We start from the raw sequence: 72,089 nt of genomic DNA, 5'->3' as shown, positions 1-72,089 counted from the left end.
GCTTTTGGTTTCAATGTCTTTAAATTTTTTTTATGTAGCTTGTTTTTGGACCTACTAAGTTGATTTCTCTAGGTCCAATCAACAACAAATTTACAAATACTCACTAGTCAAGAAATCAAAATACGAGTGAATCACATATTGGGTCTTGGGGGCCAAGAAATCTAATTCTAACACAGATTGACAATGTAGAATTAGCAATGTTTTGGAACAAATTTCAAGTTTTTAAATTGAGATTTGAAGGCAAATAAGAAAGAATGACAAATTAGGACTTTTTGTTCTTGCTTTTTATTTAATTTTTGGCTTGTGAAATTTCAACGTAATAGTTGGCATGTGTTATTGGTCCCTTCTCTTTGGCTAAAAATTTGCGACATATATTGTTTTAGCCCTCTTCATATTACCTCTGCTCATATTTTTAGGTGAGGGAATTTCTTGGCAAACAATCTTGCAAAATCTAGAGGATCCCTTTCTTCCATTATTGTCTCCGACGGAATAATCTCTCCTATGTAATTTATTTGCTCATTGTATTTCCTAGCATATGTTCATCCTATATAATTTATTTGTTCATTGTATTTCCCCAGTTATATCCAATATCAATAAAATAATTTAATCTTGTCAATATATATATATATATATATATATATATATATATATATATATATATATATAGAAAGAGAGAGAGAGAGAGAAATGATATCATAGGACCTTCCCCCACCTATGTGTGTAGGACCTCAAAGGATCACCATTAAATTTGGCACAAATATATATAAAAGTCAAGTTTCACACCCATGTAATAACTTTTTTAGAGATCCGTGCCAACTTTAATGGTGATTCTTTGGGGTCCTATACACATGGGTGGGGGAGGTTCCTATAGGATCATTACTCATATATATATATATATATATAAATGATCTTGTGAGCTAGTGGGCTCATAAGTAAAAATGAGCTCAACGGTTCAGATTGAATCTGGGCCGATCTGATGATCACTGATGCTCGATAATGTTTGAATTCTATTTTTTTTCTAAAAATCTAAATCACTTAAAATTTTAGACGTGCGTTCATCAAAAATAGGTGAATATTTAAAAAACATCAAAAAAAAATTTTACATGAAATTAATTGACCAAAATACCCCTGTAAAGTTTCGAAGGTATTTTGATCAATTTTGTTTTTCGGATTATTATTTTTATATTTTTATTAGGTTTAGCTTGATGAGAAAACATATGCCTAAAATTTCAAGTGACTTGGATTTTCATAAAAAAATTAAAATTCAAACACTATTGGACATCTGTGATCATCAGATCGGCCCAAATTCAATCTGGGCCGTTGGGTTCATTTTTTCTTGTGAGCCCATTGGCTCACAGGATCATTTTCCATATATATATATATATATATATATATATATCAAAAACACTACGCAACGCCTATAGGAAAAAATGAACAGTGATTTCGCCTACCCCCATCACCATCCAAAGTTCATCGTGCGGTCACCATTGTCCGGTAGTGTTTCATTTTTCATTTGTTTTCTACAAATCTGAATAACTTAAAATTTGGAGCGTGTATTCATCAAAAATAAAGGAATCAAATATAAAAAGAATATTTTACATGAAACAAATTGATCAAAATACCCTCGAAAAAATTTTGGGGTATTTTGGTCAATTTATTTTTTGTGGATAATATTTTTATATTTTTATTAGATGAGTCTCAGTAAGATGTACATGCCCTCCAAATTTTAGGTCATTCCAATTTGTAAAAAAAATAAACAATAAAATACTACTAGACAATCATGACCACGCGACGGTAAGAAGGGTAGGCGAAATCAGTATCCATTTTTGTCTATAGGCATTGGGAAGACTTTTCCTATATATATATATATATATATATATATATATTGTCACACCCCAAGAATTTACAATACTGTTATTCCTGAGATGTGACAGACAAAACATATATACATCTATTGATAGGACAAATTTACAGTGGCGAGGTCTTACAAAGTAAATAAAGAAAGCTAGCACAACAACAGTATCTTCCAAGGTTGATCTTGACTAGCACTCAAAATGAATCCGCAGTTATCCTGAAAAAAATGTTTACCATAGTTTGACGAGTTTGGCTACTCAGTAAGTGATCATCATAATCCTAAAAATAATCATGATTGAAAGATATCAATATTTTTCAAAATGAGATCTATTAAAAGAAATGCATCAACAGCTTCACTTTCAATAAATGCATAATTAAGTATAATCCGAATAATTGAAATGCTTATAACACTTTTAACGACAGTGCATAATTCAAAGGATTTCACAAAATACCCCACTGGCGTCCCAAGTAGGTCACCTATATACCCCATCAGCGTCCTGATGGGTCCACTTAATCCCTATCGGCGTCCCAGATAGGTCAACTTAATCCCTGCAGGTCCACTTATACCTCACCGGCGTACCGGATGAGTCCACTTAATCCCTACCGGCGTCCCAGATAGGTCCACTTATACCTCACCGGCGAATCGGATGAGTCCACTTGCATACTTAAATTATTTCTAAATCTCTTTAAACATTCGAAAGCAGCAATATCATGTACTCAACATATCACTGAAATCATTAATATGAATTTCACTTAAACCATTAATAACAGTCACTCTCTATAACATTTCAAAAATAACCAATCAAATATTTTGGGCTCAAATTTAGAAAGGTAGCAGTTTGTAAAGGCATTCTAGCATAATTGCCAATTTAATATGTATAGAAAAACTCTTATAGAAATTCAAGAATACGGAATTATCACAATTTATGGGATATCAATCCACAAATAAACATTTCACAACAATACTATAATCAATTGCAAAAATGTCAATTTTTAAATAATAAGGCAATCATTTGCACATCAATTTTACAATGTCTAAATATTCAAAACAGTAGAAAGAAATATCACAATTTTACTAAAAGCAGAAATATCACATTTATTTCTAATAATTTGATAGTATCTAAAATTTTCTAACAATAGCCAAGAAAAATAAATAAATTTATTTTTCTAAGAATTTACAGCATTTAAAATTTCTAGCATAGATAAAATATCACAATTTTTATTAAAAATATTATTTTTCAAGATAATGAGGTCGTGTGCGCATAAAATTTATCGCACCTAAAATTCATGATAATAAGTAGAAATAATTATTTCATTTTATTTTTAAAAAGAATGGATTATTTTTCGAGACAATGAGGTCACTTACGCATAAAACTGATCAAATAAAGATCCTAGACGGAAATATCACTATTTATTAGAAATAGACTATTTTTCAGGAAGACGATGTCACTTACCTTAACTTCGAAACTGGGGAAGCAGATAGAACTAAGAAAACCAGTCTTCTGTTTTTTTTTTGAATGGGGCTTTTCTACGATTGATCATATTTCAAATTCAGAGAAAAAGGAAAGAACCCAAATGATTTTCTATCAACTGATTTCAATTTGTAGGATGGAATGCCATTAACGCTATTCACATGTTCTTGCCGCCATCAATCACTATTGATTCTAGCCACTTTTGTATTTAGAGAGAGGGTGGGAACAAATTTGTTTAAAGAGATGTGCATAGGAGAGAGAGAGAAAAAGACGTATACAAAAGGAACACCTCAACGCAAGGTGTCGTTTAAATGAGTGTTCTTATAAACCTTTAAGGTGGTGGACCTAAGGTCCACCCAAGTAAAATTGGACCTTCAAATATATTAACAATAATATCTTTTATTTATTGTTAATATAAAAGCAACAATATCCTAACGGTATATTAGTATTATTATTATTATTATCATTACTAATATATACTTATTATTTTATTTATTTATTTATTTATTTTATTTTATTTTATTTTTATTTTTATATATTTTTATTTATTTATTTTTTATTTTTTGTATTTATTTCTGTTAACAACATTAATAATATGATTATTATTATATATATATTTTTGAAAGTTTAGGATTGTTACATATATATATATATATATATATATATATATATATATATATATATATATATATATATATATATATATATATATATATATATATATATATATCATAAATTAAGTAGTTTCTCAACAACTGATGACTACAAAAGTATCATCACGACAATAGAGGAATATTCGAAAAATATAAAAAAAATATTTTACAAGAAAAAAATTGATCAAAATACCCCCAAAATATTTCAAGGATATTTTGGTCAATTTATTTTTCGTAGATAATATTTTTATATTTTTATTAGATGCATCTCAGTAAGATGTACATACCCTCCAACGAGACGCTTTTCGTCAGATCATCCTGATCTAGAGGGCAAGATCGACGCACTTAACCATCCTGGCTAATCCACTGGGGACTTACTACCCCTTAGTCAGATCATACTTGTTTGGCTAAGTTTCTTCTTTTACTTTCTATATTCAAGCATCACTTATGGCTGCTGGGTTCGGTAACCCATTCATCCGCATCAGGGATTTTCTCATCCCCACATTCGCAAGTGTCCCCAGAGAACAAGTTCCTCCAACTTTGTTCCCAACCCTTCTTTTGAGCAAAGACCCTAGGTCTAGCTCCCAAGTGTGAGGAGGGACCTAAAGGTCCCTTACTCCCCATCTCCTCGCTATTGTGGATCCTCCACCAAGGCACACTGCATAGGTAGCACACATGCCATCACACACAGCATGAACCCTGCCACCTACAAGTCACTTGTCGATCGTATTGCCAAGGTACACCGTAAGGCTGCCCAGTCCCTCTCTGTAAAAGGTAAGCAAGTTGCCATTGTTTCTGTGGGCCGTCGCAAGGTTACCCCCCACATTCTTACACCACCACGAATCTCTATCTCTAAAGGCTCAACACATCAAAGCGGAGACCCTACGGCGTTCACCCCTCGCACACACCATAAGGCTCATGGATCACCCACTCGAGCCACACCTCTAGGCAACCCTCAAGTCACCCCTAAGCAGCATCCAGGATCAGACCTCCCAAGGCCGGGTCCTACATACACTACTCATGTGCATCTCACTGCTCAGGACAACGTCGTCATTGCGTCAACTCGAGTATACAGGAGACGATCTTCTCGTCCTCCTACTCAGCACACACAAGTGCACCCTGTAAGAGGTAGGCCTCCACCTGTTCTCTTGCAAACACTTGCTCGTAGTTCTTGGCCTCCTAAGGCCTGACCACTTGCTCGAGCCTGGGCTGACCCCTAGGTCAACTGTGATCCTTCTTCAAGGGGTGCACACACATTGCCGTCACAGACAGTCCCTTGCCCTCGACTCAGGAGTCCTCATGAGTCAACAATGCTCTCACCTGCTTCCCCTTCTTCATGCAAGCACCTCCAGCCATGGTACTCGAAGATCTTCCCCAAGAGTACCATCCTGAACCAGCCCCGTCATTTTGGTCATGTCTCTGGAGCCCACAAGAGAGCTCAAGGTAACGACCTGATTGAAGATCGAGTCCTTCATCCTCTTCGGCCCAAGATGATGCCAATCCCTGGCCCTCATCCTTTGTCGCACTTGATTGAGACAGCTCTATCTTATATAAGAAGAGCCAACCAGACACAGTCTCGATCATAGTTTTAGTGCGAGGTCCATCAAAACCTTAAAGCTAAACGCGATAGGGGTCTGCGAATTCTCACCAAGCAAGTGACCAAGGAGGTCGGGGCAGCCAGCTCTAATGACCCTCTTCGCCTGAACCCCTTCTACCCTCTTCAGATGACGAAACCTGAATACGAGCTTCATCAGCCCTACATTGTGGTAAACGCTGTAGAAAATGACCAAGCCACTAAGCAAGTGTCCAGTCGGGGCATGCTGACCCCCTGCTGACCGATCTATCGCGGACGACCCGTCAAGCTTGCAAGCCCTCAACCGCAGCTAAGGCTGACCCCCTGAAGAAATAGTCTGCATGATGGTTATAGACGAACCTGACTCGCAAGAAGCCCACATGAACAAGCTTGAAGACATGATATGTGCGATGATGCAGAAGATTGATCGTATAGACGCCGCGCGACAATCAGCTAACCATGAGGCCAATTCCCACCACTCAGATGGTGCACCTCCAAGGTAGCCCCTTCCCTCTGCCTCACATGATAATTCTGTCCCTCACCCCATCTCACTGGTAGACATCGATGCTATGGTGACCCATAGCTTAAAGAACAGGCAAATTTCGGGGATACAAGGTGCAACGTCTTATCAAAGGCCGTACCCTTCATATATTGACCAGATCCCGTTTCCCTCAGATTATAAGAAAGGGAAGTTTCCCCTATTCAACGGGACCATGTCCCCCAATCAGCATATGGCCCACTTCCAGGCAGCATGTCGAGAAACAGTAGCTGATGGGAGACCCCTTCTCCGTTAGTTTGTTGAAACCCTTGATGGCCTAGCTTTCTAGTGGTACGCTTGACTTCCTTCAAACTCAATACATACTTGGGAGGAAATGGAGAAGTTGTTCCATCAGCGTTTCTATGAGGTCGAGAGAGAGGTTCAAACCGTTGAACTTCTCACCCTGACTCAAGATCCCGATGAGCCCATGGACCAATTCATATCAAGATGGAGAAATTTAGCTGCTCATCATCTCAATCCTATGCTTGAGAAGGAAGCAGTTGCAAATTGTGTGCGGAACATGAGACCTGAAATTGCTCTAAATGTTGAGGCCTCAAATCCGACTTCCATGTCGGAGCTCATTTCTAAATTAGTCCGCATAGAAAGTCTATCATGCCACTACGACAGGCCACGACAACCCTCTGCAAGCTCAGGGAATAATCAGGGCAATGGTGGCTTTAGGACTAACACTTAGGGTAGTCAACAGATCAGTGCAGCTATCACGGTCACTGATCCAAAGAAAGCTCCCTCCCAAACTTTGGACCTCTCTAAAGAGGTGAGCACAACAAAGACAACACCCCAAGAAGGCAAGCAACAACAGTCGTACAACCGAGTACCCCTGCTGGCGAATCTTAATCGGGATGTACCAAGAGAAACAAGACGGCTCAACCTCCAGTTGAACAAGAACTTCTCAGGCCCCTTCCCCCACTGCCAACTTTACTGGACTTTATCCTGGGCACAATCGTTCTTCCTTCTCGATCCCATCAAGAAGACATCCCTGAGCTATCTTCTCATCAAAGCACGTCCAATGAGGGTGACGACATTAAAAGCACTCCCCAACTGTCTAAGGTAGGGAAAGACCTAAAAGATTCCCTGCACAAGTCCAACCCTGGTGATGACGTAAAACGCCGCCCAGATCAGTCTGATGAGGGGACTGAAGTTAAAAGTCCCTCACTTTCTTCTTCTCCTTCTTCTACTTCTCATCTTTCTTCACCTATGTCTCCTGCAGGTACAACCTTGAAATGTCCGAACTTCGAGGCTCTCAACAGAGAATTCAAAGGAATCAACATAAGCAGGACGCAATAGAAATGATTAAGAAAGACCCTGGCATAGGCAGCAAGATTCCTAACAGTTGTTGATGCCCTGGCAGCTAAAGCTAAAGCAGCGCCCTCTACTTTGAAGAAGAGCAAAAAGTCAAAGTCGAAGAAACCCCGGTGGCCCCCTAAGCCCGACCTTGAGCAGAGACTGAGAGAATTAAGGGGGCAAAGCTTCTACTCTCAGGAAACTTGCCATTTAATCCAAATCTTAGGAGCATCCCCCAGCAGGGGGCAGATAAATCTCAGATTGGGGAAGACGCTGCAACCTCCACCGCAGAAGTCGGGCGCCTTGAAGTTTCCCAGTTCGCCTCTACGCCCTAATTCAAAGACCAATCTACCTATCCGACAGCTCTCTAGGCTCCTTCTTAATCTAAATGCCTCAAACAATCCTCCTATTCTCCAATTCCCTGGGATACATCTGACTCAATCTCTTCTAAAACCTCAAACCTTCATCACCCTAACCAAACCCGTTGCGCAATCAAGACAGCCAGCCAACCAAAATAAGCCTCTTTCACCCAAGTCTACTCCTCAACCCTATACACCATCCAAACCAGTGGCAGGACTAGGAACACAAGGCCTTGATCCAGAAAAGGTGAAATATGATGTGATAAGGCAGCTACGAAAGCTTTCAGCTCTCCTCAGTATCTATAACGCCCTCATGCTCTCAAAGGATTACTAGATGGCTTTGGTTCAGGCTCTCTCTAACCTAGAGATGTACGAGACCGCAATAGAACCCATTAAAGTGGACCCGACGATTTTAGAAGGATGTATGCCAATTACCTTTTCAAAGGACGATCTGCAGCTGGGAGAGAAGTTTCATAATCACCCTCTCTTTGTCACTGGCGAATTACATGCATGCCCCATCAACCGAATTATGTTAGATGGAGGGTCAGTAGTCAACCTTATCCTAAGGAGGATCCTTACTAGATTAAGCTTAGGGTCCGAAGATCTTACTCCAACCCACGTCACAGTTCAAGGGTTCAACCAGTCAGAAGCCAGCTGGCACGTTTCACCTTCGTATTTAGATCGACGAGCTGAAAGATTACGCCCAGTTCCATGTAATCGACACCGACACTTCCTACAACATTCTCCTCGATCGGCCATGGCTCCTTGACCAGGGAGTGGTTCCATCGACATTGCATAAGTGCTTCAAGTATAGTCGAGATGGGAGACAACCTACGGTCTATGCTGATAAGAGACCATTCCTTGTAGCTGAAACTCACTTGATGTTAAATATTACTTCACAGATGGTGTTGCCTCGAAAGCTGAATGATGGAGGTCACAAGTCTACAATGAAGAAAATATCTTCGCCTCATAAAGATGTTGAGGATGTTGGGAGAACATTGGTGAACATGTTGAAAGAGGAAGAAAGGCAAGGCAGAATTCTCCATCTAACCCCTATTCATTCTAACATCCCCACAACCATCTCTGAAGAAACTCCATCTTCACTTGAAGAGGAGTCCTCACCCTCGACCCCCACTTCTGAGCCACCTTGGCCAGAAGATGAACCAGAGGTCATTCTTGAGATTGAGCAAGTCATGGGGATAGAGTTCCCAGCTCCAAAGATTACCTATACGCCGGAGCATCAAAAAGTCCTGCATATCCCTATTGCATTCTTGAAAGCAGAAGTGGAGCGCCAATTGCGGCGAAAGATACTTCAAAAACGTAGAGGATGCTCCTCGCACCAATGATCAGCAGCAAGTTCTACTCTTCCCTGGTCTGACAAGAGGAGAGCAGTTTTAGAAAGGACAATATTCTTCCCCTCAAGAGCAAGATCCCCCAACAAACTTAAGAAGTGAAGTTCGCAATCTCCAGAGCCAATTGAAAGGTATGCGTATTGCTTCAAACATCTTAAGGAGTTCGTGCTTGAGACAAAAGGCTATGATGGGTTTGAAGTGATTGCACCACTAATGAAGGCCAAAGCCCCTCCTGATTGGACTATCTATAGTGAGCAGGCTCATCAAATGATGAGGAAAATGAACTACGAGCCCTTGGCCAATCAAACATTAAAAAGCAATGACTCCCCATTTCGAGCTATCCAAGCCACGACAGCCCGTCAAGGGGCTAAACAAGGCCTAAGGTATTAGCCCCTTGAGACGATAAATATATCAGGAGGCGTTCAAAAATCACATGATGCGTAGCAAAGAAAGAGGAGAATGAAATTATGCAGCGAAGTCAGCTAGAAGAGAAAAAGAAGTACTATATTCATCAGTTAAAACTTTTACAAGTGCTGATAAAAGAAAAGACATTTTCAAAACTGATCAATTATCCTATTGATCTCTGCGCTGCACGTCGCAGGAGAAGTCTCAGTGCCCTGGACACGCTCTTTCAGTTCGGCCACCAATTGGGTCTCATCCTCCATCGCCACAGTTTCGGACTCAATGGTGCAAGCGAGTTTGGACAAATCTGTAACCAAAGAGGTCTCCATGGCCCTCCTCTAGATCATCTCCATCTCAAGACTAGCAAATTCCTGCCTTAATATTCACATCTCCTCCCTTATCTCAATCATCCTCTCATAGCTGCCTTGCGCCTCCCTCTTGAGATCCTACTGACGGCCGATCATGGTAGCCTTCTTCTCAGTGCAGGAATCTATCTTCTCACGATGACGTGAGATTGACTCTCCAAGGAGGCTAGCCTGTTGATTTCCACATCATGATGTAGTATTCCCGACCTCCAGCTCTCTAATTCATTTAGGGTTGCATCAAAATGGGAAAAGACTTCTGGTGCACTCCTGGCCGCAGTGGTCGCAGCGAATTTCCTCAGTTTTGTAAAAGATTCACTCAGCTCACTGAAAGGTAGCTTCCTTAAACCCTGAAGGCCTGCACGAAGCATGCCTGCAATCAAACCAGAAACCCCACTAAAAATGGGCTTGAATAATGTTGTTGGGATTACTATTGCTAAAGAGACTTCAAGGGCTGGGCTTATCGAAGTGGTAGCCATTTGAGCCACTGGCTCCTCTGAAACTACGGCAAAGTCCACAGCTTCTTGTACCTCAAACTCAGAGGCAGCCCCAGCCTCGACCTACCTGTATTCTTCAACACCAGTCTTATCGCCTTGACCCTCACTTATGGGGGCCTCCACTTTTGTCCCAACAGTCCTTGAAGAAACCTGTTCCCCTTGCTTCTCACCCTCTTGAACTACCACTTCAGTATTGGCAAGTTCAGGAACTGCCCCTTCCCTTTGGCCTTCTCCAATCACCGGTTCAGCCTCAATCATGATTTCTTCCATCTGGAATGTGGCCTCAACAGCCAGAACCTTGGTCATAAAAAGCTCAACCCCTTGCATCCTCACGATCTGTGCCCTCGGGGGCAGCAACCTGTTGATACTCAGGGGCGTCATGAACCATGGGCCCTTCTTTTTGAACCATCATCCCTGCCTCAGTCGGGCCACTAAACCCCTGAAGCATAGAGGCCACATCAGCATCAGATTCCCTCTCTAAATCATTTGTTATGGGGCCTTTAGCCTCGTCAGTCTCCATCGGAGCCGGCTCTAACTCAGGAGCTACCCTCGAACTTAGAGACGCCTCCACAAGATCTGGAGTCATTTCCCTGTTAGAGGCAATAACAATGGGCTCAGAAGGACCGGAGTCATTTGCTTCAGTCTTTGAAGAAGAAGAGAACAATTCAGGAGAGACAGAAGATGGTAGAGAATGTGCAGAAGGCGACACTAGGGGAGTTGCTAAATGATCAGAGGAGGAAGGACTACCTCCTGGTTCTGATATCATAGCAAGATTGGCGCCCCTACGTCCTCGAGTACGCCCACTAACTGGAGCCGGTGCATGAGTGTCATTAGAGGTGGACCGTTTCCTTTTCTTTCCTTATATTGGAGGAGGAACTGTCACTTTAGAAGCACCCATAGCTAGTTTACTATGAGGATCGCTCCCAATCATCACGTTCAAGTCTTGAGTGGGACGCCTCTCATAACTAGGGACCTGTCGGCCCTCATTCCATTAAAATATGGAATTTAGTTCATCAAAGACGCTCCCAGTTCTTTATTTCATGCCTAGAAATTCTGGTGAGGCATCATCGGCCACTATCTCTTGAGGGATCCCTAGAGCTTGCCAGTTCAAGGGATATTCCAAGGCAAAGACTACGTCAAGGGCAGGAGGATCCACCACTCTCCTCTGCCTAGTCTCCTGGCACTAGTTGCCATTCTCCCCTTTCCAAGGGTGATCCTCATCCCAGTATCCCTTGCTGGTGATCCTCCACCAGTTCGCATAAGTCTTAGTCATTCTACCAAAGTGAGGTAACACATACTTGCTAATCTCTGCCGTTTCTAGACACGTAGACTAAGTAGTTCGTATATGTTCTACCAACCAGCACTCACGAAGAGTCTCGAGCTCTTCCGGCTTCCCTAAGTTTACTATACCCCAGTGCATTTCGAAGAACACTGAGAAGGGGCAGTCCTGATCAAGCCCATGCTGACGGGTGAAGCGGTGGGGGAAATATCCTTCTAATTTGGCACTGTGCGGAGTCCGATAAGGTAGAACTCCTCCTCTAATGCTCAGGATGAACATGAGTTCTCTGATGGTTGTTGGAGCACCGTCAAGCTCCTTCCCCAGTTCATCAACGAAAGAACGATCAATGAAGCTCCCAACTGGAAATGGGACTCGCTGCATGTTCAAAGAGTCATTCTCGAATAAGCCCCAAGCTTCCCCTGGGCTGTGAAAGATAGCCTTTTGGCCAGCAATCCTCATCACGAAGGGCCATAATTTGTTCCCTATGCCCTGGCTCCTCACATAAGTGGCAGGGAAATATGCCCCGTAGCCACCCATACACGTAATGAATGGGGAATGGAGTCTTAAAATACCCTGGAAATGTCTCTCCTCCTACAATGTCATTCCCTCCCTCTTTGCCTTTGTAGGCCTTTCCACGGGAGATGGCCCCCAAACCATGGTAAATGTTACACAAGACTGGCTGAGCTAGGGCATACTCATGCCCTCTAGCCATGTCGCAGGCCACATACAATATGCCTGCCACCCAGGGAGCACGAACTTGCACAAAAATAAGGTCAAATATGCGGCCAAAAAGACAGTCACCGTTGGTCTCAAGTTGATACACGGCAAGCGTCCCCTTCACAACTGCCTTCACTTTTCCTCTCGAAGTACTCTAACCCCCTTCGGGATAATCTCCACAAAAGAATTTTACCCATTTGGTGAAGGTTACCCAACCATTGCAAGACTTAGCATGGACCAACTGGCAAGCCTCGAAAATCTTTTGAAGACTGGCAGGCGGCTCTTCTTCCCCAAGCTAGTACCACCAAAGATGACCGAGTTCAGTGGCACGAACTCATCATACATAGCCCTGATCATCGGAAGGCCTCTAATAAAATGACGATCTAGTAAAGAGATTACTGCTTCTCCATGCCCAAGAAGCTAGGTATTGTTAACATGACTCCATGTCTCAAGTAGTACCTTGACCATGTTGGAACACTGATCATAGTAGCTGCCCGAACACTGAATCGCTGCTAGCATAGAAGCATGTTCACGAATGCTTCTGTGCGACACCAACACCTTGGCAGTCCAGGAAGAGTATCATTCAAATATTGGTGCTCCCCTTGTATTCGAAGGCCTTATCGAGACCACATTAGTAGCCCCTTTGACTGTACCATTCTTTTTCCTAGGGTAGGCAAGTTCTCCCCAGAAGCTATGTTCATGTGCATACAATGAAGGAGCGTTACCCCTTCTTCATTACTAACATTGCTGTCATTGCCCTCGTGGGCTTCAAAATGAATAGGGTCAGTAATAAAAGTGACATTGAGAGGCTACTAGCGCTGGTTGTGTTCATCAATGCTTAGCGTCGGTTGTGTCTACTAATGTCTAGCACCAACTGTGTTTGCCAATGTCTAGCACCGGCTGTGTTCAGATCTCTCACACGTGTCATGGATTCTACATGTGACACCTCGAGCCCTGCTACGTCGCCTGACAACCATCACCACATCCTCCTACGCTGCCTGACATGCTTCTTACACATAACTGTCCAGCTTCAGCGACGGTCCGTTTCCCTGGATCCTTCGGTTTCCCACTGAAACCCCCCTGCCATTGTTGAAAAACCTCTGCAACACCACCAAGTTACTGGGAAACCACTTATGTCCCCTGAAAAATTCCCAAAGAACTAGCGGAGCTGCTTGAGCAGCCCACTGCTGCAACTCCCGCCTCCTTTTCCTTTGCCGGAGCCTTAAAAACCACAGCTAGAGTTTCATTGGAAAAACCCCTTGTGCCAGCCATGAAGCTCCTGCAACTTCAACATATCCTTCGCCACTTCTCTATTAAGTGTCATCTTTGGCCCGCCAGAACTTTCCCTGCTTGCTGGCAAATCTCTCGCTAACTCTTGTCGGAATCCCACTGCTTGCCGAAGCTTCCACCGGGAACCCTCTTCTCACCGTTAAACTTTTTTTGCTTAAGTCCTTTTTTACCTTCGGTGAAAAGTAGGGAAATGGGGTTTCACCCCCTTTATATAGCCAACACTACCCTCAAATGTCCCTCGCAAACTGGGAATTCCCACCGCATCTTGGAAAGCCAAGCGACAAACAGAATGGACCGGGTCGGGCTTTGACACGAGGCCCGGGTAAAGTTTCATTGCCGCCTCATCAAATGTGACACAAACCAAGACCGGGTCAGGCTCGACCACGCGGTCGAAGTTACCTAGCATCGGATGCGTTTCAACAACCCTAGCGCCGGCTGTGTGCTCGGTAACTTAGTGCCGCATGGGCCGTCCTCAGCACCGGCAGAGTTGTTAAGAAGTAGTGTTGGTCATTTTCAGTGCCGAATGCATTTTTGAAGACTCATCGCCGACTGAACACTCAAAAGAAATAATAGTCGTTGTGCCGGGCGCCGACTATGTTATAAACAGTCCATTGTCGCACACCCCATGCTAAAGCCATGTGTGTCTTATTATTATTATCCCCAGTGAAGTGGCACCTTGACTCTAACCTATTATCCCCAGCAAAGTGGAACCCATGTCGTTCAAACTCAGGTCATGACTTCTCATCCCCTGTAGGAGAGTCATACTCGTACTGCAGCTTATTATCCCAAATGGAGTTAGGGTCATTTTACTGCTGCAACCCCCGGTGGGTTTGTCTTACACATAGTTATTCTATCCTTGAGGATATAAAGGACCCACATTTGTCCCTTTTCCCCAATGAAGTCAGCCTTCCCATCTCGTCTCTTAATAGCCTTAACTATTTTATCCCCAAGGAGTCACACTTACCCTCTTAATCATCAATAAGGTTTGCCACTCCTCATAGGGCCACGATTTTCATCTAAAGCTCTTTGCTTATGTATAACCTTAACTATTTTATCCCCAAGGAGTCAGATTGTTATCCACAAACCTACCCCTATGGAGCTTCACCTACATGGCGACCCACATAATGGTCTGTGCTGCATGACCTTAAACTGCACAGCCTTGGTCAGTGCTGCATGACCTTAAACTACACAACCTTGGTTTGTGCTGCATGACCTTAAACTACATAGCCTTGATCCATGCTGCATGACCTTAAACTACACAGCCTTGATCCGTGCTGCATGACCTTAAATTGCACAGCCTTGGTCCGTGCTACATGACCTTAAACTACACGGCCTTGGTCCGTGCTGCATGACCTTAAACTGCACAGCCTTGGTCTGTGCTACATGACCTTAAATTGCATAGCCTTGGTCCGTGTTGCATGACCTTAAACTGCACAGCCTTGGTCCATGATGCATGACCTTAAATTTGCACAGCTTTGGTATAGGTGCATGACCTTAAATAGCACGGTCCAAACTATACGACCATAAACTGTAGCAGAGATCTAACTGCACGACCCTAAACTGCACAGTCCAAGCTATACGACTTTAAAGCTATAGTACATGTCCTAGCCGAATTACGTTAAAAGGCTCATCACCATGGTCCAAACTATATGACCATAAACTGTAGCGAAGGTCTAGTTGCACGACCTTAAACTGCATGGTTCTAGTTGCATGACTTTAAACTGCATAACCACGGTCCAAACTATATGACCCTAAACCATAGTGCACGTCCTGACCTACTTACCCCCAAATACGTGCACACACCTTTTACGTGCATTTTCAAGCACATATTTCCTAACCGACCCGTTCGTGTGCATGCACCACCTTCACTACCTCCCCAGTGAGTCCATCCATTCTATCATCCTTCATCATTCCCCAGTGAGTCTCACCCGCCCTCACAAAGTGGCGAACCTTCTCACCACCCATACACGTCGTAAGCTAGTGGGTCACCATTTTTCACCCCTCTTTCATACATCATTCATCTTTCATAGGTAGCCTCGTGGCATCTCCCCAAAAGTAAGCAAAAACCACTACCATACTCACTCAATGACCTCCACAGACTGTCATTCATCTCTACCACGGTCCAGCTGTATGACCCTAAACTAGAGTGCATGTCCTGGCCGCTTGAGGTTAAAAGGCTTTGCACGGGTCCCGAAGACATGACCTTAAACACGCCTTCACAAAAAAAATATAAAAAATATATATAAACGGGCATGGTGTATACCTTAACACGGGAATGCTATAAGTAAAAATGATGGATGGGCATGGTCACGAAACCATGAGTAAAAGAGTTCCGTGAACAAAAACCAGGCGCGGTGAAAACCCAAAAGGGCATCGTGAGTAAAAATGGAAGAATAAGAGTGGACATGGCCGAAAGGTCATGGGTAAAATACCCCAAATAAAAGGAAGTTGGTGAAAACCGTCTCTACGATGCCGCTTCCCAAGTTCAAGTGAAAATCCACAAAGGACGCTTAGACCAATAAACAAGTTAATGCAGTGTTCACCTCAACAAGCGGGTTCAGCCCACACTCAAAAAGAAAAATCCCTAGTGTCACAGTACCATGACCAAAAAATATGAGCTTTAAGGATAAGATTCTGACAGTCTGAGTTCAGTTGCTAAAGGACTCGAAGAACAGAAGATTCGGCAACAAAGCAAGACAAGTCTCATGAAGAATAGCATCATTCCCATGAGGTTACAAATGTCCTCCAAGATGCCGGAGACACCTTGAGAAGGCTAAGTCAGCCTTGACTTTGGACCTGCTATGTAATGACCTGGACAACATTGGGTAGCGGTACCCAGCGCTGGTAACCTCGATAAACTGAGGTACCCTACCCGTAAAAAAACAACTGGTACACAACACAAACGAGCACCAACAAAAGGCTCTTTAGCAGAATAAAAAAAACAAGAAAGTCATTCTGACAAACCAAATACGCCCACGGAGGCAATAAACTGACAAAGGTAGGGCCAAACCTACCAGATATTTCAGGTTGATGCCTCGCCATGAGATCGCCTCGCCAAAATCCCTCCCTGGCCGACAGGCCCAGACTTTCAGGACCGGCTAATAAAAATGCCCCTGACTGGACTCTACAGGATGGGACCCATAGAGGTACCCTTCTTGTCAAAAGAAAACCTGGTGTAGTAGCAAACAGCGCCAACCAAAGGCCCTTTGGCTATCTATTCAAAGACAAGCAAACTCATACCAAATGGGAACAACGCCCTTCGACATGGCACTCAATTGCCAGACGAGCCTGATTCTGACTGACGAGGTCCATACAAAATTCTCAGCTTCAGAATCACAAATAGTCCACACGAGAGTGAGGACTTCGATAAGATCCCTCAAAAAGGTCTCTTTTCCCCCTAAAGTCTCTCCAGACGGACCCGCGAACAATGTATCCCTACGTTTGAGCATCCTAGTTGCACCATTGCATGAATCTCCTTGGTGTTCACATGGTCCTGTGGCTAGGAAGATGAAAGTAATAAAGCCAAAGAAAATTTTTTGAATGTTCTTCTTCTCACTTCTCTCAAAGCATAACATTCGACGGGACAAGCTGTTTGAACACATTTTTTAGTACCTTGGTCCCCGATGCGAAATAAAGAGGAAGCAGGTCAATAAAGCCTATAAAACAATGGAAATTTTTCAGGTCAATAAAGCCCTAGAATTGGTCAACACCTTCATCAGTACTCCGAAAGGCCACCTACTAAGTTTTATCACAATAAGCCATTTTTAAGGCAGTGAACACAAAAAAACAATTTCAGCAAAAATTGACCTCTGGCACCCTGAAATAGACCCTGTAACTAGAACTATATTTTTGGTGTGTCAAACAACTTTGGGACCACCGTCATAGGATCTGACACAGTTGAGAACCCCTATGGGTCAAGTTTCGGATCCATCGGGCACTCCAAGACAAAGTTATGGGTAAAATACCAAAAAGAGGTAGGCTACACACTATCCCCGTGTAGCCACCTTGTACCAAAACACTATTAAAGGTGGTTGTTTTACAGTTATAAGCAGTGAATTTTGGGGCCCATATCTCACTTGTTCCGAGTTGGATCACACTCAAATTTGATGAGTGTGTTCGTCTCATCAAGACGAGTGTTGTGATATGTGGTACGCCTCGTGACGATGCCCGACCAAGGAGAAAAACTAGAGCGAAGTTGCCGATCCGCGTAGAAAGTTGCAAAAAATTCAGCAGCAGTACGCCTCACTCCAGTGGCCAAATCACAACGCTCAGTTCCCCGATTGGCATGAAATCAATTGCATTATGTGCATAAGGTCTAAGGCTTTCTCTGGTCCGAACCTCGCGTATGATGAACGGTTGGATTTCACACACGAAGGCATCAAAGCTGCTCTAAATTCCAGCAGTCGGATTTCAAGATTCCAACCAAAAACTCAAGAAGACAAAATCATCATTCGGACACGAAATCAAGCTGTGTTTGTTGCAACGTGATCATGATGACATGCTCAGTGTGATTCAACAAAGAAAATGAAGAAAAACATCAATGAGCACACTATCAATCCAAAGTTTTCAAGATGCATACAAAATTCAATTCTCATGATCATGGTTCAAAACCATGATTCATGGCTCGAAGTTGGTATCAAAACGATCGCCATGACGGGCCCTACAAGAAAACAATCATCTTTCGATCAAATGGACATCAGAACAACCTCGAATCATTCATAAAAGATCACGTAAGTTCTCGAGCAACAGCAAGGATTGTTCCACAATTTCACACATTATTAGGGCAAGGGCAAAACAGTCATTTTGTACCTATTTTTAGAATTTCTTTTAATTCAATTAAATTGTAATTATCTTCAATTTTAGGTAGGTTTTGGGCATCCACCCATATTTGGGCCCAATTCTATATAAACATGCAAAGCCAAATTGTAAAGGACCTTCGATTTATTTCACAGATGCATAAATAAAGTTTTAATTTCTTCTTGAGTTCATGGGTGCATCTTGGAGAGAGAGAGAGACGAGAGAGAAAAAAAGGGTTGATACCCTTTAGTAAGGTAATTTTCTCTCTCCTCCCTCTTTCTCTCTCCTCTTCTTTCTCTTCCTCTATCCTCCCCTCTTTCTCTCTCCTCTTCTTTCTCTTTCTCTTTCCATCTCCTCCCCTCTTTTCTCATCTCTATCTCTCTTTCTCTCTCTGCTTCTCATCTCTATCTCTCTTTCTCTCTCCTATCCTCATATCTATCTCTATTTCTCTCTCTTCTTCTCATCCATATCTCTCTTTCTCTCTTCTTTTCATCTTTATATCTCTTTCTCTCTCTTCTTCTTATCTCTATGTCTCTTTCTCTCTCTTCTTCTCATCTCTATCTCTCTTTCTCTCTTCTCATCTCTATCTCTCTTTCTCTCTTCTCATCTCTATCTCTCTTTCTCTCTCTTCTTCTCATCTCTTTCTCTCTCTTCTTCTCCTCTTTATCTCTTTCTCTTTTTTCTAGTATAGTCGATGAAGCTCAACGTCAATTGTGTCCTCTCTCTCTCTTCTGTCCAATACAGTCGACAAAGCTCAGCGCCTATTGTATCCTCTCTTCCTCTGTCCAGTACAGTAGGTAAAGCTTCGCACTAATTGTATCCTCTCTCTCTCCTCTATCCAGTACAGTCGGTGAAGCTCAACACTGATTGTGTCCTCTCTCTCTTCTCTGTCTAACACAGTTGATGAAGCTCAACGTCGACTGCATCTTCTCTCTTTTCTCTGTCTAGCACAGCCCGTGAAGCTCAGCGTCGATTGTGTTTTCTCCCTCTTCTTTGTCTCACATAGCCAAAAAAGTTCAGCACTGACTGTGTTCTCTCTCTCTTCTTTGTCTAACACAACTGACGACGTTCAGCACCGACTGTGTGCCCTTCCTCATCTTTGTCTACTACAGCCAGCCACACTCAGCCCCGACTTTGTCCTTTTCCTCATCTTTGTCTACCATAGCTGGAGACACTCAATGTCGACTGTGTCGTCTTCCTCGTCTTTGTCAAATACAGCGGGCGATGCCAAGCGTTGTATGTGTTCTTCTCTGTTCTCTCACACTCTTCTCCTCCTTTTTTTCTCTTCCTCTCCTTCTTTCTATTTTCTTCTTCTTCTCTTATCTTACTTCTTGTTCTTTCTTTATGATCTCCATTCTTTCTGTTATCCTTTCGTTTGATTAAGAGGGGTTGAGATTAGCCCATCATGGTAGTCCTGTCATCTAGCTATAATGTTGTTGTGAGAGAATTTATGTGCCTGCTTTATTGCCAGGACAGACTAACCATCATGTCTAGCTAATCAGTATGGGCATTGACATCTAGTAGTAATTATGTTGAGCCGGTATGAGTTACGGAGCCCGTTTTACTACCACATCAGGTCAATTACCCACCAGCTTAATCACTATGCTGATATCCCCGCCTGGTCAAATTCTTCTGTCTCCCATCTTCCTTCTCTTATTCTTCTCTTCTTCTTATAAATGTGCACGCTTGTGTATGTTCACTAAAGAGGCAAGATGAGGTTTGTTGACCCACTTGTCCTATAACATTTGCCATATGTGTGTGATTGCAAAAAACATGACAATACAGGCCAAAGGAGGCGATTTCGAACCAATTTTACTACTGAGGGGCTTTTTTCTTGATCTAAGAGGGCACCCACGCTAGCCAACCCGAGTAAGTCCCGAACCCACCTTAAATTCCTCTCTCATCGGTTGGTAATACCTACCCTTGTTCTCGAACGAGGTTCCCGAGAGAGCGATCTCAAAGTCTCGAGTATCCCTTGAAACCTGAAACGCGTGCCGCCAGATCATCTTGATCCAGAGGGCGAGATCTAGACACCTAATCATGGTGCAACAGGCAAACTTTAATTAGACGTGTACATCTTTCATTAAAACTACTTTGGGCTCAAGCTGGCACGGCACCGTTTGGTTAGTGAAAAGCACCGAGCAACAACCCTAACTTTTGCTAGAAATTTTATGTGTCATCATCGTGTTACTTACTTATGAATTAACTTAAGTCTCATTTGATAAGCTTGCAAGTTTGGCAAGAAAAAGGGCCTATGTTTTCTTTAAAATTCCAATTCATTCTCAACCATTTATTTTACCCTATTTCATTCATTCCCCATTCATTCTTCTCGTTGACAATGTTCTATTAAATTCCAAATAAGTTGAAGAACATAACACTAATTTACTTGCTCACAGTGCTCCCCACTCCCTTCATGCAGTCGCCTTCGTCCCAAAGGCCTCCTCAGGGTGATAGCACTCCCACGGCTATGGTGCAGGCACACACAAGACAATGGGTAGAGGGCGCTATTTAAAGACGCGGGGGTAGGTGAGGGTTGGTGGGAATTGGTGAAGCTCACTGTGGCTGGCGTCACGGTAGGTGTGGAAGAAAACTGTAGCAAGCGTCAGCCACGAGGCACATTTCTGACAAAAGCTGCATAGTGCTGACCCTGTTGGCCATCGTCCAATGTTTAACGCGCATGGCGATAGCCTCCTCTTACTCTCGTAGCGATACTCTGCCTTCCATGGTACGATAGCCTTCCACCTTTGGCGCGACGATAGCCTGCCTCTCTCCCTCTTCTCTCTCTGCCGTGTCCTTAATCTAGGCAGCGATAAGCTCGCGGTGACGCTCCAGTCGACGATACCTTGTTTCACTCGCGGCGATGCTTCTTATGCCTTTTACGTGCAGCAATACTCCCCTTATGCTCGTGGTGATACCCCTCGTTCGCACGCTGCATTGCCATTCTTCATTCTTATGCACGGCGATAGCTTCCATGCTAGGTCCAAACACTCAGACAACGCTAACCTTTGCTCTAAGCACCAGTCGTGCGCTTCTGTCTTTCTCGACTCCCTTCTCTCTTTCTACTGCCGCAAGTGGTTTGGTGCAATCGAATTGCGGTCCTTGCAGCTATCTTGGAGGAAGCTCATCGCTCTCGTTATGCTATACATCTTGGGAGTACTAAGATGTAACAGGACATGAAGAAAACTTTTTGGTGGAATGACATGAAAAGAGAAGTGGCATTGTTTATTTCAAAGTGTTTGACATGCCAGCAAGTGAAAGCTGAGCATCAGAAACCCGCCGAGTTGTTGCAGCCCTTGCCCTTGCCAGAATGGAAATGGGAACACTTTGCTAAGGACTTTGTCTCTAGTTTGCCTATAACGAGTTCTGGGAATGATAGCATTTGGGTCGTTATGGATCGGCTGACCAAAGCTGCCCACTTTTTACCAATCCGCACGACCTATACCTTGGATAAACTGGCTCAGTTATACATCAAGGAGATAGTGAGGTTGTATGGAATACTTGTCAGCATCGTGTCTGATAGGGACACTAGATTCACCTGTAGATTTTGGGCTAGTATCACACCCCAAGAATTTACAATATTGATATTCCTGAGATGTAACAGTCAAAACATATATACATCTCTTTTTTAGGACAAATTTACAATGGCGAATTCTTACAAAGTAACAAAAGAAAGTTTAAGCACAACTACAATATCTTCCAGAGTTAATTCGGACGAGCACTCAAAATGAAACCACAGTTAGCCTGAAAAAAATATTTATCATAATTTGATGAGTTTGGCTACTTAGTAAGTGATCATCATAATCCTAAAAATAATCATGGTTGAAAGATATCAATATTTTCAAAAGGGAAATCTATTAACAGAAATGCAATAACAGTTTCACTTTCAAAAATACATAATTAAGTATAATCCGAATAATTAAAATGCATATAACATTTTAACGGCAGTACATAATTCAAAAGATTTCATAAAATACCCTACTAGCATCCTAAGTAGGTCACTTATATACCCCATTAGCGTCCTAATGGGTCCACTTAATCCCTATCGGCATCCCAGATAGGTCCACTTAATCCTTACAGGTCCACTTATACCTCACCGGCGTACCGGATGAGTCCACTTAATCCCTATAGACGTACCGGATAGGTCCACTTATTCCTCACCGACGAACCGAATGAGTCCACTTGCATACTTAAAGTATTTCTAAATCTCTTTAAACATTTGAAAGAAGCAATATCATCTACTCAACATATCACTGAAATTATTAATACGAATTTCACTGAAACCATTAATAACAGTCACTTCCAATAACATTTCAAAAATAACCAGTCAAATATGTTGGGCTCAAATTTAGAAAGGTGGCAGTTCGTAAAGACATTCTAGCATAATTGCCAATCAATATGTATAGAAAAACTCTTATAGAAATTCAAAAATACGGAATTATCACAATTTATGGGATGTCAATTCACAAATAAACATTTCACAAACAATGCTATAATCAATTGCAAAAATATCAGTTTTCAAATAATAAGGCAGTCATTTGCACATCAATTTTACAATGTTTAAATATTCAAAAACAGTAGAAAGAAATCTCACAATTTTACTAAAAGCAGAAATATCACATTTTATTTCTAATAATTTTACAGTATCTAAAATTTTCCAACAATAGACAAGAAAATATAAATAAATTTATTTCTAAGAATTTACAGCATTTAAAATTTCTAACATAGATAAAATTTCACAATTTTGTTAAAAAGATTATTTTTCAAAATAATGAGGTCGCTTGCGCATAAAATTTATCGCGCCTAAAATTCATGATAATAAGCAGAAGTAATTATTTCATTTCATTTTTAAAAAGAACGAATTATTTTTCAAGATAATGAAGTCACTTACCTAAAATATTTGAGAAGGAGCTTCCGATAAAAATTCGGCTAGAGAGAGGAGCTCACTGCGTTTGTAAGAGGGAGTGCGAGAAAGGAGTTGTTAGGCGACGTCTACCTTTTGTCCTATTTAATTTCTTTAAAACGCCTCCATCTCATTTATGAGGTGGCTCATAATTGACCGCTTTTAACACTTGAAAACCACGTCCACTAAGGATGTGGCAAGGTAACAAACGCTTAAACCAAATGAAGGTAAAAGCTTTTGAAAGTAGTGATGGTCCCTAAGGACCATCATGCTCATATGGACCATCACTTATTAAAAGCTTCTTTTTTTTTTTTTTCTTTTTTTTTCTTTTTTTTTTTTTTTTTTTTGAAAGTTTAGGATTGTTACAGCTACTCTATAATCAGCCTTAGCGACAAGACTTACTTTTAGCACGGCCTTTTACCCCTAGGCTGATGGGCAATCAGAGAGAACCATTCAGACCTTGGAAGACATGCTAAAGGCTTGTATTACTGACTTTAAGGGATGCTGGGATGATCATTTTCCTTTGATAGAATTTACCTATAGCAATAGCTTCCAAGCTAGTATTCATATGACACCTTTTGAGGCCCTATATGAGAGGTAGTGCAGGTCACCTAATCGTTGGGACGAGATTGGTGAAAGGAGACTCTTAGGGCCAGAAATTATTCAACTGACCTCAGAGAAAAATGCTTTGATTCAAGAAAGACTCAGAACAGCTCAGAGTTGACAGAAGAGTTACGCCAATAACAGAAGAAAAGACCTCGAGTTTGAGGTGGGCGATTGGGTATTCCTGAAGGTGTCACCAACTAAGGACGTTATGAGATTCGATAATAAAGGAAAGTTAAGTCTATGTTATATTGGACCTTTTAGAGATTCTGGAAAAAGTTGGAGGCTGGTGTATCGACTTGCCTTACCACCCAAGCTGGCGAATATCCACAATGTCTTTCATGTATCTCTATTGAGGAAGTATCAGCCCGACCCGTCCCATATTCTGAAGTATGATCCGGTTCCGATCAGAGAAGACCTGACCTTCATCAAGCAACCAATTGAGATACTGAACAGAAGGTTGCAATTGAGATACTAGACAGAAGGGTGCAGGTGTTACGTAACAAGGAGATCCCTTTGGTCCGAGTTTTGTGGTAATACCATTCCTGGGATGAGTCTACCTGGGAATGGGAAGATGAGATTCAGGATAAGTACCCCCATTTGTTTGATTAGCAGAGGAACGATTTTGGGGAAACAATCCATTTTAAGGGGGGGATGATGTAAAGACCCAGACTTTTTCGTGCGTGCAAAGGTTCAGCCGCCATGAGTGTAAGGATGTCGCCTTACGCGACAAAGAGTTCATGCCACCGTATGCGCACAGAGAGTTCATGCCGTCGTACGTGATAGAGATTTCATGCAGTCCTGCACGACAGAGGGTTTGTGCCGTTGAGCACAGAGAGTTCATGCCGTCGAGCACAGAAAATTCATGCCGCCGTGCGCGAAGGAGAATTCATGCCGCCATGCGCGAAAGAGAGTTCATGCCGCCGTGCGCGACAGGGAGTTCATGCCAAGCACAGAGATTTCATGCTGCCATGTGTGACAAAGTTCATGGCGCCGAGCACAGAGAGTTCATGCCGCCATGCATGACAGAGAGTTCATGCTGCCGTGCATGACAAAGAGTTCATGCCGCTGTGCGTGACAGGGAGTTCATACTGTCGAGCCCAGAGATTTCATACCGCCATGCATGACAGGGAGTTCATGTCGGCAAGCGCAGAGAGTTCATGCCGCCGAGCACAGAGAGTTCATGCCGCCATGCGCGACAGAGAGCTCATTCCGCCATGCGCAACAGAGAGTTTATGTCATCCAGCACAAAGGTCTCCCATGATTGTTGCATGTTTATAATGTGCCAAGTGGCACCTGCATATCTCTTTGAGGACACTTGGCTCTTACATGATGCCACCTCTTTCTTTTACTAATTATAAAACCCTCTTCTTACCTTCCATAAGCCTTCTCTCTCTCTCTCTCTCTCTCTCTCTCTCTCTCTCTCTCTCTCTCTCTCTCTCTCTCTCTCTTTGTTGCCCAGCTCCTTAGTCTTCAGAACTTGTGACCTCAAACCCACCATTCTTGGAGCTTGCCCTTGTGAAGTGCCTTAGGAGTTCCTTTAATATAGTAAGTAGATTCAAGATCCATGTTTCATGCTTTGTTTGAAAACATGTTCAATTTAATTGTTAAAGTATGTATTTGGAGAACCATGTTCTGAATTTTGGTTAATCATGCACCCCATTTTTCTAGAGTCATGACTCTCTTTTAAGTAATTGTTTGAGAATTGAGAATACCTCTGTTAACTATGAAATTTTGTGGGGAATTACCGCTTTGAGGTTATTTTCAGAGGGAAAAGACCACATATCAATATCTCTTGTGATTGGAAAGTTATGAGACTTTTGTTATAACCTGTCAAATCTGTGACATGAAATTCTAGAACTATTACATGTTTTTGTAATGAGCTATTTACTAACTAAATCATGTACAAATGAGATCAAACTACTTTTAATGAAATATGTATGAGTTAACTTCAAAAATAGTTTGAAATCAGGCTAAAATTCTCTATGCTATGGAAATTATGCTCATTTTTCTATGAAGGTGTCATTGTTGTGATTGTAGGGAATTTTCAGAACTGTTACATTTTTTGTAATGAACTGTTTACTAACCAAATCTCATCCAAATGTGATCAAACCATTTTTTAATGAAATATGGGTGAGTCTACTTCAAAAATACTCATGGAATTAGACTGAAATTCTCTATTGTTTGAAAATTATGCTCCTATTTCTATGAAGGTGTCACTATTGTGATTGCAGGGAATTTCCAGAACTATTATATGTTTTTGTAATGAACTGTTTACTGACCAACTTATATCCAAATGAGGTTAAACCACTTTTGAATGAAAGATGAGTGAGTCTATTTTAAAATCGGATTTGGAATCATACTCAAATTCTCTGTGGTCTGGAAACTATGCTAAAAAAGATGGGCAGTACTCACTTTTCAAACCAACAAAATAATTCAAAAATGTTATAAATGAGCTTGATGATTTGTATTTCGCTATGGGTATATGTGCTTGCATTAAAGTATGCTCGGTGGTGTAAGAGTGCCCGATAATGAGACGGGCTTTGTTATGATATAAAAGTATGTTGTAAGATATACCTTGTTATGACATATGTATACGAATATGATGCATGTTCTATAGTGATGTGTGTGCATGATTTTGAGACAAGGTAAGTGATATGTGATCTCTTGACATGCCTTGAGCATATTGCATGATAAGAATCTGCTATGATAAGTGGCACTACACACGGGTTACATGTTGGTAGTGTAATGTGATCGCTTTGATGTGAATGTGATAAGTGGCACTACGCACGGTTTACCTGTTGGTAGTGTAATCTGATCTGATAAGAAAGTTGTGCCGGCAGTTGAGATCTTTCCATGACCCCGATGATAAGAAGGGAGTCATGATGTGAGTCACATGGGAGGGTCATGCTCCCACTATGTGTGTATGACACTATGCAATGGAGCATCCATTGATAATGTAACACCCTCTAGTTAGAGAACCATTGAGGTTCATGTCATGCATGGCCTTCGCCTATCAAAAGCCCCAAAGCATGCTGGGGACTGTGTGTATGTATGTATGTGAAGGCATTACTAAATGGGTCCTCCATTTATCAGTGTTTTCCCTCTTAAAAGATGGTAGAAGCCCTAAGCAATGAGACTGACTTGGCCTGATGAATATGGCTTCCACCTCGGGAGTAAAGAATTAGGGAGTGAGTTGGTTAAGCTTGTCAAGCTATAGTTATGATAATCTATTATGATGCTCATGATGGAGAGATTTGATAAATTGCTGATGTATATGATATCTGCATTGAAACTGATCATTCCTTTAAAACAAAAAAAAGAGAATCACTCACGACTCATTGCTAGATAAAATTGTGACACATGGCATCTGGATCTACTTACTGGGCTTTATAGCTCATTCCTTTAACTTCTATCCTTGTAGATTGATACCAGCAGGTCGAGGACAAGTGGCACAGGGACCGTGACTGGTGGTTGGAGCCACTCTATTTTGCTGAAGTTTATGTCTATTATATGTTTCAAAATGACAGCTTGGCCATAGTTTTTGTTTAATTCTGTAAGTTATGTAATGATTTGGGCTTTGATGCCCGAGACTCTTTTGTAATACTTTGAAATGTTATGTACATGTGTATTTACAGTTTGGGGACGTAGTTGTCTAGCTTTTGGTGAATGTGTGTGATATGAAAGTTTTGTTTTCTTTCATAGTTTGTTTTGATTACCGTTTTTGTAAGGCGTTGAGCGCACTCCCACCTGAGTGGCATTCGCTACCCTGAATCACAGTCCCACACTCTGTGGCTCTCCAGCAAGTACGACAAGCGTCAAGGGGTGGGGTCATGATAAGCAGCTTCGCAACTTGTCCTCTACAAAGAGAAAGGCATAGACATTAACTTTTTCAAACAAAAAAAGTGAGATCTTTCATATGAAATATCGTAGTTAAATTTACATTTTACGAACTGACATAGCAGTTTTACAAAGAGGAAAGCTAAGATTACAAAGTCACTTAACCGAGTCTACAGAGCCTAAGGGCTAACCTTTGGCATTGAACTAGTACTAGTAGTGAAGGAAGTGAGCTTCGACGAGCTTCCCCAGACAACTATACGATTTAAAATTCGGAAAATTACCCCCACCCCCCTCTCCGAAATTTTCATCCCTATTAGCTTATTGGGATCACCAAAATCCCTTGTACCCCCTCAAGTTTAAAACATTGGGAACATTAGCTCCCAAATTATGTTTTTCTTTGTTCTTTTTACGAATTTGATCACAAAATACCAAACCCATACATTAGTCAAATGTATTTTTTTTTTTATGGCGATGATATACAAATTTTATTGATGATGATGATACTAATTATAATGATTATAGTTAATAATAATTATAATAATAACAACAACAATATATTAATTGTTAAATACTTCATCTTTTAGAGCTATTTTAGAAATTTTTTAATTAATGAATAAATAAATAATAATAATCCATTAACAATAGTAATAAAAATATTGATTAATCATTTTCCAAGTTCAAAGATATTGATGCAATTGTACAATAGGTCATAATATTAAAAAATTCATTTTCTTTTAATGTCTAAATTTATAGAGTGGGGGGTAAGATTGGTTTTCAGCAATCGAAGATAAAGGTAAGGAAGTTGACTAATGGAAGGGTTTGGCATTTTGTAAAATAAAAATATCAAATTTGTAAAAAGAACAAAGAAAAGCATAATTAGGAGGCTAATGGTCCCAAAATTTTAAACTTGAGGCAGTTTAAAGGATGTTGGTGAACCCAGGGGCCAATAGGGATGGAAATTTCGGGAAGGGGGTATAGATCATTTTCCCTTTAAAATTTATCTCTAAAGGTATCTTTTTTAATTTATCTATCTAGAAGTGTCTCATTTATTTTCATTCATATTTAATCTATCATCCTAGCTGCTCGAAAATGTCAGCTTCACATGCTTTCTATTGATTTAGCATAAAGATTTTCTACTTGAAAATGTCAGCTTCTTTATTTTTAAATACTATTGAAGCGGTGTTGACACCTCGATCTCGATTGAAGAAACCACGCTCAACCAAAATGCCCTGAACAAGTCACCTCGATACTTGAACCACTCACACCCACCTTAACCCATTGGTAAACTAGCCTCTACAAACCCCTAGAGCACTTGAGCAGAGCTAAAGGTACTTGAAAAGAGAGATAAGTCAGAACATGCATTACGACAGTCAAACTGAAGAACATTCCGGAAAAATAGAGTCTCCCTGCCACTCCCAATGGCTTTAGGGCCACTGCCGATGGTGACACAGATGTGAACCCCAGAACAACAGTGCCCCAAAAAAGAGAGAAAGGCCCATCGTTGTTCACAATAGTGCCGATATCCCTTAGACTGCCAAAGTAAATCCAAAGTAAGCTCCACCAAAGTAAATCCGAATGAAACCTGAATCCTCACTCAAGATTAAACCCGAACTTTTAATCCCATAACTATATTTTATTTCGAAGGCAACCTGGATAATCAAACCTTCTAGACCCCCTTCCGTTTATATTTATTTGCTTTGTCTGAACCCCGAGGACTGATATCAACTATGCAACTACTTGCTCAGAATTGAAGCCGACTCTGGGTGCTCTCCTGGGGTCCATCCTAAGGTTCCTCGTCTCTCTCTTTAATTTTAAACCATGTCATCCATGTGTTTTCTTCTTTTTTTTAGTAATTGTTGTTTTGCATAATACAATGAATCACAATGCTACAAATAATACAAAAGAAGAAGAAAAAAAAACCCCTTAGGTTACAACATTAATTGAATCAGTAATATATTTATGGGAAATTATTAGAAATATATTTTAATTTTCGCCTAATAAAAAAAAACCTCAAAAACATTTGGTAAAGAAAACTGCTTTCTTTATTTTTCATTAATGAGTATTTAAGGTTTTCACCAAACTCTTTCTCTCCCACTCTTCTCTTTTATTAATATTCTCTATTAAAGCTCTCATTCTCTCATCTTCTCTCTTTTATTTCAATTATCAGCGTTAATGAGGTTCAATTTATTTTATTTATTTATTATTTATTTTTTTAAGCATATCTAGACTGTGACAAAACCAAGGTGATCACTAGTCCATCCCAATTAAGGTCAAGGCTACTCGATCTACCCCACATACATTATTTTTCATACGGGTAAGGCACATCGATAAAATTTAGTTAGAGATGTAGTTTCGGCATCGAAAACCTTATGATAATTTTAAAATTTCTTTTTATCTTTAGTTTAAAATTTAAATTTTAAAAATCTTATCAAAAAACACTTGAAAATTTTGAAAATAGACGATCCAGATAATTATTACGAGATGAAATACGTTTTAGAATTGAAATTGTTATTTATCTTCATATTCATTCAAGGTCGAAATAATCAATAGGAGAGCTATGCCAAGTAAAAGTCGATTGCGTTCGCTCATTATGCTCTCCCTCCTCCACGCTCCATGCTTTACGCTGTTTTCCTGCATTGACGGCTCTATTTATCTTCTCATTTCCCGCGTTCCTCTCCCATCTCTTCACCCTAATTTCAAGGGTTAGGGTTTCATTCTGTCTTCATTTTTTGATAAATTGTGGCGGGGAGATGGTTTCGTCCAGCCATCCTCAACTTTCATGGATGAGCGACGCTTCCAGGCACGACTTTGATGCCGCTTTAAAAGGAGGCGGCTCCTCCTCCTCTTCAGCTCAACCATCAACGATAAAAACCATACCTGATGATGATTCAAGAGACCTCCCTTCATCTCATTCTCTCTCTTCTTCTTCTTCCTCTTTCTCTGACGCAGATATGGGTTTCGTAGAGCGAGCATTTTCCGCTGCAGGAGCTGCAGTGCTTTCTGCTGTTCTTGTCAATCCTCTCGATGTTGCCAAGGTATAGTTGTTTAACTCCCTTCTCTTTGTGTATTTGGGGCTTCCAGTTTTTGTTGTCTCTCTTCCTCTCGCCCTCTATTGGCTTGTTATTTATTTGTTTATAAATTATTGGTATAATGTGCAGACAAGGCTGCAAGCACAGGCGGCAGGGGTTCCCTATGCATCTCCACATCATCGGGTAGGAGGGAGGATGGCATTTGCTGGTCCCAGTTCGGTATGTTGTGTGCTACCCTCTCTTTCATTTTGTGCTTGGAAATAGCAGTTTTAGGTATAAACATTGTATTTTGGTCCTTCATGGTTTTCTGATGTATACTGATAAGTATGGTTATTGGTGATTGCTATGTCTTAATCATTGAGAAATGGGGCTTGATTAGAAGTGTGTTTTTTGGGTTTGTCTGTCACGAGCAAATAGCATTTGGTCCTGCTTTTGATGCATTATGAATGCTATTCTTTATAAACTTTTCGTTAAATACCTCCGGACATCACGAGTCATTTAGTAAATGATTCCCGTTCAGTCTCAGTTATCCATGTATGGGGTGCAGCATCTCTGTTTAGTGATTGGGGAAAACATGATTGATTGAACATTGTTTAAAGATCAAAATTATGATATCTGGTAGTCGATTTAGACTCTGATCTATACTCTCTGGCTTTTAGAAGAAAAAAATAATTCTTGACGTGAACTTCCTCAAGAAAAGATAATAATGCTGTTTGATTTACATGTATTCTGAGCAAGACTTATGAAGAGAAATGGGCAATGGCACCCATATAATGTAGAATTCCATTTGAATGGAAGGCTGCACTAAGAAGCATACTTGCCACTGATGCATCTCTACCACATATTCAGAACTTGTCTACTAGAGGTGACAGAAGGAAGTTCTGGCCTCCCTAGGCCATTCTCATTATACTCCATGGGGTATAAACAACTGCTCTGAGATATCCTCATCCACATGGGTGTATTACACAAGTGATGGAAATGAAATGAAGGCGATGATGCACGTATGCCATATTGAATTGTTTCCTTCTTTTATTTTTTTGAGATTTTTTTTGCTTTGGCTGACTTATAACATCCTTCTGTACCTATTTCTCTGTACTCTTTCCTGGGCAATGTTTGCACTCTAGTGTTACGTGAACTCCTAAAAGCCCATTGAATAACATGGAATGAGTTCCTTTCTACCATTAAGGTGCTTGTGAGATCAGTCAGGGACATCTGAGGACCTGTTTTAAGGGCCTTCATCTCTGCCATGTCATTCATGGAACTTTCGAGTAATTTTACTGGTGGAAATTTTGGTGTCCCTGTCAAGCATGGAATAATAATCTGGAGCTTATTTTGATCTGTTCATTGGAATAGGAACATTCTTGGGTTGTGGGAACAATCCTTAGGCAGCCAATTCAATGGGATTCTTTGAGCTGAATTTATTAAGCAATATTGGTCTCTTAAAGAGGCATCCCCGGGGAAACTTGGTTGGTTGCACTACTTAGAAGTGGATTCAAAGGTAGGTGATGACTAAACTTGTCCATGAGGTTCTGTCTTTGCATTTTTATAACCTTTGCGAGTCTGGCTTGAAGTCCAGGAGGGAAACTGTTCATGATTATATCAATGTTTTTTGATAAATCACACTCTTTTGATAATAAATATCATTCAGTTTGATCTTGGTGCATTGATTGTGGTACCTTATATCTGTTTGTAAGTTTTTCACATCAACTATTAGTTGTATTTCACATCTTATAAGGCATATTTATAAGTTGATCGGCACTGCTTTATTTTGTTCAGATTTTTCCAGAAATGCGATGTTCACCATCCTGCCCTCGCGGGGGAATTCTTGGCACTGAACTATTTTGTCCTCCTGAATGTTTTCAGTACAAGGGGACCATGGATGTCTTTTACAAAATAATAAGACAGGTGAGCATATTATTTTCATCAACATAAATTCTTTCTTGTTAGTTTGTGGTTCAATTACAAACCTCTGGATGATTTAGTAAAGAGAAATCCTGCAGGAGGGTATCTCAAGACTCTGGAGAGGGACAAATGCTGGCTTAGCTCTTGCTGTGCCCACTGTAAGTTATTTTCTGCTTATTGTGTATTGTCTTGCTTCTTTTATGCATGAAAAATTCAGGCCTTTCCCCTAATTTGTGTAATTTACTATATTTTTGCCCTAGAACAAGTAGGCAACCTGTTGAATACATACCAAAAATAAATGCCAAGTCATATTCTTTTCACTAAATATAGTGTGCAGCTCATGTTTTGACTGATTGATGCCCTGGGAGGATGCATGCTCAATGATGCTGCATGGGTGCATGTAGCAATGTGCACATGGTTGTTGAAGGATCATGTGCAGTTTTGTTGCATGCATGTAAAGGCTCTTACTAGTCCATGACATCTGCTTAGGCCTTGTGGGGGTGTGTGTTTGATAATTCTACTGTGTTACATTGTCTGCAATAATTACATATTTTGTGTTAGTTTGTGCTGCCAATTGACTTCAGAGGGATCTTCTGCACCTAACCCAACACAGTAAGAAAGAAAAAAACATTCTAATACAGGGACTGGCATTCTTTTATTGTCACCTGGAAAAAGAAGAAAATAAGTACACTGTTAAGATAAAAACATGCCCATGAGATGCATCCCGAGACACCTGTTTTCCTTTCATTTCATTATGTATAGATCTAGTGCAATAGTTTGTCGAAAAAATTGTAGTGATCCAACACAAGAGTGGGCTTCATGGATGTGGACATGATATGGATGCCCTAATCCAAATTGAGATGTTAATTGTTGATACGAAGTGATTTATGTTCCTCTATTTTCCTCGACATACTTTTTAAATCAATGCTTATAAAAAATGAGAATGCATTATTATCATTTTCTCATGTCATAAGCCGTATCTTGAAGCCTAGAATTGGGCTTTGGATTGCTTACCTACTGTATCGATTCTAATTGGCTGATTTGGCAATCCTGATCATCTGAATCAGTGAAAGTTGGTAAAAGATGTTAATACAAAAGACATCGGACTATTCCAGGGGGGCCCAGGTCGCTTACCAACTAAATCCAAATTAAATTGCCGAGTCTCGATCCGTATCGATGATTTTTCAAACCTTGATCATAAGTACTATTAATAAATCATGTTTGTATCATAAAGAATCACTGTTGAAACTGGTTTTACTAGTATGAATAAAATACACACATACACTCTCTCTCTTCTCCTCTCCCCACTTTCTGTGTGTGCATGCAGGAAAATTTTAGTTGATTGCAAGCAGATGTTATCTTTGATAGGGACTTTGCCTTTACCTGATTGTCCATTGTATTGAAAGTTTTATGTCTGAACTCTGAAACAGGTTGGAATATACTTACCTTTTTACGATATATTCCGTAATTGGATAGAGGATTTCACGGAGAGGAATGCTCCTAAACTAACCCCATATGCTCCATTAGTTGCCGGGTCAATTGCACGTTCATTGGCTTGCATTGCTTGTTCTCCTATTGAACTTGCAAGGACACGAATGCAGGTATGTATTTTTCTATTTTGCTCATTTGAATGATTTGCATTTCTTGGGAATTAGAGAGTAGACGGAAATGTTACTTTGTGCTTGTAACTGTTGGTTGCTTTTGAATTTTTGATATAGCTTGTGTACTATTGTTGCTACTGAAAATCTTAGATATTCTGGATTAAGCTACATGGTGAGTAGACAGGACTGGATCATGGTTTTCTGTGGCATGATATTAGAGCTTCTGGGTTATGTGAAAAGTATTCCCTGAAGGGACATTGGATGTTGCAACCATGTAGATATTTTTTAAGTAAATATTTGGAATTTGTTAGCAAAACAAATGTCCGGAATCAAAGAACATAGATACTGCTACCATTGCTTTATTATTTCAATATGGGTGTAAAGATGATCACTTTGTAAATATGAGCCAGCATGGATGATCTATCAGGTAAATAGGAATAAGGTGGCTGGATGGTAGTAAGAGTGCTATGAAATTTGTGACGCACTTATGAATGATAGAATGGAAACATAGAATATTCATGTTTTGCTTAATTGTTTGGTCGGTAAACAGAAGTGGGATTTTGTGATTTTGTGTTGCCATTTTCTTGTTGAATGAGTTTTGACGGAGTAATAGAGATATTTGTGGTATATTAATGTGGCTTGATGATGTTCGCGTATCCTAGTTTCTTGATGATGTCTGCGTAGCATAGTTTCTTGGAGCTATTGGTCCAAGTGGACCTAAAGTCAGGCTAGACAGTTGGCAAAATTTTCAGCAGGGTGATACAAGTTGGATTATTTATCATATAATTAAGTCTTGCAAGGAGTGCTGTTTTGATGGAGTTCATTTCTACAATCTGAGGGGAATCAGAAAATATGGAAGGAATGGTTTTGGTAATAGATCTTGATGAGTTGAGGAGAAAACTAGAATAGGAATGGAAGTATCTCCCATTCTCATTTGATGAATTTCTGGTGGAGATCAAAATGATCAGATTATAGAAGCACAAATAACATATTGAAGGGGTAAACGGCCATAATATGGTGGGAAGAACAAACCATAAAGAATCAGAGATGCCTCTTTGGTGGGAAGAATAAAGCATAAAGCACAAAGAATTCAGTGGCAAGTCCAATTCTAATGGCACTGGGTATGCTACCTCTATTAGCTATAAGAAATATCGGTGGTATTACAAATAAGGGTCTGTTTGGATTATAGTCAACTTTATCACGGGTAGACTCTTTTTTTAATGTTATAATAATTTGCATAATATTTATGTTTGCTATTGGTTAGGTACCTTACATTCAGTATAATATAATATGGTAAGTTGTTTGGAACCCTGACCTTAAGCTCTGCATGTTGAAAGTGGTTATGGGCCTAACATTAAGAGCTCCATTCTCTTCTATTCAAAACTGTATTCTCTCTAGTTCTTCCCCTTCTAACTCTAAAACTATTGATGTTCGTCATTATTATTACTAATTATTGTTTGGGTTGGGAATTGGGATTCAAACCCTTTTTGGAGCATAATTTCTTGGAGTTGTTAATGCAGAACATAAACCGAGGATGGACACCTGGGGTAGAGTTTTCATTTGGGTGATAATATTTCTTTTTCATATGATTGTTGGGTCTTGCAAAAAGAGGTTGATTTGGTGAAGTGTATTAAAGTAGATGGTGAGACAATTAAAACAATGGAAGGATGGTAAAAGTATGGTGAGGCACTCAATATAAAGAGTTGAATTGCCAGGATACCTCTTATGTAGTTTCACTACCCTAACGATTGAACCAAGAGCCTAGCACCCTAGGTCAATCTTGTTATTGTTGAAAACCAAGCTGAAGCAGATAGATATCTGATCAAGAAGTTATGAAGCTATAACCTGGATGAATGATTCTGTTGCGGGCCTAGACAGTTTTCAAGTTGTTTTTTTTTGGTTGGGTGTGTGTATGGGTTCCTTTTTCTTATTTATTTATTTATTTATTTTTTGAGGGGGGGTGAGGGTGCCTTTAAATTTCGGACATTTTACTTAAAGCGGATACTACAAGGTAGTGATTTAGGAGGTACAGTTGAGATAAAATTCAAGAGTTAAATGGTCAAATGAGATCAAAACAAAACATTTTCACAAGATTGCTACAGTATCTAGGGACAACTAGAAACAAACAAATTTGTTCAGGGTAATAAGTACAAGGCTGAGGTAAAATTCAAGAATTAAATGGTCAAATGAGATCAAAACAAAACTTTTTCACAAGATTGCTACAGTATCTAGGGACAACTAGAAACAAACAAATTTGCTCAGGGTAATAAATACAAGGCTGAGGGGGAAATTCCCATGTTTTAAGCTTGTAACTGTCCCTTTTGGAATTAGGAGTTGGAAATGTTGTTTTCCACTTGGATTGTAGCTGTTAACAAGGACAAATGTTATGATGCAAACTACAATTGATTTTTAACAAATGAGCACCTTCACTCACAGAAACTCTAATAGATGACAGGACTTTAAGGGGAAAAGAAGAGTAGAGAAGCAAGGGAAAATCACAAAAAGCAAAGAGGAATGTATCTCCCAAATTTGATTAACTAAAAAATAGTTTCAAAATTTTATTTTTTTATCTACTCAAAAACCCTAATAGCTCCTACAAAATCCTAGCCATCCATTATTAATTTAAAACCCAATGATTTACCTTGCCCCTAATAAAATCAGAAATAAGGATTAAAATAGAAAATAAAACCCAAAATAACTTCCCCTAATTACAATATTGCCCCCTCATAGTCTATGACCTTTCTTTGCCCAGCTACAAACTATTGGTTGTGTCTGGGGTGTGGCCGTGTGGCTTTGTCATTTGTCCCCTAGTTGAAAGGAGCTCGACACCAGCAAGTTGTCTTCATCTTTGAGGTGATATAAATTTGGAGCCAACCGTTTGAACTTTAGCTTGGAAATCCATGTGTTATTGGAAGATGGCCTCCCCTTCCACTTGACTAGATATTGGTGATTTGAACCCTTATGAGTTTGAAAGCTTTCACTCTTTAAAACATGCTGAATTTCTTCGCCCTTCTTTCTTGGTAATTGCTTCTTCATATCAACTACTTCTTGGGCTTCTAGAGGGTCTCCATGAAATTCAAATAAATCAACAAAATTAAATATCAGGGAGATTTCCAACGCCTTTGGTAATTACACCTCATGCATTATTCCCATATTTCTTCAAAATTTGGTAGGGGCCCACCTTCTTGGATTTGAGCTTATTGTAGGTCCTCAATGGAATCTCTCCTTTTTTAAATTACACCATTAGTAAGTCACCCTCTTCGAAAATCTTCTCCTTTCGATGCTCATTTGAAACTCCTCGATACTTTGCATTACTTTGTTTAATTTTCTTCTTGTATTGAGCTTGCAAGTCTCGGACATGCTTAGCTAAAGCATTGACATCATTACTTGCCTTGCATTGGTAATGGCACTAGGCGAAGCACATGATTAGGGGTCCTCCATTGACAATCTAAAAAATGGTGATTTTCCTGTCGACTGATTCATCAAACTGTTGTAAGCAAATTCAGCCTTGGGTAAAGTGAGGTCCCATTGAGATGTGTTATCACAAACAATACTCCTCAAGAGGTTACCAAGGCTCTTATTCACCACTTCAGTTTGCCCATCTGCTTGAGGGTGATAAGCTCTAGAAAATTATAGCTTGGTTCCCAGGCGCTTCCTCAAAGTGTGTCAAAAATGACTTTAAGAACTTTGTATTGCGATCGGATGTAATGACTTGGTGACACCATGTAGCCTCACGATGTCTTTGAAGAAGATATTGGCAATGTGTGATCCATAGTTTTCCTACAAGCAATAAAATACTCCATTTTGGAAAATTGATCAACAATAACCAAAATAGAGTCCACACCTTATTTGGTATGCAGAAGTTCCAAGTACAAAGTCCATATAGATATCGTGTGGGGCATCTGAAATAAGGAGGGGAGTATAAAGATCCTTATTTAGTGTGTGACGTTTAGATACTTGCAAATTCGACATCGGGCCACAAATCTGTCAACATCTCTTTGTATGTGTGGCCAAAAATATTTCTCTAGTCCCTTTCAAAGTGTGCACCTAAGCCTCCACCATGAAGTTCCATAATTATCTTTTCCCTTAGGGAACACTCAGGTATGCATAAAATGCACCTTGAAATAAATAGCCATCATAAACATTAGATACTCTCCCATTAACACATTTTCTAGGGCCTTTGCTAAAATTGGGTCATTGTTATATTAGGCTTTTACATTTCAAAACCTATTACTTCCATAGACAAAGTTCCAAGCGAAACCATCCTTCTACTTAAAGCATCAGCTACGTTATTTTGGGTCTCGTTCTTGTGCATTAATGGGAAGGTATATTCTTGAAGGGTGGTCATCCACTTAGCATGATGTGCATTTAACTTCTTATGGAAATCCAAGTACCGAAGTGCTTCATGATCAAGTTATAGAATAAACTCCCTATGGATCAAGTAGTGCCTCCAATAATGCAAAGCTTGCATAAAACGCGAGGTCATAGATTGAATACTTCTGACTTGCTTCATGCTACCTTTCATTAAAGAAAGCCACTGGTTGCCCTTCTTGACTAAGTATTGCCCATATGCCAACATTTGATGCATCAGTTTCAAATTAAATACCTTAGAAAAATCTAGCAATGCGAGTACCGATGCTTGCATCATCTTTTGTTTAATTTGAGTGATGCTTTTCTCAACAATGGGATTTGATGAAAACTTTCATGCCTTCATACAATTGGTCACTGGTGCTATTAGAGTGCTTCAATTTCTAATAAAGCGAGATAAAAGGTCGCTAGGCCATGAAAAGAACTCACCTCCATGGGTCACTTTGATATTGGCCTTCACCTTTTCGTGGTTCCACCTTGATTCCCTCAGGCGAAACAACAAACCCTAGAAAGATAAAGTTGTTTGGAGGTGAGTCACTTTGATATTGGCCTTCACCTTTTCTTGGTTCCACCTTGATTCCCTCAGGTGAAACAACAAACCCTAGAAAGATAAAGCTGTACGTCATAAATGGGCCTTTTTTTTTTAATTCACAAAAAGTGATTCCTTCCTTGGTACATTAAAAACTTGTTTCAAGTGGTTAAGATGATCCTTTGGGTTAGCACTAAAAATCGAGATATCATAAGAAACTACAATAGATTCACTAATAAAAGTATATAGTACATCAGTCATTAGCTCATCCACAGCTCATATAGAGACCCAAGCTTTAAATGCGGTCTTCTATTCATTCCCAGGATGAATCCGAATTTGATGGTCACCACTCCTTAAATCGATATTTGAGAAAACTTTGGCCCCATGAAGCGTCTGACATATCATCTATGGGAAATCGATATTTGATTGGAATTTTGTTAATCACTCAACTATCATTACACATCCTCCATGAACCATTCTATTTGTGCGTTAGTAATGCAGGGACAATAATGGTATCATGCTTTAGTAATGCAGGGACGACACATGGTGACATGCTTTCTCAAATCAAACTCCTTTTAAGCAAATAAACTGGTCCTCATGTTCCATGGGGTTCATGCGGTAATGTGCCAAATTTGATAGGCTAGAATCAGGCGGGGTCACTTTTTTCCCGCTAACCCGTGTGGCGTCTAGCTTGGGTCCTCACTCGATCCAAGGCTAGACCAGCCTTCACACTGAACACGCACTCTAGAGATGGGGGTTAGATAAAGCCAAGCCACAAAGCAAACACAAACAAGAATAGTCAAGGGACCTCAGCTCAATGTATGCACTATACGAGCTGGACCTGTGCATGGAGGCTACCTGCCCCTAAACACCTCACATTGCTGTGCATGGAGGCCACTTGCCTTTCATGCACTCTGGGTCTGCCAACCTAGCCGCCCAGTGCGCGGGTCAGTTACATAGTAACTGCCCACTTCCCACACGCTCTGTTAGCCTGTGTACACTGCATGCCCCGCGTCTCTCGCACGACAGGTTGTGCCATGCACCCCAGCGTCTCACGAGCCAGCACACGTCCCTCGTCTCTCGCTCCAGGTCGCACCTTGCACCCCTGCGTCTTTACGCGCCCTGCACCATCGCGTCTCACGAGTCACGTTGCCACTGCACGTCCTACGTCTCTCACTAGTCAGGCCGTGCCCTGTAACACCTCGTGTCTCATGCGCTAGGTTGCCACTGCACGTCTCGAGTTTCTCGCTCGTTAGGTCACGCCTGCAACACCTCGCGTCGGTTGCCACTGCACATCCTGTGTGTCTCACGTGCCAGGTCGTGCCTTGCAACACCTCGTGTCTCACACGTCGGTTGCCACTCTGGCCTGTCAGGTCGCCTACCCAATCAGGTGTTACACCAGGTCGTCTTGGTGCTTAGGCGTCCTCGTCGCCCGCTAAGGCATCCTGGTCGCTTAGCCCCTCACTGGGCTATCATATCAGCATTGTCCCACGCACCTGCCCAGCCACAGGCGCATGACTCTTCTTGTGCATGGTCCACTTGACCAAGTCACACTACATTGAGCCCTCTAGTCATCTAGTTGTTAGAATCATCTTGTACACTCACACCTGTCCAGCCATAGGTGCATGACTCACCTTGGCCCATGGTCCACTTGACCATGTTCACCAGGTCGAGCCCTCCATAGGTGCCTGCCTCGCCAAGGTATCTTGGTCGCTTTGCCCCTCATTAGGCTATCACACTAGCTTTGGCACACGCACCTGCCCAGCCACAGGTGCACGACTCATCTTGTACATGGTTCATCTGACCAAGTCACATCACGTCGAGCCCTCTTAACTGTGTTGTGCGCACCATCTCGCACACACACTTGTGCAGCCACAGGTGCATGGCTCACCTTGGCCCATGGTCCACTTGACCATGTTTACCAAGTCGAGCCCTATAGTTGTGTCTTCTTCAAGCCTCCAATCGGTGCCTGTGCACCCAGATGGGACCTTGTCCACTGCTAGGCGCCAGTGACCCAGGGCTTCCATACTTCCCTCAAGTATGGGAGTAGTGTTATTTTTCTCGGCCTTGAGGTGTGTCTGCACCTAGGGCCCAAGTAGCCCAACTTAGTCTCAGGCAGCACAACTCTTAACCATCAAGGCAATGCAGCCCCACTAGGTTGCCCCACGCTCTCCTTCAGCCTCACTAGGCTGATCCATACGCATCCTCAGCTCCACTAGGCTGATGCACTCCAGTCCAACTACCTTAGTTGACTTGCACCATGCACCCATCGCACCTCCAGCAGTATCACTCGCACAAGGCGCCGGCACTAGGCTGCCTTCACCCACGCGCACAGGTTGCCTAAGCTTGGTATGCATCTTGCAATTAGCCACTTTGCCTTTGCATCCTTGTGCACCTAGCTACCTGTCCAGCCACAGGCCGCCTTTTACCAACGCACCAGGCTGCACGCATCTTGTGCACAAGGTTGCCTGCACCAACTCGGTGCTTAGGGAAAGGGGCCTGATAAGCCTCCTTAACCTAATCTCTGATGTCCTTGTTGGACGCTCGCCTTTTGCTGAGTCCCTTAAAACTTAGCTCAGAGTAAGGCCCATACTTACTCGACCAAGCCTCCTGCTTGGTCCACTTGGTTAGGTCCTCTGCCTCCAAGTCCATTGCTCGTTCACTTGGCTAGTACCGCTTGCTGCCACCAAGTTCACTCGTCTCGTAGATGCTTGCCTCTCATTGGGTCCCCATAAAACCACAGCTCAAGGCAACGCCTCTGGACCCTCCACCAAGCCTCTGCTCGGCTCACTTGACCAGGTCCACTGCTGCAACCAAGTCCTCGTCTCACTTACGTAGCCAGGTTCGCTGCTGCTGTCAAGATCTTGTTTTTGCACTGGGTCAGGTCTTTTGTTGGCGCTAAGTGCAAGGGTCTGTGGCCAGTTTCGAAGTTGCCACCACGACCCTCGCCTCCTGCGACATCAAGAGGATGACTTCTCTCCGTCTTGCTTTATGGTACCACTAGGGCAAGGCTGATCACACCTACCACTAGTCGATGATTGCATACCCTTTGATGAATCAGAGGGTACTTCCCACCGAATTGATGAGTCAGAGGATGTTTTCATTTGTCCCACCCTCTCCACCGACCGGGTTCTCTTGATGGCTCCACTTGAGTCATCAAGTCATCATTGGACTCCTCTGAGTCTATGCACAACTTGGTCTCCTCTCAAGCTAGTGTTTTGGTAGATCGCAGGTGCATTACATTCACCAAATTTAGTGACCCAACTGCACCAGGGTGTCCTCGTCCTCCTGTACATGGTTCACCGCGTTGAGGGCCTGCCTTTGCGGGCATTCCCTCACTCGATGGTCGCCTTTGCATCTGAAGTAGCTTGAGAAGGCTTTACGGGGTGCCTCATTCTCGTGGGCTACCCCCTTCTCGGGTCTGGTCCACTTGTCGCGCACCATCTTCTTGTCATTCGCCTTCGATTGCCCTCCTTTACGGTTTGACTCCACTGCGTCAGGAAGGCTTAGATAAACTAGGCCCTCAGCTACTGCCATGGCTGTGGGCAAGTCCCACACACCTTGCCTCCGCAACTCGACCTTGGTCTAGCTCTGCAGCCCAGACACAGTTAAAAAGTCGATCCTCTTCGGACATCGACTGTATGTCGAGCATCAGTTACGCGAATCTATTGATGTACTCGCGCACTGAGCCCATTTGCCGAAGCCTTCGCAAAGCCTCGCGTGCCACCTAGGTAGCATTGCTCGGCAAGAACTGTTTAGTTCTCTCTTCAAGTCTTTCCAAGTGCTCACCTTGGGCCATGAAGCATCAGCCAGCCGCATCCTCCACCAGAGTTTCGCATCTCTGGCGAGGTACATCGTGCAAATCACCACACGATCTTTCTCATGGTCATGGGCAGCTTTGAAGTACTGCTGCATGTTCCATAGAAAATTCTCCACCACCTTGGAGTCGCGCTGGCCCTCGAACACCTGTGGCTTTGGCACTCTCACAACACGAGAGTCCAGCCCTCCGCTATGACTCCCTAGGGCCCTGTTGATCTGCAACATGTCCTCTTGCAAGGACTCGAGCCTCGCCATGAAATACTCAATGAAGGCCTTCAGATCGTCCATGAGCCTCCCATACGGGCATCACAAACTTCGCAGCACTCCTCCACCCTTTCCTCTATGTCAACACGCACTTTAGAGATGGGGGTTAGAGAAAGCCAAGCCACAAAGCAAACACAAACAAGGATAATCAAGGGGCTTGCGCCCAATGTATGCACTATACAATTGAAGTGTGTACAGCCACGGTCCTCCTCTCTTAGGGCGGGCAAGGGGTACTTATAGCCCCCAAGAATAGAATTCAAAACTCTTATGGCACTTGCCATATCAGTCCAGCCATAGTTGAGCTCGTGAATGGAGGGAAGCTGTCCTCTTGATGTCGCAAGACGTGACATGGGTCGTGGTGGCAGCATCAGAATTGGCCACAGACCCTTGCACTTAGTGACAGCGAAGGACCGGACCAAGTGCAAAAACAAGATCTTGGCGGCAGCAGCTGACCTGGCTAAGTAAGTGACCCCGAGGACTTGGTGGCAGCAGTGGACCTGGCCAAGTGAGCAGTGCAGAGGCTTGGTGGAGGGTTCAAAGGCGTTACCTTGAGCTGTGTTTATGGGGATCTAGTCAGAGGCAAGCATCTATGGGACAAGTTAACTTGGTGGCAGCAGGCGACACTGGCCAAGTGAATGAGCAGAGGACTTGGAGGAAGAGGACTTGATCAAGTAGGCTAAGCAAGAGGCTTGGTCGAGTAAGTATGGGCCTTGCTCTGAGCTAAGTTTTATGGGGACTCAACAAAGGACGAGCGTTCGACGAGGACGTTGGAGTTTAGGTAGAGGAGGCTTGTTAGGCCCTTTTTCCCTAAGCACCGAATTGGTGCAAGCAACTAGGTGCACAAGATGCATGTAGCCTGGTGCGTGCGTTAAAAGGCGGCTTGTGGCTGGACAGGCAGCCTTGTGCACAAGGATGCAAAGGCAGACTGGGTAAGTGCGAGATGCATGCCAGGCTTAGGCAACCTGTGCATGTGGGTGTAGGCATCCTGGTGCAGGTGCGTTGTGCAAATGATATTGCTGGAGGTATGATGGGTGCATGGCAACTTGGGGCGTGAGAGACTCGGGACGTGTTTGGCAACCTGGCGCGGGGTGCAGGGTGCTACTTGGCGCGCGAGAGACACGGGACGTGCTTGGCAACCTGACGCGTGAGACGCGCAGTGCAGGTTGCGACCTGACGTGGGAGGGACGTGGGGCGTGCGTGGCAACTTGGCACATGAGACGCGGGGTGCAGGGTGCGACCTGGACTGTGAGAGCTGCGGGCTTGCATGGCAACCTGGCGCGTGAGATGTGGGGTGTAGGGTGCGACTTGGAGCATGAGAGACGTGACGTGCATGGCAACCTTACGCGTGAGACGCGGGGTGCAGGGTGTGACCTGGCGTGCGAGAAATGTGGGACGTTCTTGACAACCTGGCGAGTGGGACGCAGTGTGCAGGGCGCGACTTGGTGCTCGAGAGACGCGATACGTGCATGGCAACCTGGCGCGTGAGACACGGGGTGGAGGGTGTGACCTGGTGTGCCAGAGACACGGGACGTGCATGGCAACCTGGCGTGTGAGATGCGGGTTGCAAGGCAGGACTTGGTGCGAGCGCGAGGCACAGGCTGTGCAGAGTGCGCGGCTGACGCATGGGATGAGGGATGTGCTGAGTGCACATGGTGGCACAATGTGTGGGACATGGGCTGTTACTATGTAACTAACTCACGTTTTGGGCGACCAGGTGGTCGACCCATAGTGCATGAAAGGCAGGTGGCCTTCATGCACGACAGTGTAGGGTGTTTGGGGGCAGGTGGCTTCTATGCACGGGTCCAGCTATGGCTGGAATGATATGGTAAGTGCCATGAGAGTTTTGAATTGTATTCTTAGGGGTTATAAGTACCCTTTGCTTGGCCTTAGAGAAGGAGGACCTTGATTGCACACACTTCAATTGTATAGTGCATACATTGGGCTGAGGCTCCTTGACTATCCTTGTTTGTGTTTGCTTTATGGCTTGACTTTCTCTAACCCCCATCTCTGGAATGCGTGTTGTGTGTGAAGGCTGGTCTAGCCTTGGATCGAGTGGGGACTTAGGCTAGACGCCACACAGGTTAGGTCTTTACACTTCTCAAGTAGAGGCTCTAGAGACTTAGGAATTGATGTAGGTACAACAGTTTTCTTTGCAAGCAACACATAAATCACATCCATGTCCTTGCTGTGCTAATTTAATTTTTGCACATCAAGCAACTTTGGACTGGCCTCTTTAGCGGATTTGGGTGTGGGAAGTTGCCCCATAGGGTGAAGTGTGATGTTATTGCCATCCTTGACAAAGAATAAGTGCTTCGTCTAGTTCTTATACACCATATTCTGATCATTAAGCCATGGACAACCAAGTAAGATGCGACTTGCATCCATTGGTGCTACATCACACTATATAGAAAATGCAGCTAAACACCGAGTAACAATTGGTACCTGATCTCTTTTGTTGTACCATTAAACTTGATATGGGCGTGGCTTTGTGTTCCTTCAATTTAAGTTTATCCACAGCCTCCCCAGACATTATATTTTCACTACTTCCAGTATTGTGCATAACTTGCTGCCTTTCGTGCAAGTGGTCTGAAAAATATTGTCGCAGCGACATCTCTTCATGAAATGCTCTTACAATTGATAACATAGTTCGATGGATGACTAAGGTTTCACCCCCTTTGTCTCCATAGATGACTTAGGTTTCACCCCCTTTGTCTCCATAGATGGCTTAGGTTGCCCCCCTTTCATCTCTATACAATCCCCATTGACACTAGTGAGAGTCAGGCGCTTCATAGGATTGGTTTGTCGTAATATCACCCTCTCCTTCATAAGTTTGTTCTTCATCAGCTTCTACTCCATAATTTTGTTATGCTAAATTGCCTTCATTACCGGGTTGATGTGAAGGCAATTATAGGCCTTGTGCCCTGGTTGTTGGCACTTGAAACACATAGTTTGAGTATCTTCACGGGATGTTTTAGGTGCTGCTACTCTCCCCAGACCACCTCCCCCAAAGTTAAGTTTTGGCCTCGTTGGGAAATGATGAGGGCTTGGTTCCCACGCGCCATAGGTGGTTTTCTAAAGGTCGAAGCATGCTGCCCTAGTACGTAGAGCCCCTTGTGACTGATCCCTTCTGCCCAAGGCCTAAATTAACAAGTTCCTCTGCCTTGAGGGCCAAAATGTATAGGCATCAGATGTCTTATAGATATCTTTGAAAGCCAATTCATTGTGGATGTCTTGATTTATCTTTGATCTTCAAACTCTTGTAAACTTGCCCTATATGTTAGAGTATAAAATTGTTCAATGTACTCACCGATTTTTCCGATTGCTTGAGATTTTGATTCCTTTGCTACAAGGTTTGGGCATATTTTATTGGTAAGAACTTCCTACATGGCTTTGTCTTCATCTTCTACCATGAGTTAAGTTTGTCCTTGTCTTGTTGAAGATGACCTTGCTGTAAATCATTCCACTAAGCCAAAGCATGACCAGGAAATGTTGCTACTAATTTCACCTTTTTTGTGATAAGTAATACCTTTATATTCGAATGCTTTCTCAACTTTACTCAGCCAATCAAGAAAATCAACCACATGAAATCGCCTATGGAACTATGGAATAGCAATTTTGATTCTAGGTGCTCTTTCCCTTTCCAACAATTGAAGATGTCGATCATTGAATTCGTCATTTACCGGAGTCACCCTAGGGTGGTTAGGAGCTAGGTGCAAATTACTTCTTTCATCATCGGTGCCTTGAATTTCAACACCGGTTACTTCTTTTACCATCGTTACCTTGAATTTCAACACGAGTCTCTGGATCCTTCCACACTGAAGCTCATGGACCTCCTGCATAAGTTTGTCTATTCTCTGCTAGGGCTTGAAATTGTCAACATGCTCAATTCTTCGTGGGGTGCCTCTTTTGAAACCATCATAACCTGCTCTAAAACCACTTCATGCAAATTAGGGTTGATTCTTCACTAATTTGCTCCTTAGTTCGTAGAAACTTTGATAGATGATAAGCCTTAAAAGGGGAAAAGAAGAGTAGAGAAGGAAGAAAAATCACTAAAGCAAAGAGTAGCCCAGCTCCCATATTTTATTAACTCAAAGTTATCCAGAAAATAATAACTTATCTCCCCTCTAGTTTCAATAACAAGTATTTAAGTACCTCAAAAACCCTAAAAGTTCATACGAAATCATAACCATCCATTCTATTTAATCCTAACCATCCATTACTAACTTAAAAAAAAATGATTGACCTTGCCCATAATAAAAATCAGAAATAATAATCGAAATTAAAGATAAAAACCCAAAATAACTTCCCTTAATTATAATAGTGCCCCCCTTTGCCTCATATGGTCCTAGGACCCTTCTTAGCCCGCCACATACTATGGGTTGTGGCTGGCATGGCTGCGCCATGTTAGGAGGTTGAGGGTGGCTTTTCACTGGGAATGATAAGTTTTTGGAGCTCGATGCTTTATATTGGCTTTTCTCTATGAATGGCAACCTTTATTTATGCTTAAAAATTGTTTATGTTTAGGCAGATTATCCTAGTAAGAAATTTTGCTTATTGAGTACTTGCTTGAGGCTCGTCTGTCGTCAATCTTGATTATCTCTCATCCCTGAGGGGCTGTTGTTAAGGGGAGATGGGTCCTGGATGGTTCTTTGATGGGCCTGTGGATGCATTTTGATGCCAGAAACATGAGAGGGCTTCTGGGCAGGCCTGTGAAGATCAACATGGAAGATGCTTTTGACTACCCTGTGGATTGATACTTTTCTAATTGATGGGATGTTTTATTGTTTTTCTTTTCTCCTTATAGTGTTAGGTTGGGAGTTGAAGAGTTGTAAGATGGATGACATCTTTGTAGATGTTGATGGAGACCAAAGCGAACTATATGGATGGGCATTTGAATAGTTCTGTAGCGCAAGAAACCACCTTTTTCTGCAGAGTGTCTTTCATTTTATATTTAACTATGTGCATCAAATTTCCAGTTAATAAATTTCGTAAGGTAATGAGTCAGCCACCTGTAATGATAAAAGAACAAGATCATTTACTCACCCTTTGAAGGTAAGGTAAGATTGGATATTTCTAGTGAATTTTTTGATGCATGTGGATGTGGATATAGGTGTTTATGATCGTCAAATATGAATTTGGAAGTAACCCAAGTTTGCTTGGATAAAATGATGGAGTTTCTAGTAAATTTTCATGAAAAGAAATGAACTATGGAGTTTGGGGGCCATTGTAGAACACCATGACATTTCAAGTTGAAGACTAATCACAGAAATTCTGAAGGATATATTTGATTGAACTAGAAATGAGTAACTTACTAAAAGAAAAACTAAGCCTGTAAATCTGAACCGATGAAATATATTCAAGATGAAGAAAGAAGACCACTTTATTAGTATGGAACCAACATGAATTTTATGAAAATTATTCTGTTCAAATTGATTTGTATGAAGTTTTATGGTCTCATTCTTTAGCTTTTTAACCAAACATTATATAGACTTCTTGCTGATGTATCAGACTTATGGCTTGGGCTTCTTTGGTGGAATTTATTATGCATATGGTGTTAATTTTTTATTTAAAAATTTGGAGTTTCAAAATCCTTTTTAATGTTAAAATTGGTGATGGTCCGTCATGCTCTTTTGGTATGCATGGACCACCACTTCTTCCTCCCATCTTTTTTTGTTTTGTCTTATATGCCTTTCATGTTGGTTCCATACTAATAAAGTGGTCATGTTGGTTCCATACTAATAAAGTGGTCTTCTTTCTTCATCTTGAATGTATGGTCTCATTCTTTAGCTTCTTAACCAAACATTATATAGACCTCTTGCTGATGTATTACACTTATGGCTTGGGCTTCTTCAGTGGAATTTATTATGCATATGGTGTTAATTTTTTATTTAAAAATTTGGAGTTTCAAAATCCTTTTTAATGTTAAAATTGTGATGGTCCATCATGCTCTTTTGGTACGCATGGACAACCACTTCTTCCTCCCATCTTTTTTTGTTTTTGTCTTATATGCCTTTAATGTTGCTTTGTCATGATGACCTCACCTCCTTGTCCCTCATGGGTCACGTGCCCATGCACTTGGCATTTCACTCTCTCCATGTGTCTCTCTCTCTTTTAATGTCACTTCTCTTGCCTCCCAATATTATATTATTTCTCTAGTATTTAAGCCTTGCGCAAGAGAGAGAAAGCACATGGAGATGTATGAATTTGGGAGAGTGATGGGAGTGAGGTAAAAGGAAAAATCCAGCAACCGTTAAAGAGGGATTTGATGTATTTTCTGAGAACAATGAATTCATAGAAGTTTTTCTTGATGTCTCATTTATAATTACCTGAATCGCCTATGAGGGTAGCGATTCCGTTTCGGAATCTCGATTCGGCCTTTCCTTGGGCGAAAGTCGATTCTAAAAGAAAGGAATCACATTTCCATTTTTTGCGGAACACGATTCCACTTAGTTTAGGAATCTTGATTCCTGGATTGCCGGAATAAAGATTCTCTATCGAGGACTTTATGATTCTTAGCTACACAAGAATGCGATTCTGCTTGTGAGAAACGTTGATACCAAATTTTTTGGAATTGCGAATCCATATTGTTTGGAATCAAGTTTCTATATTGTAGACCTCGTGATTCCTTGCTACACAACAATGTGATTCTACTTATGCTAAATGTTGATTCAAAGCATTAAGGAATTGCGAATCCATGTTGTCAGGAAGCAATGTGAGCATAGGGAGAGTAGAAACCCTTCCATGTGTGCTCAATCATGAGTGAGCGTGACATGTATGAGAGCGTGAGAGAATTTGAAGTTGTTATACACCGCAATAAAATCAAAATTTAAAATATGAGCAATATGTGAGCATAAGGAGAGCAGAAACCCTTCGATGTGTGCTCAATCATGAGCGAGCGCGACATGTATGAGAGCGTGAGAGAATTTGAAGTTGTTGCACATGGCAATAAAATCAAAATTTAAAATATAAGTAATATGTTAAATTTTTTATTTTCTTCTTTACTAATTTCCATCATTCATTCCATGTTACTTTTTAAGAACTCTTATCAAGGATAAATAATACTAAAAAAATATGTTACTTCAAATTTAATAATGTTTGGTAAATGGTGTGGGTGCTAAATTGCTAATGTAATAATGTTTAATATATGATCGGCACCGTCATTTCTTCAAGTTGAATACGAGGATAAAAATGCTTTTCTTTAAGTAAAATAAGAAGATAATAAGGATATGAGTGAAGTGCCTTGTGTGGTGTTTTAGGTTAAATTAATCATTAAATATCCGAAAAATTGACTAAAAATCGAATAACTATGTCATGTACTTATTTTATAATTCAAAGGAAGGAGATAAAGGGAGCTTGCGTTTGTTCTCACTCCTTATATACCGTAGATTAGCTTCAAACCTTGTAGGCGTAATAGGGTTATCGGTAGACCGGGTCTATTGTATGGGATTGTCCACACAGATATCATAAAGGTTAACATTAGTACTTGGAGTCTTAGACTGAGTATATACAGACCAAAATTCGATCTTGTAGTAATGGGTAAATTTATATATTTTCTAAATACTTTTCTAATATGCCAGAGGGAATTGGTACTCAATTCTAGTAAGGGGAGAATCTCGATTCCAATATGGGGAGAATCATCATTCCGGAATGGTGAGAATGTTGATTCCAAGTTGATGGGGACAACGATTCTAGAATTTTAGGAATCACGATTCCTTATTTTTAGGAATCACGATTCCATATTTTTAGGAATCACGATTCCATATTTTTAGGAATCATGATTTCAGCAACCATCGAAACAAGTGGGGTCATGTGTAATTCCATATAGATATGAAACACAATTCCAACATGAAGGGACATCGATTCTTGCAAATAGGAAACACGATTCCTAATTTTTTGAATCGCGATTCTAAAATAGTGAGAATCATTTTTCTCAAATCCGAATTGTAAGGACAACGATTCCTACATTCCGAAACTTCTAATGCATGCGATTCCGTGATTCCGATTCCAGAACAATTCGAAATCACAGACGTTTCCAACAACTAGAGTCTCATGTTCTTTGAGTAAGATAAGTTTAGTTGTGATTTTTGAGGGTTTTTGAGCATGTAACTCAGTAAGTCTTATAGTTTTTGACCTGGCTGTATCTTGGGGGTGTGTTCACCAGATACCCTATTGCATCTCGGTTTTGTACCTAGTAGGGGGTGATCAACACTTCGAAGAAAGTGAGTTCCTCTCGTGCCTTCAGATCTTGGATTTTTTACTACCACTTTATTTAACTTCCAAATCTTGCTCCGATTCCTACGAGAATCCAACTGGTACTAGGAGTGTTTCGATTTCCAGATATAACCTCCAAATCCTGCTTTGACTCCTATAGGAGTTCGACTGGTGCTAGGAGCATTCTGGTTCTATTCAGGCTTTATCCCAGTTCAGGGGAGGTGCTGCTGAATTTTTCCCTGGATGAGAGTTAGTGATAGGCTTATCGAGCGTAAGTTCCACTTATCAGGCGGCTGTCAGATTTATCAAATGTAAGTTACACTTATCGGATGTAAGTTAAGCTATTGACTATGCGTTCAAGCTATCGAGCGTGTGTTAAGCTATCGATTGTGCGTTCATGCTATCGGGCGTGCATTAAGCTATCGACTGTGCGTTCAAGCTATTGGGCTTGCGTCAAGCTATCGACTGTGCGTTCAAGCTATCGAGCGTGAGTCAAGATATCGACTGTGCGTTAAAGCTATTGAGCGTGCGTCAAGCTATCGACTGTGCGTTTAAGCTATTGAGCGTACGTTAAGCTATCGAATTTTTGCCAGGTATCATCAGCTATCATCACTAGCAAAGCTAACATATGTGCGTTCAAGCTATCGAGCGTGCGTTAAGCTATCGACTGTCCGCTAGGTATCATCAGCTATCACCACTAGCAAAGCTAACATATGGAAGAAGTAAAATTTTAAAATTTTTCACTCTTGAAAGCAATCACTTTACTTACTCGTTGAGATTGAATGAAATGTTGAGAGAAGCTACATACTTTTTTAGCATCCATAAACATCTGAAGTATCCATGTGACAAGCACTTAACAAAGGATTAAATCTTTGTGCAATTGTCAAATGTTTGACTTTAGCTCCTTGTAACATTATAGAATGTCTGGATTGGCGATAAAATCTGGGATTAGGCTGCCTTTGATTAGGTACTCTTTTGTTGGTTAATAAACATCTGAAGGATCCATGTGACATAAGCAATTAACAAAGGATTAAATCTTTGTGCAATTGTAAAATGTCTGATTTTAGCTCCTTGTAACATTATAGAATGTCTGGATTGGCAATAAAATCTAGGATTAGGTTGCCTTTGATTGGGTACTCTTTTGTTGGTTAATACTTTCCAGATTTTCAGAAATAACCCTTCTCAATATTGTTGAGTTCATTTTTTGTTTTTTAAGAAATTGAAGTATATTAAAATATACTCTGGAGTTATGGATCACCTTTTTTAATTATAATCAGGTTCCCCCTAGCTTGAAGTAACTTTCTCTGCTCAAATAATATGCATTTCATAATAGATTTAATAACTTTGGCTGCTTAGGGTCTGATTGTACTTTTAGGGTCTGATTGTACTTTTAGCCTTTTTTTCTTTTTATTTATTTATTGTTTTTGCTGACTTCAGGGCTTCACTAGATTGATGAAATAAAATGCTCAAGGCATTTATACTTTATGAGATTCTGTACCTATTTTCCCCTAATTTGCGCTAAATTGATCTTATTGTTTTTTTCCTTGCATTGATTCACTTTGGTCCCAATTGTGCCCATGGTTTGAGTCGACGATTAGTTTATGTATTCAATTTCTGGGTAGTAATATTGTAGTGATTGTTCTTGTTGCTTATCATGTGTAACAGGCATTTAAAGAGATCCATAGTGGAACAAAACCTCCGGGAATGTGGAAAACTCTGCTTGGTGTTTTGTCCCCTGTTCAGAGAACCGCAAATCTTCAAAACTGTATGTTTGTGAAATTTCTTGTTCTTATTTATATCATAAAAATCATTGCTTCATTGTGTTTTCTCAATAATTGGAAGTTCCATCCATATTTTACTTCATTAATGATTGATTTTCTTATTTCCCCCTTTTAGTACAGTACAAGGGTATCGTGTGTTATGGACTGGTGTAGGAGCACAACTTGCACGAGATGTCCCCTTCTCTGCAATCTGTTGGTCCACACTGGAGCCTGTGAGTTATCATATTTAATTCTATAGGCAATACAAATGTTTTCTTATTCCTCTGTAGATTCTTCCCTGCTTATGTTTAAATATTACTTTCTTCTAGTTTTCTTATGCCTTTGAATGATGTCTTAGTTGAGCATGCTATGTGTCAGATGACTTTGACTTTATGCATTAGGTGAGTAGTTCTTCTGTAGTCATCTGGATGTGCTATGCTCCTGGAAAATTTCATCTTTGTATGTGCATGCACGTGCTTGCACTCACGTTTTGTGTGATATAGACTTGTGTAGCCCTCCAAGCCAGAATCGTAAAGAACAGGTAATATTGCCCGGAATAGGGGCCTTGTAGGGTTGCCTGTTGCCTTCAAACTTCCAAGAAACATGCACTTCTTTTAGTCTTTGGTATCCTGTTAAAAATTACTCTACAAGTGTGAGTTATCGGCAATGGCAAACATTGTAATCGATGGGATGTGTGTGGGCCCTTTTCTGGTTGCAGTGTGTTGCATCTGACTAAATATTAATATGAGCTCTGTTGCATTTGCATAAATATGCTGCTGTCAATACATATACCTGCACGAATTCAGTACCAAATGTGCGTGTGAGTATTCTATGCCACATCTTCTGTTATCCAAAGTTATATGCTGTTTGTGACAGTCATTTTTGTTCTTAAACTAGTAAATTTATCTTCTAATTTACTGTGGAAGATTTAGTGTTTTTGTTTTTTCCTTTTTTTTTCTTGTAATTGACTTTCACACAATATGCATAGTCTTAATTTCGGTCTAGTCTGGATGACTTGAAATGTTTTCGTGTTCGATAATTGGCTTTGTTTTGTGGAGAGTTAGATTAGTCTTATATTTAACTTTAGTCTGGATGACTTCCAATGTTTTCATCTTCGATAATTGGCTTTGTTTTGTGTCGAATTATATTACTGATGCATAAGAAATAAATTCACTCTTCCATATGCTTGGTGGTGATCTGAAGTGAAGCCATGTGGCTGGGTGAACTGGATTTATCTAGATGGCTTTGTTGGAATATTTTTGAAGATTTCAATCTTTTGTCAGATGCTTAAATAGTCCAACTTTGTAGTCTCCATTAGATATGACATGGTTGGTGTGATACAATTTTAAAATGTTGCAAATTGCAATATAGGTTTAGTTATCTAAAGTATGAATTATTGATCAAAGCACATAAAATAAATATAGTTTGATTGGTGATAGAATCGACATCTTTTTTTAGAGTCGTATTTTCAGTAGTGCTTGTTATTGCTCTCGAAAATTGCAAAGCCTTCTGAAAGCATAATTTCCAAACTGAAAAATGATAGTGGTGTGAATTCATGTCTGCATTCTGAATTTTGATTATTGGAAGATTTACATAAAAGATTCATTTTTGTTGTATCATTTCCATTTCAAGTTCATATGTATCTATTCGGCTATGTTGTTCATATTAAAGCCTGGGCTGTTATTCCATGCATGCAGATTAGAAGAAAGTTATTAAACCTTGTTGGTGAAGAGGGTAATGCAGCTAGTATTCTAGGGGCGAACTTCTCAGCTGGTTTTGTTGCTGGAAGCTTTGCAGCTGCAGCTACCTGCCCACTAGATGTTGCAAAAACTAGAAGACAAATAGAGGTTTGGCTTCACAATGAACTTTATGTGTGCTAGGATCCCTTTCTTTCCATAGATGTTACAATAATCCTAAATATGTTTCTTTTTATATAGGTGCTGCATAGTGCAACTCTTTGTCTTTTGCCTTGAAATCTTCAGAATAAAGAAGCCAATTTCCTTAAAAATGCAACTATTCGTAGTGATTGCTAATATGCTCCTTCTATGTGAATATTTGATGGTTGTTGGTTCATTATTTCTAATCTTCCCTGAAGTCAGATATACATCTTTTAGATGTTCTGAAAGTTCCTCTATGTTAATATCCGGAAGCTAGACCAAACTTCTTGATTGCAGGTATTTGTCTTGGATGACCAGGACATGATCGATATAATGTTTGATTTTAGTTTACAGCAGAACTGCATCAAAGATCTGTGTTATGGAGGGTTATGTTAACATGTGCAGGTTTTAACAGGGTTTGACTAAGCTCTCTTCTGGGTTTTGGTAGGAGTTTTTAGTTCGATGCTATATCTAATTCTCTTTTTGGGATTAATCATACTTAAATGTAATTTATTTGTTGGAAAACATGCTATCAATCTTCTTGTCTATTTATTGGAAAATATGAAACATAACATTGGAACCCTCAACATAGAGTGACTGAATGAGAACTCCTCGGGGGGGTTAACTTTAGATTTTATAAATAGTAGCAGAATGTTAGAGAGTTATAATAAGTACATAGTGGGAACTGTTGGTACAAATGAAAGTGGAAGTTATAGATACGTTCATAGGATTAGGATATCATAAGTGAAAGAAGCTTTGAAAAGGATGAAGATAGGAAAGGTTTAAGGACCAGATGGTATCCCGATAGAGGTTTGGTAGTGCATGGGGGAGGTTGACTTGCTGATGAAGTGTTCAACAAGGTGTTGAGACTTGAGAACAAAGAAAATGCCAGATGAATAGAGGGAAAGTATTGTGGTACCTATTTACAAGAACAAAGGAGACATACAGAATTGTGCGAACTATCGCGGGATTAAGCTTATGAGCCATACTATGAAGCTCTGGGAGATAGTGACTGAGCAACAACTAAGGCATGAAATGAGTGTATCTGAAAATCAATTTGGTTTTATGTCAGAAATGTCAACAACTGAGGTTATTTTCCTACTTAGGCAACTGATTGAGAAGTTTAGGGCCAAAGAAAAAGACCTCCACAAGGTCTTTATTGCTCTAGAGAAAGCTTATAATAGAGTATCTCGAGATTTGATTTGGTGGGTGTTGGAAAAGAAAGGAGTCTTCAGACAGTACATCGACTAGGTGAGAGATATGTACGATGGAGTACTAACTAGTGTATGAATAACTAGTGGAGAGACGAGTGAGTTTTCAGTGATAATAGATCTACATCAAGGGTCAACATTGAGCCTGTACTCTTTGTCTTAGTTATGGACGACTTAACTAGGCACCTATTGGATGAGATACCATGGTGCATGTTCGCTGATGACAGTTCTGATTGATGAGACCCGAAACGACGTCAACATAAAGTTAGAGCTTTGGAGGGATGCTCTAAAATCCAAAAGTTTTAAAATTAGCCGGACTAAGACAAAGTGTATGGAATGCAAGTTTAGTAATAATAGGAGTAGAGATGCTGAAGTAGTTAAGATTGGCGGCCAAGAAGTACAAAAAAGACCGTATTTTCAATGTCTTGGGTTGATAATCCAGGAAAATGGAGAGATTGAGGAAGATGTTGCACACAAAATTAAAGCTAGGTGGGCGAAGTGGAGATATGCAAATGTGATCGTCGCATACTAATGAAGCTGAAGGGCAAGTTCTGGATGAAATCAGCATTTTCCCTTTTCCATCAATATTCAGATAAAATGTCTTCTTTTCATTAGATTATTTTCCCTTTTCCATCAATATTCAGATAAAATGTCTTCTTTTCATTAGATTTGGGTGTCTATGGAGCCCAAGAGTTGAGTTTGTGGCCTTGTCTAAGCACATGGGGTGTGTGTTACGCCTATACAAACATACCTAGCACCTTCAATCCCAGATCTACTCTGATGTGTAGAAATGATACTGTTTTCTAGATGTAAATAATTAAATTTTTAGTTTTGCTTTTCAGAAACACCACCTGCGAATTAAGAGAGGGTAACCTCATAGATTAGGTTTATTGTCATTGACCTGTAGATCATACTTGCATTTACTATATTTTCATCATATAAATTATTAATAAGTTTATTATATCTATACTATGTATAATAACCATGGTTAAGGTAGGACAAGTGTCACTCAGCCGGGGGACGACCCTATTGAGAAAGAACTGGTAGGGGAACTGCTTAGGATCAATGATAAAATTATTCATCTTAGTGATTTGGGGTTAATGTCCCACTTTCGTTTGGGTGGGTGACAGACTTCTCGAGCATCGGTTGGACAGGAACGCTAACAACAAACCCCAAAACATCAATTGCGTGGAAAAACAATCCCGTTTTTCCTTCCCTAATGAATAATTTGTGGGCTTTAATAGTCTTTTTGGGACATGAAAAATGGGGATTCAATTGCCTTGTATGCTTATTTACATCAACTACCTATCAATATAATGGAGGAATTTTTACCTCATTAATGTCTTGAACTTTAGAAGAAAAGAGTAGAGATGCCACTAACTAAACCGAAGGAAGCCCCGCTTCTTTCAATTCTGAAACTCGGGCATTCTAGTTTTTTCTTAATGAAAATCATTTATATTTGTTATTTGATCATGGATGTAAGGTGTGCTTGTGCATCAGACAAGCTATTGATAGTTACTATAACATCTTATATATGATTTCCTAAGCTACTATAAATTGTAAATATGCATATGGGTTTGCATGTTATTTTATCATTGCTGTTTCCTACAGTTGCTGATAAATAGACACCTCTCTGATAACCCTCTATTGTTGACATCTGATGGTTTGGGAAGTGATATGAAACTGTAGGCAACCCAAATGATGGCATAGATATTTCTCCATTTTGCATGTAGTTATGTAATCATTTACTATATATTCTATCAATAAAATAGTTGTGTAGCATGTAAACGTTCTAGTTTGAAATTTAACTATTTTATAACGAAAGAAAAATGATAAAGAGTTGCCAAATCCTGAGCCATCAATCAACATGGCTAATTTTACTTTTTTACATGGAGAATATGCAGCATGGGCTATTTGAGAGGCTGCTGTAATAACTGGCGCTACTTTGGTAGGTCACATTGCCTCTGTTAAAATGGACAATGAAAACTGAACATGAAAACTCGTACCATGTAGGATTCCTTTTTGATGTATTTTGTTTGGTGGCACCTATTTCACGTTTGGGAATACATGGGAATTTATGAATTTGGATTTAGATGTTCAAATTGCTCTTGTTTTCTTGCCCCACTTCAACTGTGCTTTATTGACATGTTGTTGATAAGGAACCTTGTTCTTATGATAAATTATTGGCAAGAACGTGATTAAATCTCTTATTAAAATTTTAAAACGATGTCCATCGCTCATTCTAATTTGATGGTGTCCTGGGCTTTTCAGAAGGATCCAGCCAAAGCTTTAAGGATGACGACAAGACAAACTCTGATTGAGGTTTGGAGGTATCTCTCTCTCTCACCCCTCAAGTATAAAGGAGTTCTTAGCTATTTTTTTCTATTGAGTTTCTTCCCTTTGTGGTCTCATTCATTCATTTCCTTTACTTGAAGTTCCAGTTTTCTTCTCTTACATCGTGTGCCCATCATGTTTTTGTGTCCCTTTTTTTACATTTTTCTTCTCAGTTATCTTCTTTCTCTTAAATGTGCATTTTGTGTATTTTTCTTGATTTCCCAGTTTTAATTGTTGGGTGCCTACTCGAAGGTGTAATGTCCATTTGGTAGAATATTTTGATCGGCTTTGACTCAATTACCCCATTAATTTACATGAATATCTTTTCAGAAAAAAAAAGGAAAAGAAAAAGAAATCCTTTGAGCTTCTGGGAATGAAAGCAACTTCCTTGATGTTGCAGAAATGTATGAAACCACATCCTCTTTTCCTGAAATAGCCAAAGAAGCCCTTTGTTTCATAATTGCTTGTCATATGCCATGAATTAATGGTTTTGCCTTGGCTGGCTCCAACTATGGCCTTAAATCACTCATTTTCTCTTTTTGGTTTTGCATGACTGCAAAAGAAAGGAATTTGAACCTGGAAACCTTGCATTTCAGTGGTCAAGTAAAAGCATCAAATGAGGTTGCGTGGTTTTCTCATAATAAAATAGGAATATGTCAAAAATAAAGAGAAGAGTGGAATAATCATTATAAGAAATGAGTTTGGGTACTTGTTCCTTTACTTTTGCAGGGATGGAAGGATGAAGGGACTTTTTATGGGGGTGGGCCCCCGTGTGGCACGTGCTGGTCCTTCTGTTGGGATCGTTGTGTCCTTCTACGAGGTCGTCAAGTTTGCTCTACACAAGGACTCGTGATCCATCCTAGCAAATAAGAGTGGGGTGAGTTACAAATAAGCCTTTCCCATCTCCTGTAACTTTTTGCCCTTTCAAGAACAACAATAGCGAATGAGGAGAAGTGGGAGAAAGTGCATTTATGTGATCCAATGGAATGTAGAGGCTGTATTGAAGGTTCTTACTACAGGAAGTTTGGATCACCATCTAGTAGCTCGCGCATTTGTAGAGGATTTTGCCTTGATATTGTGGAGTATCTCAATTTTGGTTCCGCGCTCACTAGCAGAAATTCTCAAATTGGAAGGCACTCAATTTTGTTGGTCAATGAAGCCGAACTTGGAGAAGGGAAAAGTGTGCAGCGGCTGACATTTTTAATTTGAATTGAAAAATATTATTCATTGTGTTTCGTCTTAATTTCAAAGGTCCTCGAAGGATGTGAGATAACATGTCAAATTTTGTTTTTAGTAATTGTTGGGGGGTAGTTTCCGATTTGGAAAGCTTGTACTAGAATGAAAATACGAGCAGTGTTTTAAAAAATGTCGAGTCAAATCGGATTCGCCCGGTTCGACTCTGGAATCGGCACAGTTTGTGCCGGTTCCTGCATTATACACGAAATCGCCCGATTCCAGAGAGAACTGGGTGATTCTGTACTGAATCGTTGACTCTCGTGAAGAACACGAGCTGCACAGTGTTCTTTACGGATTTTTTCAAAATTTTTTTTTTTTTTTATCATTCTTTTTTCTTTTTTTTGCCATGTGATCGAATATTCAAGTTTTATGCAGTTTTTTCAGCCTTTTTATGCATTAAATGGTGGAAAAATTTCAAGTTTTTGGATCATGAAAGTTTCAGGTTTTAGGGTTTTCGCTTTTCGTTTTGTTTCATGCTAAATAAGACATGCCAAATAAGACATGAATCTATGAAAAGCTTGAGGCATATTGATCGTAAATGTGTCCATTAGAAATTTCTGTTACGAATTTGTGATATCTTTGAGAAAAACAGATTAATTGAAGTCACAGGTTCATGAAACAAGGTAAGAATTTTGCGTATTTTTTTTTTTTTCGCCATTTGATCAATTTCAATTCATATTTTGAAAATAATCAGTTAAATTTGTAGGGTTTTAAATTTTTATCGTGTCTTTTATCATTTATCATATTCAATTTTATTTAATTTATTCAATTACAGTTCGAGTTTTTAAAAGAACACAGTGATGTTTGTGAAAAAAAAATTCGGCTGTTTTAATTTTTTTTTCGCCTTTTGATCTATTGTTCACTATATATTACAAATAATGTGTTAGATTTCTAGGGTTTTGAATCTTTATAGTCTTGTTTATAATCAGATGTATTCAATTTGAGCTTCATTTGTTAGATTCAATGACTGTTGTCTGTGAAGAACTGTGTTTTTTTTTTTTTTTGCTCAATTTAATCTATTTGATTTGATTTATTGATGATAATGTGTTCATAATTTAGGGCTTTGATTCCTTATAGTGTTGTTTATCAAAACATGTATTCAATTGGATGTAATTTATTCGTTTGGAGGTGGAATTTTTTAATTGAAATGGTTGATGTAAGATGGCTTTGTAAAGAACAGATTTTTTGTTTTATTTTTTTTTTTTGTTTTTTTTTGTTTTTTTTTGTAATCCATGATCGAATTTTTTGAAAATTTGAGATTTTCGAAAAGATGTGAAAGTCGTGACAAGATTTTGATTATCATGAGGTATTAAACCATATTTTTAATTTTTATTGTTTGAGTTTGCTGTGCTTTTTTTTTTTTTTATTTATTTATCCGCGATCGAGTTTTTTGAAAAATGATGATTTTCTGAAAAGATGTGAAAATTGTGACCAGGTTTTGATTATCATGAGGTATTAAACCATATTTTTAATTTTTATTGTTAAAGTTTTTGTTAAAAAAATTGTATGTTGATAGATTATTTATGTAAAAAAATGCATGTTATTATATTTTTAATGTAAAATTGTATTTTTTTAATTTGTTGTTAATGCATTTTTGAGTTGGAATGACTGATGTTAGGTGGCTCTTTAAAGAATTGTTTTTATTTGTCTTTTTTTTTTAGTACAGGATCGATTTTTTTTGAATAATCGTGATTTTTCGAAAAGATATGAAAGTAGTGACCAGGTTTTGATTATCATGAGGTATTAAACCATATTTTTAATTTTTATGGTTAAAGTTTTTGTTGAAAAAATTGTGTTGATAGATTATTTATGCAAAAAAATGCATGTTATTATATTTTTAATGTAAAACTGTATTTTTTTAATTTGTTGTTAATGCATTTTTGAGTTGGAATGACTGATGTTAGGTGGTTTTGTGAAGAATTGTTTTTATTTGTTTTTTTTCTTTAGTACATGATCGATTTTTTTTTAAAAATCGTGATTTTTCGAATAGATATGAAAGTAGTGACCAGGTTTTGATTATCATGAGGTATTAAACCATATTTTTAATTTTTATTGTTAAAGTTTTTGTTGAAAAAATTGTATGTTGATAGATTATTTATGCAAAAAAATGCATGTTATTGTATTTTTAATGCAAAATTGTATATTTTTAATTTGTTTTTAATGCATTTTTTAGTTGGAATGACTGATGTTAGGTGGCTCTATGAAGAATTGTTTTTATTTATTTATTTTTTTTTAGTACATGATCGATTTTTTTCAAAAAATCGTGATTTTTCGAAAAGATATGAAAGTAGTGACCAGGTTTTAATTATCATGAGGTATTAAACCATATTTTTAATTTTTATGGTTAAAGTTTTTGTTGAAAAAATTGTATGTTGATAGATTATTTATGTAAAAAAATGCATGTTATTATATTTTTAATGCAAAACTGTATTTTTTTAATTTGTTGTTAATGCATTTTTGAGTTGGAGTGACTGATGTTAGGTGGCTCTATGACGAATTGTTTTTATTTTTTATTTTTTTTTGGTACATGATCGATTTTTTTTGAAAAATCGTGACTTTTCGAAAAGATGTGAAAGTAGTGATTAGGTTTTGATTATCATGAGGTATTAAACCATATTTTTAATTTTTATTGTTAAAGTTTTTGTTGAAAAAATTGTATGTTGATAGATTATTTATGCAAAAAAATGCATGTTATTATATTTTTAATGCAAAATTGTATTTTTTTAATTTGTTGTTAATGCGTTTTTGAGTTGGAATGACTGATGTTAGGTGGCTTTGTGAAGAATTGTTTTTATATGTTTTTTTTTTTAGTACATGATCGATGTTTTTTGAAAAATCGTGATTTTTCAAAAAGATATGAAAGTAGTGACCAGGTTTTGATTATCATGAGGTATTAAACCATATTTTTAATTTTTATTGTTAAGTTTTTGTTGAAAAAATTGCATGTTGATAGAATATTTATGCAAAAACATACATGTTATTATATTTCTAATGCAAAACTGTATTATATTTATAATGTAGTTTTGCATTAAAAACGTATTTTCAGTTTTTAAAATTTTGAAAGCAAAAAATACAATTTGTTAAATTGTATTATCGTGAGGAATTAAAGTGAATATCATTGTAAAAAAATCGTGGCATGTATGACAATTATATTATCTTGCATTTTTTCAATTTTATTATTAAATTTTTAATGCAAAAAATGTATGTTCTTGATAATTGAGTTGTAGCCATGTTTGGAGCTTGCATTTTGTATTATATTATCCTGTATGTTTGTAATTGATATGTACGAAAATATTATTGTCAATAAAAGTATTTTGCAATAACAAATAACAACAAATATAACTACATGAACTACCCCAATATATTATCATTGCGCATGGTGATTATTTTTCTTATTGAACTGTCAGGTTAATTTTTAACTTTTTACATATTAAAACAGTTGAATCATGTCAAGATTTGCAGAAGACCCTGCATGGCAACATGGGGTTAAACTTGATCCCAACAAAAACGACAAAATTGTAATTACTGCCAAAGAGTGATAAGTAATGGGGTACATAGGTTCAAGCAACACTTGACAGGGGTTAAGGGAGATAATTATGCATGCAGTAGTGTATCTAGTAATGTAAAAAGATACATGACGGCATTTCTTAAGGCTAACAAAGGTAAAAAAATTGCCAAACATAGGATGAATGAGGAGATAACTAGTTTATATATGCCATCAAACATGAATGATCCAGAAGAGCAATATAATAATCGACTAGAAGAGCAATATAATAATGACCTGGAGATGACCACAATAATGAGTTTACATGAACAATATCACAGGAAACGTGGGTTTAAAATGCTCGGTGGTTATGACATAGGCATGCATGGTGGGTCTAGCTCAAACATGTATGACAGGCCCAACTTAGACATGCATGGCAAGCCCAAGTCGAGCAAGTATGGCGGGCCTAGCTCAAATATGTATGGAGGGGTTGGTGGCAGTATGTGTCAACAAGAATCAAACGTTGAAGAAATAGTTCCTAGCTTATCTAAGAGTGACAGTATTGCAGGTCATGGTTGTATAGACCCGTTTCTCTTAAAGCCTAAGTCACAACAGATGACCCTAAAGGGCATGGTTAAAGGTACAAGAAACATGTTGGGGAGATATGTTGGTAAATGGCTCTACGATAAAGGGATTCCCTTTAATGCAGCCAATAGCCCATATTTTCCACCTATGGTCAGTGCAATCCAGAGATCCGGCCCGGGGTAAAGCTCCCGACAGCATATGAGCTTAGTGGGCTAATATTAAATAAAGAGGTGGAGGAAGTTACAAAGTGGATTGAAGAATATAAACAGAGTTGGCCAATGACAGACATTACTATCATGAGTGATGGTTGGTTGAATAAAGTTAGCAAAAAGAAGTTTTTAAACTTCTCGGCCTATTCCCCAAAAGTTAATCTTTTTGTTTAGCAAAGACGTATCAGGGATAAAGAAGGACGCAAACTTCTATGTACGACTATATGATCAGATAGTGGAGGAGATGGGAGATAAACATGTAGTCCAGTTTATTACGGATAATGCGCGTGCATGTGTTTCTGCGGGCGGTAAATTGATGGATAAGATGAAGCATTTAGTATGGACCCCGTGTGCTGCACACAACATCGATCTTATGTTAGAGGAGATCGGTGAGATCAAAATTGTGAAGGAGACTCTAGAGAAAGCAAGGTTGGTGTCGAGATTTATATACAACTACTCTAAAATTTTATTTCTGTTTAGAGAACACTCTAAGAAAAAGGAGATAATTAGGCCTGCCATGACCCGCTTTGCGACCGATTATTTAGCTGTAGACTCTATTCGGGAATCTGAAGGTGCATAAAAGAGATTGTTTACCCGTGAAGAGTGGTTAAATGATCGCCTCTCGAAGTCCAGTACCGATATAAAAGTGGACGGCATAGTCTCAAATAGGAGGTTTTGGTTTCGATGTTCCAGTGTCGTAGAGGCCACTGCACCTTTGGTCACAGCGTTAAGAATTGGATGTTGACAAGAAAGCTACCATGGGCATCTTTTATGAAGGTATCGAGAGGGCGAAATCAGTTATTGGGGAGAAATGTAGTTTTGCTAGCAAAATGATCGAGATTATAGAAAGGAGGTGGAACACCAAATTTGGACGTCCAATTCATTATGCTGGTAAATATATATTTATATCATTAGAATGTTTCATTTTAAATCATGTTTTTATAAAATTGTAAATGACATTTTTCTATCTATATATTTTCTATTTGACAGTTGAACATCCCCAGAAGATTATAGAAGCGGTCAGATACATTATTGCAAGGTTGGAGAGAAGCCATCGAAACCAAGTAGCAACAATACAAGAGGTATTATTTAATATTTGGGTAAGAACTTCATTTAGTTGTTATATTTGTGAGGAATAATGCACTAAAACAAAATATATTTGTTTTAGCTTGCTATGTATAGGGATGCTATAAGATCCTTCGGAACTAGACTTGCCAGGAATTCTCGAACTAAGATAGATCGAGGTTATCCCCTTGCTAATATTTTGTTCATTCATATATTTAATCTTATGAATTGTTCTTGTCCATACAATGCTGTTTGCATTTTAATCCAGCTCAATGGTGGGAGATATATGATACTGATGCACTTTACCTAAAGAGGATAGCAATCAAGGTGCTCTCTCAGACATGTTCTGCTACTAGCTGTGAGCGCAACTGGAGTACGTTCCAATGGTTGCACACTACTAAGAGGAATCGACTCGCTTCGAAGAAGCTTCATAAACTAGTCTACGTTTATTACAACTTAAACCTCTAAGAGCGGCAAATGAGAATGAAGCTTGAAGACTATGAGCCGATAGACTTAGACGTAATATTTATCACAGACACAGCAGATCAATGCGTAGTAGAAGAGGCGTAGTAGAAGAGGAGGAACCAGTGTTGCACAAGAGGCTATCGGTGATGAAGATCTTGAAAAAGGTGATGAGCAGCATAAAAGCAGAAGTAGCCAGCCAACGTATCCACAATTCGTGGGAGATGTCGATGATATTGCACCTAATGAGGGAGAGTGGGAAGGGGGTCTAAGGGAAAATGAGAGCGATGATGATTCTGAGGCTACCCTATCCCAACCATATTATTCACATATCGAGTCCCAACGGCAATAGGGTAGGGATGAGCAAGACAGTGTAGGTGAGCATGAAGGATGAACAAGCTTCGGGAATTTTGGATTGGGAACACAACAGGACACTAACACTCAGGGATTTGGGTATAGTCAGGCGCCTGCTAATATCGATGATTCGTTTTTATATCGAATCAATGAATTGTTAAACGAATTCAATCAATGGCACTAGCGTGACGAAGAAGAAGAACGACGTCGTCTGTCATTTTATTTTTAGATCGTATGTTACTAATTGTATGCTTTATTGTAGTCCATTTATGTTGATATACTTATTCCATGATAATTCTATGTTTATCCTTTTGTGTGATGTAAATTAAATGGTAAATAGTAGTTCATGCAGGGAAAAAACATATCAATATTCGTATATTCATGTAAAGAAATGAAAATTCTTAATGAAGTACCCTCATTTCTTATTGAATTTCTAAAAAATAATATTTATAATGAATTTTAATAATTTTTCGGATTTGTTTGAAGCTTTAATTTGATCGATTCAGTTGATTCCTGATCCGGATTGTCGATTCGTCGATCCGGATTGCCGATTCGCCGATGCGAATCGATTTTTGAGGTGCCTTATCCGAGTCACCAATCCGCTTTTTAAACCATTGGATATGAGTGTTGGAAGTAGGTTATAAGCTGATCATCCAACAGATTGGATCGTCGTGCAATATATAAACAGGCCATCTAGCGGCTCACATTTTCGTTAAATTTTTTTGGGTTTTAGTCACCGGTATTTTTATACCATTGTTTGCACCCCTCCTAGAATGATAGGTGGCATTTTGAAGAGTGTGTGAATGGTATATCGACAAAGAACAGCCCGTTTCTAAAATAGTCAATAATACAAATTTTAAGGGCATTTTGGTCTACATGCATTCATATCTTCTCTCTCCATCGCTCTTCCCCCTCAAATTGGCATCTTCGTCTGTTACTTAAAATCCTCTCCCCTCCCCTCTCTATCTCATCAGTAAGGAGAGATTCTCTGCACCATGAACCCTTATCTCCTACAAAGACGATCTATCTCATCAGTAAGGAGAGATTCTCTGCACCATGAACCCTTATCTCCTACAAAGACGAGCAAAAGAAACCCATGTATGCAGAGTTTGGGTGAAAAGGCTAGGTGTTGCATGGTTTTGTAGCTCCGGGGGTGATTGAAACAAGATTGAGTCAGCAAAGCCGATCACTAGCCATAGCAGCTGGGCCATCAAGCAGTTGGAATAGACTTGGAACGTAGGGGCTTCAAGAAGCTATTCGACCCTCACTTCCATTCACTTTTACTTCAATGGTTTCAAAGCTCTGGTGATGTTTTTGGGCAGCCAAACGTGGCACTCCAAATTTGGGCATGGGGAGAGGCACAGGGAAAGTTAAAAAGAGAAGCGATGAAGATGTGGAGAGAAAAGAGGTGCAATGTGAGAATAACTCTAAATAGAGAAATTTAGGCGTACGGAAGGTCGATACAAAGAGAAGCGGTAAAGATGGGTAGTAAGAGATGAAAAGGGTGAATGATTTTAGAGGTTGTTTGGTACAGTTAAAAGTTTGAAGGAAAATATTTACAGGAAAATTGCTTATATATGCAAACAATTTTTAGGAAAAATAACTCAAGCCTTCTCTCTCTCTCCAATGTTTGGTAAACGTAGTTAGAAATAGGGTGAGAGAGAGAATACAACAAACTTAAATTTATGATAGTTTATGTCACACCCCAAAAATTTACAATACTGATATTCCTAAGATGTGACGGTTAAAACATATATATACATATCTTTTTAGGACAAATTTACAATAGCGAACTTTTACAAAGTAACAAAAAAAAGTATAAGTACAACTACAATATCTTCCAAAAGTTGATCCTGACGAGCACTCAAATGAAATCGCAGTTATCCTAAAAATGTTTACCATAGTTTGATGAGTTTGGCTACTCAGTAAGTGATCATCATAATCCTAAAAATAATCATCGATGAAAGATATCGCTATTTTCAAAAAGAAGATCTATTAACAGAAATGCATTAACAGTTTCACTTTTAAAAAATGCATAATTAAGTATAATTCGAATAATTGAAATGCATATAATATTTTAACGGCAGTGCATAATTCAAAGAATTTCACAAATTACCTTACTAGCGTCCCACGTAGGTCACCTATATACCCCATCAGCGTCCTGATGGGTCCACTTAATCCCTATCTCTAAAATTTTAAAATTCATTTTCTAAAACTTAAAATTTGAGATAGTTTCTCTGTTTTAAAATTTTGAGGTATTTTTTCTCTCTAAAATTTTTAAGTAGTTTCGCTTTCTAAAATTGAATATAGTTTTTCTTTAGAATTTTAAGATTCTCTGTCTAAACTTAAAATTTATGATAGTTTCTCTCTCTAAGCATTTCAATCAATTTTCTCTCTGAAATTTGATGTTTCTTTCTATAAAGTTTTAAGATACTCTCTCTTTCTAAAACTTAAAATTTAAGATATTACCTCTCTAAATCTTTTGAGATACTTTCTCTTTAAAATTTTTCAAGTAGTTTTTCTCTCTAAAATTTGATGTAGTTTCTCTCTCTAAAATTTTAAGATACTTTCACAAAACTTAAAATTTCAGATTGTTTCTCTCTAAAAGTTTTGAAATAGTTTCTCTAAATTTTTTTTTAGATAGTTTATCTCTCTAAAATTTGATATAGCTTCTCTCTAAAATTTTAAGTTACTTTCTTTATCTAAAATTTAAAATTTGATATGATCTCTCTCTAAACAATTTAGGAGTTTTTCTCTTTAAAAATTCTCAAGTAGTTTCTCTTTTTAAAATTTGATATATTTTTTCTCTAAAATTTTAAGATACTTTCTCTCTCTAAAACTTAAAATTTGAGATAATCTCTCTCTCTAATTCATGGGGGTATTTTGGTATAATTGTTTGTAACGGATAGGGTAGGCATCTCTAGTGTTTGAAAATAAACCCGAAAGTACTTCCCCACCTCAAGAGATGCAGTTCTATTTTCATATGAATTGGTACAATTTGCAGTAAAGTTTTTTTGCCAAGGGAAAAAATTTCATATGTATTTATCATGTACCAAACATATGCAAGGTAATTTTATTTGAAAATATTTTTATGCAAATATTTTTATAATTACCAAACATGCCCTTATAAAAAGCAAATGGGGGGGGGGGGGGGGGGGGGGGGGGAAGGTAATTTTATTTGAAAATATTTTTATGCAAATATTTTTATAATTACCAAACATGCCCTTATAAAAAGCAAATGGGGGGGGGGAAGGTTAGAAGTTGAGGGGGTAGGATTTGAAGAATGTTGTAAAAATAGAGGGGTGGAGAGAACGGGTGAGAATAGGGAAAGCACCCACTTCCACCTCATCGGTTCTCAATATCAAAACTCCATTTGTTTTCCAAATTTTCGCTCTAAATTTAGAATATTGACCAAAATAGCTAATTATATCAGATTACAATGATTTTTTAGAAGGTATTTTAATAAAGTCTATCATTCGCACCATTTAGGGGTGTCCATATGAATGTTTTAAACCTTTGTGATTTCTGATATGAATTATTGATCCAGATGAGGATTGGTTGGGACTGAATCGTTTTAGAATGGTATAGATCCCGGCGAAATTGTCCCTAAAAATCTTCTTATATAAATTTTTTCTTTTTCAAGAATATCTAATGTTTTCAAAGCTCAGTTTAAATCTCCACCTCATAAACCCTTATTTTAGATTTAAATTGTTATTTAATTTTTACCACTTTTTGTATATTCATTGTAATTTAAATTTACTTTTAAAATCTAATCATCATTCGAAAAGTCAAATGAATATTTTTGAATTTAAAATTGAGTTTTGGAGAAATTTTAAAACAGCTAAAATACCCTTTTCAAAGTCATGAAATATTTATAGTAATATACATACTTCTATATATATATATATATATATATATATATATAGAAAAAGCTTAGATTAGCCCACTAGCTCATATGAACATATGAGCCCAACAGCCTAGAATGAATCTGGGCCGATTTGACGGATACGGATGTCCGTCAGTGATTGAATTTTAATTTTTTTTTCTATACATCCAAATTACTTAAAATTTTAGGTTTGTATTATTCTCATCAAGACGTACCTAATAAAAATATAAAAAAAATTATTCACAAAAAAATAACCAAAATGCCCCCAAAATATTTTAGCGGTATTTTGGTCAATTTATTTCATGTAAAATATTTTTTTGATATCTTTTTAAGATTCATCTATTTTTGATGAACATACTCCTAAAATTTCAAGTGATTTGAATTTATAGAAAAAACATTAAAATTCAAATACTGACAGACATCTGTGACTGTTAGATCGGCTCAGATCCAATCTGAGCCATTGGACTCATATGTTCATATGAGCTAGTGGACTAATCCCATCCTTTTCCATATATATATATATATATATATATGGGTGTAGTTGGCATACGGATGCATCCGTAGGTGTAGAGGTAAGGTGCACCTTCAAATTTTATTACGGTACATAAATTTGATGAAAAATGTTCTTACGATTATCTCAAAATCTATTTTATATCTAATTATAAAATTTTAAATTTAAAAAATGGTTAAAATCAAGTAGATCTATAAAGATATGAAAATCTTCAAAATGGACGGTGTAGATAATATGTTGTAAAATACACTATTTCTGAGGCTTAAATTCTTTTTATTTTGCATTGTCATACATCTCGATGTCGAGATGATCAATCAAAGGTTTTTCAACATTAAAACTACCTTTTTCGATGGATTTTTGAGGAGCATCAGTAGTTCTACATTATAAGGTGGCATCTTTATATAAACTTTTTCCATATATATATATATATATATATATATATATATATATATATATATATATATATATATATATATATATATATATATAGATATATGGGTTTTGTTAGGCTATGTGGTGTAAACCCTTAAAGTGTTCAATATTTTTGGACATTACAATATCCTTGAATTGAATTGTAATACAAAATTTCTCAAGTAGAAGCATTTTTAGTTATTTAAAAGGGTGTAATGGATATTCTTCTAAGAAAATTGTGGCATTCTATTAGTGGTTAAAAACAATTAATGCATCTTGTGGTGATGTCACACACTATATCGGTGATATCATTGTCAATTATTGTTAATAAATGCTTTTGTTTCTATTAAGAATTTCTAGTTTACTCTTAACTAATTACCTAAAATACCCCTAAACAAAAACTTATTATACTATATGATAAGGGTATCTAAATGTCTAAAAATATTGAGCTGGTCTACAACACATGGGAAAAGTTTCTATAGAGTCGAGGCTCTAAACAATCAAATTGAAGCCTACAACAAAAATTTCACTAAAAGAGGTTGTTTTGGTGCCCATATGTTCTCAAATTGATCATCTCGACATCAATATGTATGGATATAGAAAAAAATGGATTTCAAGTTTTGGAAATAGTATATTTTATAACGCATTTTTAGACTATCAATTTTCAATATTTTCAAGCTTTCATAGATCTGTTGATCTACACTATTTTTGAAGCTTTAAACTTTATAAATAAAGATGAAAATATATTTTAAGGCTATCACAAAGATTTCATTATTGAAACTACATTTCTCGACATGATTTCAATGTAGGCTCTAATTTGATTATTTAGAGCCTAAGCTATATATATATATATATATATATATATATATATATATATATATAGGGAAATTATGAGATTAGCCCACTAGCTCATATGAACATATGAACCCAACGTCGTTGATTGATTCTGGGCCGATCTGACGATCACGGATATCCGATAGTGTTTGAATTTTAGTTTTTTTTTATAAATTAAAATCACTTGAAATTTTAGGCATATGTTCATAAAAAATAGCTGAATCTTTAAAAAATATCAAAAACATATTCTACATAAAATAAATTGACCAAAATACCCCCGAAAAGATTTAGGGGGTATTTTGTTCATTGTTTTCTTCACAAATTAATTTTTTTTTATATATATTTTTATTAGGTGCT

At 39.2% G+C, this 72,089-nt stretch overlaps 1 protein-coding gene and 1 long non-coding RNA gene across 8 annotated transcripts; both read left to right on the top strand.

Moving 5' to 3' along the window:
- Positions 1-30,307: 30,307 nt before the first annotated feature.
- LOC18426806 (mitochondrial carrier protein MTM1) lies at positions 30,308-60,021 on the top strand. 7 transcript variants are annotated; one of them, XR_016046184.1, is made up of 10 exons: positions 30,308-30,825; positions 30,949-31,038; positions 32,683-32,724; positions 32,820-32,879; positions 34,152-34,322; positions 53,179-53,278; positions 53,410-53,506; positions 54,971-55,120; positions 58,633-58,691; positions 59,425-60,021. XR_016046184.1 is itself a non-coding variant. In XM_020662732.2 (10 exons), the coding sequence occupies exons 1-10, from the start codon at positions 30,541-30,543 to the stop codon at positions 59,546-59,548; spliced, it is 1,173 nt and encodes a 390-aa protein (XP_020518391.1). In that variant the 5' UTR covers positions 30,308-30,540; the 3' UTR covers positions 59,549-60,021. The 7 variants fall into 7 exon arrangements, 4 of the variants coding, with proteins under 4 accessions (XP_020518391.1, XP_006833509.1, XP_088710330.1 ...); XM_020662732.2 differs by having other exon boundaries at positions 53,415-53,506; XM_006833446.4 differs by having other exon boundaries at positions 30,311-30,825; positions 32,596-32,724; positions 53,415-53,506.
- Positions 60,022-62,406: 2,385 nt separating this feature from the next.
- On the top strand, positions 62,407-66,515 carry LOC148783761 (uncharacterized). Its single transcript, XR_016046174.1, has 3 exons — positions 62,407-65,100; positions 65,200-65,291; positions 65,543-66,515. It is a non-coding gene; the product is annotated as an uncharacterized LOC148783761 (long non-coding RNA).
- Positions 66,516-72,089: the final 5,574 nt, after the last annotated feature.

The sequence above is a fragment of the Amborella trichopoda genome, chromosome 1 (genome assembly GCF_054954075.1).
Source record: "Amborella trichopoda isolate Santa Cruz 75 chromosome 1, AtrichopodaSantaCruz75HAP2 v2.0, whole genome shotgun sequence".
Classification (NCBI taxonomy): Eukaryota; Viridiplantae; Streptophyta; class Magnoliopsida; order Amborellales; family Amborellaceae; genus Amborella; species Amborella trichopoda.
The sequence above is the reverse complement of the archived record's forward strand: the minus strand, read 5'-3'. Positions and strand labels throughout refer to the sequence as shown.

What these genes read in the sequence shown, in the direction of transcription:
- LOC18426806 (XM_006833446.4), top strand. Translation starts at nt 30,541, where the DNA reads ATGGTTTCGTCCAGCCATCCTCAACTTTCATGGATGAGCGACGCTTCC. An exon ending in CATTTGCTGGTCCCAGTTCG is followed by an intron (nt 31,039 to 32,595) that starts GTATGTTGTGTG and finishes TATTTTGTTCAG; the next exon opens with ATTTTTCCAGAAATGCGATG. An exon ending in TTGCAAGGACACGAATGCAG is followed by an intron (nt 34,323 to 53,178) that starts GTATGTATTTTT and finishes CATGTGTAACAG; the next exon opens with GCATTTAAAGAGATCCATAG.